Genomic DNA, 51,750 nt, shown 5'->3' with positions numbered 1-51,750 from the left:
ATATATATCATTTGAATAGCAAGACACTGTAAAGTCCATTATCCCTCTGAAAAGTATGAATTTGTCACACCCTGATTGGTTTCACCTGTCTTGTGATTGTCTCCACCCCTCCAGGTGTCGCTTATTATCCCTGGTGTCTTGTATTATTTTCAAGTCAACCAGCGGTTTTCCCGTACGCCTGCTTCTATTCTCGTTTGCTAGTCCTCCTGGTTTTTGACCCTTGCCTGTTTTCTGGTCTCCATACCTGCCTTCCTGACCTTGAACCTGCCTGCCACTCTGTACCTCCTGGACTCTGAACTGCTTTTGACCTTTTGCCTGTCCATGACCATTCTCTTGCCGACCCCTTTTGGATTGTTTAATAAATATCAAGACTCAAATGATCTGCATCTGGGTCTTGCCTTGTGCCCTTATAGAATTAGGCTGTTTGAGAAGGTTTGAACCCTAAACAATCTGCCTACACATACTTTGAAGAACAATACCAACATAGCTACTGTAGTAGGTCAAAGCTGTGTACTGGAAAACCTTGGTAGAGCATGGGTGGAATAGGCATTGTGGTGCTCATGTGAATGCCCTTTCTTTTTCAGCTTCAGACCAATGCCTATTCTCACTTAACTGTTTTTAGTTTTAAATATCCATGGTTTTTACGCCGGACGGTGATTATGCAATATTATTTTACAGCAAAAGTAAACTTGATAAATGGCAATTGAAATAATGTAGTTAGTATTTATTTAATATTAACAGCTGATTTTTTTTCCAGAGGGAAATGAAAAACCAGAAACCCATTTAAGTCAATATAGAGGAAACTGGAAATGTTTTCCCTGATCTCTCAAGACAATCGAGCAAGCTCCTGGAAAATACACACAATCGTGTACGCATCAACTATTTACATGAAAATGTACCTTATAGTCTACTGAAGAAAGGCCTAGTACTACATTACCTGTAAACAAACGTGAGTTATCACTAAATATAACATTTACAACCAAATGTGCATTCATCGGATATAGTCAACTTTGTAAATACTATTCAGGGTTGGCCACAATATCTTTTGACAAGCTACAGGTTTAAGCCGGCTTTTGTGTTCAAGCCCCAGTTCTACCACACCGGATTCTACTATTCATGGTCTCGGTGAACAGCTGAGTTGTAGAATCCGGTGTGGCAGCACTGGGATTGAACAGAGAAGCCTGCATGACGCCGTGGATCATCAAGAGTAATGGATACAAACACTGCAACAAATGACAAACTGCTGAGAAACACCCTTAAAATAGTCATCAGAAAAGTACAATATTCTTAAGAAAAACTATCGACATATTTACATATCGGAAATTGGATAGGTGCTCTAAATCAAATAGATTTTTTTCAAATGTATTTATTTATTTATTTATAAAGCCCTTCGTACATCAGCTGATATCTCAAAGTGCTGTACAGAAACGCAGCCTAAAACTCCAAACAGCAAGCAATGCAGGTGTAGAAGCACGGTGGCTAGGAAAAACTCCCTGGAAAGGCCAAAACCTAGGAAGAAACCTAGAGAGGAACCAGGCTCTGAGGGGTGGCCAGTCCTCTTCTGGCTGTGCCGGGTGGAGATTATAACAGAACATGGCCAAGATGTTCAAATGTTCATAAATGACCAGCAGGGTCAAATAATAATAATCACAGGCAGAACAGTTAAATCCTTGAATAGAAAACTTCAAGCAACTCCGGTAAAAGAGCACATGTCTTAATTTATAAATATTAACACAGGTGGGACTGGGAGTACTCACAGATATGGAACAGAACATACATCTTAAGTATTGATAGTGTGATAAGTACTGCGTGCATTTGAATTGGCATAAGTAAATGGTCAGTTCCACACGGGCTAGCTTGCATTTCTCTGTGACAGGCGTATGCCACAATCCGCCATGAAGCCCTGTGTCCCCGGGCAGTACTGTATGGATGGCGTGCACCTCACGGATGAGGGCAATGACCTCTTTCTTCCTTGTGAGTCTGAGAGATGGTCCCTCCGATGTCCTAGCAATAGGCATACAGTCGTACACGCCACCACACTCACTGCCACTTGCATTGTCACTCCACACACCCAAAGGCTCTTTTCAGAGCCACCTAATAAATGATATACTTAGTTTTAACCAAGTTAGCTGGGATGGTCCTCTTTTGACTGCGCACAGGTTCGGTTGCGCCAGCAAGCAATAATGTTGTTTTAACTGTGCGCATGTGCTACTTATGTGGATGACAAAGTCGGATTTTGGGGAAATCATTCAAAAGTAACTTGACCCTGTATTGATCAGTCAAGGCAAATTTGGATTATAATGACAAGACAATTCCCCTGAGAGAGGAGGAGCGTACTGAATTAATGCATAAAGTAAGGGCTGATGGCTCATGACGACAGCATAGCCGCTGGGAGTAGGGGTGCTGAGGGTGCCTACAGCACCTTGTTATACAGTGCCTTGCGAAAGTATTCGGCCCCCTTGAACTTTGCGACCTTTTGCCACATTTCAGGCTTCAAACATAAAGATATATTTTTTTGTGAAGAATCAACAACAAGTGGGACACAATCATGAAGTGGAACGACATTTATTGGATATTTCAAACTTTTTTAACAAAACAAAAACTGAAAAATTAGGCGTGCAAAATTATTCAGCCCCCTTAAGTTAATACTTTGTAGTGCCACCTTTTGCTGCGATTACAGCTGTAAGTCGCTTGGGGTATGTCTCTATCAGTTTTGCACATCGAGAGACTGAAATCTTTTCCCATTCCTATTTGCAAAACAGCTCGAGCTCAGTGAGGTTGGATGGAGAGCATTTGTGAACAGCAGTTTTCAGTTCTTTCCACAGATTCTCGATTAGATTCAGGTCTGGACTTTGACTTGGCCATTCTAACACCTGGATATGTTTATTTTTGAACCATTCCATTGTAGATTTTGCTTTATGTTTTGGATCATTGTCTTGTTGGAAGACAAATCTCCGTCCCAGTCTCAGGTCTTTTGCAGACTCCATCAGGTTTTCTTCCAGAATGGTCCTGTATTTGGCTCCATCCATCTTCCCATCAATTTTAACCATCTTCCCTGTCCCTGCTGAAGAAAAGCAGGCCCAAACCATGATGCTGCCACCACCATGTTTGACAGTGGGGACGGTGTGTTCAGGGTGAGGAGCTGTGTTGCTTTTACGCCAAACATAACGTTTTGCATTGTTGCCAAAAAGTTCAATTTTGGTTTCATCTGACCAGAGCACCTTCTTCCACATGTTTGGTGTGTCTCCCAGGTGGCTTGTGGCAAACTTTAAACGACACTTTTTATGGATATCTTTAAGAAATGGCTTTCTTCTTGCCACTCTTCCATAAAGGCCAGATTTGTGCAATATATGACTGATTGTTGTCCTATGGACAGAGTCTCCCACCTCAGCTGTAGATCTCTGCAGTTCATCCAGAGTGATCATGGGCCTCTTGGCTGCATCTCTGATCAGTCTTCTCCTTGTATGAGCTGAAAGTTTAGAGGGACGGCCAGGTCTTGGTAGATTTGCAGTGGTCTGATACTCCTTCCATTTCAATATTATCGCTTGCACAGTGCTCCTTGGGATGTTTAAAGCTTGGGAAATCTTTTTGTATCCAAATCCGGCTTTAAACTTCTTCACAACAGTATCTCGGACCTGCCTGGTGTGTTCCTTGTTCTTCATGATGCTCTCTGCGCTTTTAACGGACCTCTGAGACTATCACAGTGCAGGTGCATTTATACGGAGACTTGATTACACACAGGTGGATTGTATTTATCATCATTAGTCATTTAGGTCAACATTGGATCATTCAGAGATCCTCACTGAACTTCTGGAGAGAGTTTGCTGCACTGAAAGTAAAGGGGCTGAATAATTTTGCACGCCCAATTTTTCAGTTTTTGATTTGTTCAAAAAGTTTGAAATATACAATAAATGTCGTTCCACTTCATGATTGTGTCCCACTTGTTGTTGATTCTTCACAAAAAATACAGTTTTATATCTTTATGTTTGAAGCCTGAAATGTGGCAAAAGGTCGCAAAGTTCAAGGGGGCCGAATACTTTAGCAAGGCACTGTATATGCATACATGGTCTATTATATCCATTCCTTCCATATGACACTATAATATAAGGTAGGACGGAGGAGAATGATGAAACTGCTCTGAATGGAGTGTAGCTATATCATCTAATGTGGCACAAAATGACCCTCCTGTGGTGTTGAGAGGAGCTCCACGTTGACCGGGAGAAACATCCACTCTAGCAACCAGGAATATTTACAAAATATGGCAAACCGGAACATTCCCCCTGCAGCCCATGGGGGAATGGAAATAAATATTATTGTGTGTTTATGGAACTTGCTGTAGTATGTGTGTGTGTGTGTGTGTGTGTGTGTGTGTGTGTGTGTGTGTGTGTGTGTGTGTGTGTGTGTGGAACCCCTGTTACAAATGCCTGTGGCCGTCCATGACGGTGCCTAATGTGTATGTTTACAGTCCATTATTCAAATGAATCTAGGCTTTGTTGTATGCGAGAGAGAGAGAGAGAGAGAGAGAGAGAGAGAGAGAGAGAGAGGGAGTGATAGTGTACTGAATGTAATGTGTGTGTGTGTGTGTGTGTGTGTCGCGTGTCAGCAAGGAAATGTGCTGCCCATGACTTCAGAGAGGAAGTCACGCTGTGGTTATCGCCCATCAGAAAGTGTGTGTGCACATGCATTGACTAGCCTTCTCTCACACATTCAATTGAGATGCTCACGCAGTGGTGCTCCACACAACATGTGAGATTTGATCACAGTGCTGTAGATAGATCTCAGTGTGTGCATTAGGAGCGAGACTGCAAATGTTCAAGTGCATCATAGTGTGTCAAAAAAGTGTTGATGGAGGGTGGGCACTGAGCAGACGCTTTTCCCATTATAGAAGTAGAGCAGAAGGATGAAGAGGCGAGAAGGAGGAGAAGCAAGAGGAGGCAGGAGGAAGAGAGGAAGAGGAACAAATTAGATGGAAGGAGAGGTAAGAGGTCATTTGGCTTCGTGCATCCTGGTTAAAAGGTTTCAAAGTCCTGATCTTGAGTTGTGGCACAGCCTCACCGTAGTACCAGTCTTCCTGGTACATGTGAGGGTTTTCTCAGCTAAACAGATACCCCTATGGTGTTAACTTACAAATACTCCATGCTTGAAGGTTGGCACCACTGGGACCCAAGACAGGTAAGAGGATTTTAGAAATGAGTCAAGTTCATTCACTTGCCCTCTCACTTACACACACACACTTAGAGAGGCACACACACACACCCTTTTCACACTCGGCGGGTAGCAACTAAAGTCATATTTGCAGCTTCCCCTCCCCTTCTCCTTCCTTCCCCCGCTCTCTTCTTCCATCCTTCTCCTGCCTCTATCACATCGGCCAGGGTCTACTTATAGCAGTGCCCCAGCATGGAGAGAATGGGTAGAGAATGGGTATTATGACAGTGGGGAGAGAAAGAGAGGGAGAGAGAGAAAAGAAAGGCAGACAGGGTATTATGAGAGAGGGATGAGAGCAGTGAAGGCATTTGGAGTCTTTATTCCCTTTCCTAAGCCGCGGGCTCTGCTCTGCAATCCGATTGGCCGATACGGCCAGGCATGTAAATGAAATGCAAAGCAGAGTGAGGCTGACTTTTTCTTCACCAATTTGTGGCCCCCTTTTTCTCGCTCTCCTTTTTCTGTATATCGCTCTTTTTCTCTCTGTTTATCTCCGTCTTTCTCCCCATTTTTCTCACCCTCTGCATCCTTCTGTGGCTTCCTCAACCTCTGTCGTTCTCTCCCCCCTTCACTTGCTCTCTAACACTGTCTCTCTCTCTTTCTCTCTGAGGAAAGATAATCATTTGCCTTTTCAGTGGGAGCCGAACTGTGCACTTCTCTAATGTTCTGCTCTGAGGGTTTTAATCCACAGAGGCTTGTTGAGTTCCTGGGAGACTCCAGTGGTGATTAAGCATATGCACTAGATTTCTCTCTCTGTCCCTGTCTCTCACTCTCATTCTTTCGCCTCCTCTCGGGTTTACGCGTGGGTGTACGTGCATGTGTAAATATGAGCCCTTTGTTTTGATTGTACTTTTACGTCTGTGTATGTGACAGTGAAGTCTCACTCGCCAGCACTAGGAAAAACTATAGGGGCCTATAAGCCTGCTCTGCTCGACCAGTCTGTCTGCATGATTGTCGGTCTAAGCATCCCAATGTGGCCAATTGTGTTTGGGTATCCCCATCCAAAAACAGAAACGTAGATATGATGTAGCATGCTACATTACATAGATGTCCTATGGTTCTAGCTATGCCCTGAGAGGGTACAGTATGTACAGTCTGAACACCACCCAGGGGGTAGAGTGGTGTTAATGGGGTGTCTGGCTGACCATAAAGCCCTTAATATGAGCTTTGGACCCAGTTTAAAAAGAGCCTAATCAGCCCGAGCAGTGTCAGCCCGAGCACACACACACACACACACACACACACACACACACACACACACACACACACACACACACACACACACACACACACACACACACACACACACACACACACACACACACACACACACACACACACACACACACACACACACACACACACACACACACACACACACACACACACACACACACACACACAGGATAGTCAGTTGGGCTGTTTTAAGTGCAGACACACAGTCCGGGACAGTCTGTCCCAGATTAAATACTAGCACCACTGTAATCCCTGGCCTGTCCCTCAGCCAAAACATAGGCTTTCCTTTACCCCTCAATCTGAACAGAGAGAGGGGAGGGAGAGAGAGAAATAGAGGGAGAAAGAGAGGAAAAACAAAGAAAGAGACATGCAGCTTTATAGACATAAAAAGGTAGAGGGGGATTAGACAGAAAATAAATAGAGAGAGAAGTGATGCATTTTCTTACTCTGTTACTTTCCATTCAATTCCCATGTTCATTCTCAACCAACCCCTCAACACCTCCAAGACGTAATTCATAACCCACATGCATGCACCCCAAACTGTAATCCTTGTGTGGTTGTCTGGGGTCAGTGTGGTCCTCTGGTTGCAGTGGATAGTTCTCCAATCAGATACTGCCCTCTGCAGGACACTGGTATAAGGCCTACAGCAGGGATAATTAACTAGATTCAGCCGCGGGCTAATTTGTTCTTGAGCGGACGGTCGGGGGGGCTGGAACAGGCAGGGTCTGCAGTTAGCATAGCGGTTAGGAGTGTTGGAAAAATCACTGGTCTGAATCCCCAAGCCAACTAGGTGAAACATCTTGAGCAAGGCACTTGACTAATTACTCATGTAAGTCGTTCTGGATAAGAGCTTCTACTAAATAACTCAAATGTAAAATATAAACATAATTACAAATAATTTGTAGAATGCAAGAAGCCCAAACAGATATAATGTTTGACTAATTGACTAAAAATATCAAATTCAAACCCTGCTTACATTTGTATTCCATCACGTGTCTCTATTATGCATGAGAATACTTGAGAACAGATTTCTTAAATTAAAATCACGTGGTCAACTTGTTTTTACAGCCTATTATGGGGGGCTAAATAAAACCACCTGGTCACCAGTTGGGGAACTGATAACCTCAAGAGAGAAGCATCTAAACAATCCTAAAGTATGTACCTGTTTATTTATTTACTCTTCTCATGTGACCAGACAGCGTGAGTATCCCAAAGCCTTTGTTGTTTGTTTTGCGTGGCTGCGCGCATAAGTGTGTGTGTGTGTGTTTTGAATGGTGTGTCTATGCAGTGTGTGCCGAGGCAGAGAGCTCTCTCTATTGTGTGATGGAGTTTAGAGAGTCCTCTGCAGACTATCAGTTCACTGACAGGCAGGGAGGAGAGGAGAGAAGGCCTGGTCTATTCACACACTCCTGATACACACTATGGGCCAAAACAACACTGGTGCTAGCTCCCGCCTGCCCCAGCAATATACAACCAACCCTACTCCACACACTCCTCTCCTCTTCTTTATTAAACCCCTCTCCCTCTCCTCAGTCCTCATCTAGCCCCATCTCCTAGCTTTCTTTCCTTCTCCCTTTCCTCTCTTCTCGCCCCCCCACAGCCCGCCAAGCTGACAACTCCAAGCTCCGTGGCAAATGAGTCTCGCTCTCATTACAATCGCGCGGGACAGATTCCATTAGTGTTATCTGAAATTGAGTGCGAGGAGCAGCGAGCGGCAGGCAGGAGGCAAGCGCACAGGGCTGTTATCAGAGAGGGAGCGGGAGAGAGAGAGTGGTAACCGATGACGTCATTAATCTGGCGGGTGGGATGGAAGAACGCACACACCAAAATCATTTCCCGTCCTGGTTGCCACAAAAGGAGCTGTGTTAAGATGGAGACATCCAGGGAGAGAAAAAGTAGAGAACAAACGCTGGTAACACTTTATTTGGAAAGTCGGTCTGTAAAGCATCTACAGATCTACTTACCCTTAACCTAGCCCTAGCCCTAACCTTAACCCTTATCCTAACCCTAAATTTAACCCTTGCCCTAACCTTAACCCTTATCCTAACCCTAAACTTAACCCTTGCCCTAACCTTAACCCTTATCCTAACCCTAAACTTAACCCTTGCCCTAACCTTAACCCTTATCCTAACCCTAAATTTAACCCTAGCCCTAACCTTAACCCTTATCCTAACCCTAAATTTAACCCTTGCCCTAACCTTAACCCTTATCCTAACCCTAAATTTAACCCTTGCCCTAACCCTAACCCTTATCCTAACCCTAAACTTAACCCTTGCCCTAACCCTAACCCTTATCCTAACCCTAAACTTAACCCTTGCCCTAACACTAACCCTTATCCTAACCCTAAACTTAACCCTTAACCTAACTTTAGCCCTAACCTTAACTCTTAACCTAACCCTTATTCTAAACCTAACCCTAATTGTATCCTTTGCAAGCAGATTGCATGACTATCTGTAGAGCATCTACAGATGGACTATCCGGACTATCCAAATAAAGTGTGACCAAAATGCCATATAAAGGAAAGAGTGATGAAACGCACACGCGCATACACACACACACACACACACACACACACACACACACACACACTCTTTCCTATTTCCTGTAACCGTCTTATTTTCTCTCCCCATTCACCAACCTTGGCTTTTCACTCTGCCAGTTGGGACAGTGATATGGGATTGTCAGGGGATTTGTAATGTGTCAGTCAAGAGGTTAGAGTCTCTTCTCTCTCTCTCTGTCTTTCTAGTCTCTCTCATTATCTCTTTCTCTCTCTCACACACACACACACCAATTGCCCCCCCCCCCTCCCAATGTCCTCATCCGTATAGTTATTAACCCTTGACACGTAATCCAAGGGTATGCAGTATGTGATATTAGGTATGGGGAGTGGGTGGGGTGGGGGTGGGGGGGGGGGAATAATCTTTTATGTAGGGAGTTCTTTCACAAAAGATCAGTCAATTTAAATAGACCACCACTTTGATGTCCCTTCCCCCTCTGTCTCTCTTTCTAAGACACTCTCATTTCCCTCTTGTAACCCTCCAGTGCTGCCATGATAAGGTGTAATGAGAAGTGTTTTCAAATGACTCATAGGCCTAGGACGCCGACCTGTCTAATATGCTCATTGAGCCTGTAGCTGATGCCTCACCTCACTGCAGAGTGCCAATATCTGCTCTGGGGACGACACTATCTTTGACCTATTCTGAAGCAGGGCTCAACAAAGAAGGAAAGTCAAAAAGAAAGGGAGGAGAGATGAAATATTTAACACAAGTGGAGCGAATCTTGGCCCGCGGCCGAGTTAAGTTTGTGGTGGGTTGGCGGCGTACGCGCAACACGCTCGCACGCACGCACACGTGCTTAGCATATGCACACACTTACACACACACACTAATGACGAAAATGTTAATTGGGTGTCATTTACTGTGTATTATGGTGTGGTCCCTGAGGGCTGTATCAGTCATGCTAGACAACACTGTGTTGTGGAGATGGTGGGGAATAAAAGATGGCTGTTATTACGCTTGTAAGGTCCACCATCTTAATTTGTACTCTATTTTGAATATAATCTCTCATACTGGCCATTGTGAAACTATATCAGCAATGTGCGGGCACCCTGACTAAACTACTTTGGCGAGTACATAAACCGCTGTCACATGTGCTCCCTCTCCGCACACTCTCCGGTCTCTAGGTCACCAGGCTGCTCGTTAAGGCGCACCCCTTTTGCCATCGTTACGAGCATCAGCGCATTATGACACTCACCTGGACTCCATCACCTCCTTGATTAGCTGCCCTATTTATGTCACTCCCATTGGTTCCCTCCCCAGGCGTTATTGTTTCCGTTCCTGTTAATTGTCTGTGCGTTGTTCGTGTTTTCTTGTTTTGTATTATGTTTCATTTATTTATTAAAACACTCACTCCCTGAACTTGCTTCCCGACTTTGGGTGGTTGAGCGTGAGGAGTTTACCACATGAGTCAACGGCTTCATTAATAAGTGTATCGACGACTTTGTTCCCACGGTTACAGCATGTACATATCCCAACCAGAAGCCATGTATTAATAAAGGCAACATCCACTCTGAGCTAAAGGCTAGAGCTGCTGCTTTCAAAGAGTGGGACACTAATCTGGACACTTATATGAAATCCCACGACGCCCTCCGATGAACCATCAAACAGGAAAAGAGTCAATACAGGACTACGATCAAATCCTATTACACCAGCTCTGATGCTCGTCGGATGTGGTAGGGCTTGCAAACTCATCACGGATTACAATCGTAAACCCAGCCCCCAGCTGCCCAGTGATGCGAGCCTACCAGACAAGCTACATGCTTTCTATGCTTGCTTTGAGAGAAGCAACATTGAACCATACATGAGAGCACCAGCTGTTCTGGATGACTGTGATCACGCTCTCCGTAGCCGATGTAAGACCTTTAAACAGGTTAACGTTCACAAGGCCGCAGGGTCAAACAAATTACCAGGACGCATACTCAGAGCATGAGCTGACCAGCTAGCAAGTGTTTTACTGATATTTTCAACCTCTCCTTGACCCACTCTCTAATACCTACGTTTCAAGCAGACCACCATAGTCCCTGTGCCCAAGAATGCGAAGGTAACCTTTCTAAATGACTATCGCCCTGTAGCACTCACATCTGTAGTCATGAAATGCTTTGAAAGGCTGGTCATGGACCACATCAACACCATCATCCCAGACACCATGGACCCACTCCAATTCACATACCGCACACACGCATTGACTACAAGTCAGCGTTCAACACCATAGTGCCCAACACCATAGTGCCCAACACCATAGTGCCCTCCAAGCTCACCAGTAAGCTATGGACCCTGGGACTGAACACCTCCCTCTGCAACTGGATTCTGGACTTCCTGACGGACCGCCCCCCAGATGGTGAGTGTGGACAACAACACAACCGCCATGCTGACCCTCAAAACGTGGACCCCTTACGGGTCCGCCCCCTCCTGTACTTCCTCTTCACCCACGACTGTGTGGCCACGCATGACACCAAAACCATCATTACATTTTCCGACAACACGACGGTGGTAGGCCTGATCACCGACGACGATGAGACAATCTATAGGAAGGAGGTCAGAGACCTGGCAGTGTGGTGCCAGGACAACAACCTCTTCCTCAACATCAACAAGAAAAAGGAGCTGATCGTGGACTACAGGAAAAGGAGGGCGGAGCACACAGTCACCCACATAGACAGGGCTGTAATGGAACGGGTCGAGAGCTTTCTCGGAGTCCACATCACTAAGGATATATCATGGCCCACACACACGCAAATGCAGTCGTGAAGAGGGCACGACCATGCCTCTACCTCTTCAGGAGGCTGAAAAGATTTGTCATGGGCCCTCAGATTCTCAAAACATTATACAGCTACACCATTGAGAGAATCTTGACAGGCTGCATCACTACTTGGCATGGCAAGTGCTTGACATCTAACCACAAGGCGCTACAGAGGGTAGTGCGTATGGCCCAGTACATCACTGGGGTCGAGCTCCCTGCAATCCAGGACCTCTATACAAGGCGGTGTCAGAGGAAGACCGAAAAAATTGTTAGACTCCAGCCACCCAAGTCATAGGATGTTCTTTCTGCTACCACATGGCAAGAGGCACCGATGCACCAAGTCTGGAACCAACAGGACCCTGAACAGCTTCTGCTCCCCCAAGCCATAAGAGCTGCTAAATAATTAGTTAAATAGTCTGGGTAGCTAATTGTTTAACTATCTGCATTTACCCCTTTTGCGTTAACTTTTGACTCATCACATACACTGCTGCTACTGTTTTATTATGTCATTTTATTCATAGTAATATGTACATACAATATCTACCTCAATTAACTTGTGCAGGGGTACAAGGTATCATTACTCATCGTGTATTTAGTATTACTTTTATTATTAACGTAAACTCACGTACACTCGTAGATCTCCTTGGTCCGTACAATTACCCTAATTTTTGCGCCCCAAAAACATAATACTTCCAGATCAACTGTAATGTCAATACCATTGTAAAGAACAATTTCTCCCCTTTCTAACAGAATCAATTACATGACCTAAACGCTGCCTGTTTCTGCATAATTCAAGCAGGCAATGAGCCCCGTTGCGTCTTTTAAAAAAAATGGCGGGTGGGGAAGTGAAACTAATGAGTGATAGTGAGAAGGAGAGATGTCGTGTGGGGAAATTGCTTTTTTTCACTCGATCTGTCCAACTTATCGCCTCTAAAATGTAAATAAAACACTATAAAGAGTTTATATAATGTGTCATTACATACCTATTTGAAGGTTTGTGTCAAATTTGAATCGGGTTTTTAGGGTGGTGCTAAAGTGATCTTAGAAGTAAACAGCGACTTTGAGAATGATGAACGCATGCAATGATGATGCAAAAAATGACTAGGTATCCCCCCTTACCCCCGTCACTGTCCATTTCTTGTTTTTAAACGATGAGAGAAGTGCTACACCTGGTGGAGAGAGATTGTAAGACATAAATAGTTGCTTTATGCATGCTATACGTTACGACATGACACGTCTAGATGTAACAGAGGGTCCGTTTTTTAAACTTTTCTCCAATACTATAGAGCCATTTACCATGTCGATCAACGCTTGAATAGAAACCTAGTTCTGTTACGATCAACTAGGAGTGGTGGTGGGTGGAATCAGGCGCAGAGAGCAGGGTTCAGTCTTTCCTTCAAATTTATTCCCCAGTGCAACAAAAACAGTCACGCCAATACACAGGGCGTATAATAAGTTGCCGGTCCAAACAACAGGACAAAATAGTCCGGAGAATAAATGTACGAATAACTCAAACCATCAAAACACAGAGTAACACAAACAAGCCCGCACAAATACCCAGCGGGCCTAGTGCCCTTAAATACCCTACAAACAAACCCTAATACAAAACAGGTGTACCCAATAACCAAAAACAAACAGAAAGGAAATCGATGGCAGCTAATAGGCCGGCGACGACGACCGCCGAGCACCGCCCGAACAGGAAGAGGCACAGTCTTCGGCAAGGTTCGTGACAGTACCCCCCCCCTGACGCGCGGCTCCCGCAGCGCGCCGACCCCGGCCTCGAGGACGACCCGGAGGACGAGGCGCAGGGCGATCCGGGTGGAGGCGATGGAAATCCCTCAAGAGGGAAGGATCTAAAATGTCCCTCCCCGGTACCCAGCACCTCTCCTCCGGACCGTACCCCTCCCAGTCCACGAGGTACTGCAGGCCCCTCACCCGGCGTCTCGAGTCCAGAATAGCTCGTACTGTGTACGCCGGGGACCCCTCGATGTCTAGAGGGGTGGAGGGACCTCCGGTACCTCACTGTCTTGTAGGGGACCAGCTACCACCGGCCTGAGGAGAGACACATGAAACGAGGGGTTAATACGATAATAAGAGGGAAGTTGCAATCTATAACACACCTCGTTTATCCTCCTCAGGACTTTAAATGGCCCCACACACTGCGGCCCCAGCTTCCGGCAGGGCAGGCGGAGGGGCAGGTTTCGGGTCGAGAGCCAGACCCTGTCCCCTGGTGCGAACACCGGGGCCTCGCTGCGGTGGCGGTCAGCGTCTCTCTTCTGCCGTTCACTGGCCTGCCTGAGAGAATCCTGGACTGCCCGCCAGGTCTCTCTAGAGCGCTGTACCCACTCCTCCACCGCAGGAGCCTCGGTCTGACTCTGATGCCACGGAGCCAGGACCAGCTGGTAGCCCAGTACGCATTCGAATGGCGACATATTCGTGGACGAATGCCGAAGAGAGTTCTGGGCTAACTCTGCCCACGGGACGTACCTCGCCCATTCTCCGGGCTGGTCCTGGCAATACGACCTCAGAAACCTGCCCACTTCCTGGTATACTCTCTCCACCTGCCCATTACTTTCGGGGTGATAACCAGAGGTAAGGCTGACCGAGATCCCCAGACGCTCCATAAAGGCCTTCCAAACCCGAGACGTGAACTGGGGACCCCGATCGGAGACGATATCCTCTGGAACCCCATAGTGCCGGAAGACGTGGGTAAATAGAGCCTCTGCAGTCTGTAGGGCCGTAGGGAGACGAGGCAATGGGAGGAGACGGCAGGACTTAGAGAACCGATCCACAACGACCAGAACGGTAGTGTTCCCCTGAGATGGGGAAGATCAGTAAGGAAATCTACCGAGAGATGGGACCATGGCCGTTGTGGAACCGGGAGGGGCTGTAACTTCCCTCTAGGAAGGTGCCTAGGAGCCTTACTCTGGGCGCATACCGAACAGGAAGAGACATAGAGCCTCACATCCCTAGCTAAGGTGGGCCACCAGTATTTCCCCCTAAGACCCCGCACTGTCCTATCAATCCCCGGATGACCCGCAGACGGTAGTGTGTGGGCCCACCGAATCAACTTATCACGGACACCAAGCGGTACGTAACTTCTACCAGTCGGACACTGTGTAGGCGCAGGTTCAACCCTCAACGCTCGCTCGATGTCCGCGTCCACCTCCCATACCACTGGGGCCACCAGCCGAGAGGCTGGAAGGATGGGAGTGGGTTCGATGGACCGGTCCTCGGTGTCATAGAGACGGGACAGCGCGTCGGCCTTAGTGTTGAGGGAACCTGGTCTGTAAGAGATCGTAAATCTAAAACGTGTAAAAAACATGGCCCACCTAGCCTGACGCGGATTCAGTCTCCTCGCTGCTCGAATATACTCCAGATTATGGTGGTCAGTCCAGATGAGAAAAAGGTGTTTAGCCCCCTCTAGCCAGTGTCTCCACACCTTCAGGGCTTTTACCATAGCTAGTAACTCCCGGTCCCCCACATCATAGTTCCGCTCCGCCGGACCCAGCTTCTTAGAAAAGAAAGCACAGGGACGGAGCTTCAGTGGCGTACCCGAGCGCTGAGACAGCACGGCTCCAACCCCAGCCTCGGACGCATCCACCTCCACTATGAATGCTAACGAAGGGTCCGGATGCGCCAACACGGGAGCCCCAGTGAACAGTGCCTTCAACTGGTTGAAGGCTCCATCAGCCTCTGCTGACCACTGCAGAAGCACCGGCCCCCTTCAGCAGTGAGGTAATGGGCGCCGCTACTTGGCCAAAACCCGGATAAACCTCCGGTAGTAATTGGCAAACCCTAAAAATCGCTGCACCTCCTTTACCGTGGTCGGAGTCGGCCAATTACGCACGGCGTTAACGCGGTCACACTCCATCATCCCCGAGCTGGAAATGCGATAACCCAGGAAGGAAACGGCTGGTTTGGAGAACACACATTTCTCAGCCTTGACGTATAGGTCATGCTCCAGCAGTCGCCCAAGAACCCTGCGCACCAGGGAAACATGCGCGGCGCGTATGGCAGAATAAATCAAGATGTCATCAATATACACTACCACACCCTGCCCGTGCAAGTCCCTGAGAATCTCATCTACAAAGGATTGGAAGACGGCTGGAGCATTCATCAACCCATACGGCATGACGAGGTACTCATAGTGGCCTGATGTGGTACTAAACGCTGTTTTCCACTCATCTCCTCCCCCGAATACGCACCAGATTATACGCGCTCCTGAGGTCCAGTTTTGTGAAGAAACGCGCTCCGTGGAATGATTCCACCGCCGTAGCGATGAGAGGTAGCGGATAACTAAAACCCACTGTGATCGAATTGAGACCTCGATAATCAATGCACGGACGCAGACCTCCCTCCTTTTTCCTCACAAAAAGAAACTTGAGGAGACGGGTGACATGGAGGGCCGAATGTACCCCTGTCTCAGAGCTTCCGTGACATACGTTTCCATAGCCACCGTCTCCTCCTGTGACAGCGGGTACACATGACTCCGGGGAAGTGCAGCGTTCTCCTGGAGGTTTATCACGCAATCCCACCGTCGATGGGGTGGTAATTTGGTCGCCCTCTTCTTACTAAAAGCGATAGCCAAATCGGCATATTCTGGGGGAATGCGCACGGTGGAAACCTGGTCTGGACTCTCCACCGTCGTGGCACCGATGGAAACTCCTATACACCTCTCTGAACACTCGTCTGACCACCCCTTAAGAGCCCCCTGTTTCCAGGAAATAAGGGGATTGTGAATAGCCAGCCAGGGAACCCCCAACACCACCGGAAACCCAGGTGAATCAATAAGGTAGAAACTGATCCTCTCCCTATGATTCCCCTGCGTTACCATGTCCAGCGGAATCGTGGCCTCCCTGACCAACCCTGACCCTAACGGTCGGCTATCTAAGGAGTGCACGGGGACAGGTGGGTCTATCTGTACTAACGGAATACCCAATTTACGGGCGAGTCCACGATCCATAAAACTCCCAGCTGCACCTGAATCGACTAGCGCCTTATGCTGAAGAGAGGGGAAAACGCAGGAAAAAAATTAACAAAAACATGTGACCAACAGGGAGCTCTGGGTGAGTTTGGTGCTTACTCACCTGGGGTGGCCGAGGATTGTTCCGCCGACCCTCTCGACTCCCAGAGGGACTCCTCCAACACCGGTCCGAAGTGTGTCCTCTCCGTCCACAATAGGAGCAGGAGGAGCCCCCTCTGATCCCCCTAGATGCAGCTCCTCCCAACTCCATCGGAGTGGGAGTGGGAGAGCTGGAAGGTGGAATTAACAGGACCCCTTCTGAACGCCCGCGGGCAGCTAGCAGGTTGTCCAATCGAATAGACAAGTCTATTAGTTCATCCAGGGAGAGAGTTGTGTCCCTGCAAGCTAGCTCCCTGCGGACGTCCTCCCGGAGACTAACCCGGTAATGGTCCATCAGGGCCCTGTCATTCCACCCAGCACCAGCAGCTAGGGTCCTAAACTCCAACGCGAAGTCCTGTGCGCTCCTCCATAGTGGGGAGAGGGGTGGTCGCTGCTCCTGCTGATTCCATTTCAGTGGTGCGGGCTTCTGTTACGATTAACTAGGAGTGGTGGTGGGTGGAATCAGGCGCAGAGAGCAGGGTTCAGTCTTTCCTTCAAATTTATTCCCCAGTGCAACAAAAACAGTCACGCCAATACACAGGGCGTATAATAAGTTGCCGGTCCAAACAACAGGACAAAATAGTCCGGAGAATAAATGTACGAATAACTCAAACCATCAAAACACAGAGTAACACAAACAAGCCCACACAAATACCCAGCGGGCCTAGTGCCCTTAAATACCCTACAAACAAACCCTAATACAAAACAGGTGTACCCAATTACCCAATAACCAATAACAAACGGAAAGGAAATCGATGGCAGCTAATAGGCCGGCGACGACGACCGCCGAGCACCGCCCGAACAGGAAGAGGCACTGTCTTCGGCAAGGTTCGTGACAAGTTCACACCCCCGATTTTGAAGTCAACACAGTCGCTACAGTCCCATTAGTTTTCTTTGTAGCCTCGTTTGAATGTTGCGGTTGCGCACATTTGTACGGAATGGGGTGAGTTTACGTTATGTGTTTTACTTTTCTATTATCTATTTTCTTTCTTTCTGCATTGTTGGAAAGGGCATTTCACTGTTCGTCTACGCTTGTTTATGAAGCATGTGACAAATAAAATGTTGTTTGATTTGACTCGCCTCGCCTAGCCACGCTAGCCTCGCCCTCATGTGGGTGCTAAGCACGCTGGGTAGTGTTACGTATCAACTGCCATTGACAGCCAATCCAGTAGGGGTTGGAAGCTATGTTGAGCATCGATTGGTCCCTCACGTCTCGATATCGCGGAGGATTTGAACCAAGTTCAGCTTTTACCAACTTTAGTCCCGCCCTGTTCAGCTCCCTCGCCCATACTCGCATCGCTCAACGGTCCCCCCCGCCTCAATGGTCCCCCGCTTCTCTCGCTTTCCTTTCATTGAAAGTGAGTGGCTTCCGATGTTTCACTGAGCGAAGCCGCTTCCTAGTGTAAACGCAGAGTTAGTCTTCTAGGCTAATTGTTGCCAAGCTTGAGAGAACTGTGTTCAAGTGGTTGCCTATACTAATGTCAAGTGTCATTTCTGTATTGTTGAAAGTAATATGTGTACCACAGTTTAGTCCTACTATCGTCATAATATGAAAATCAACAAAAAACGGACTTGTGCCCAGTTAGATGTGACCAGTCACATATGTAGGCCTTGTCAATCAGGTAGGTCTACAGAGGACAGTACACTGATCTTTTGAGAAAAGGGAAAGCACACAGACACTGGAACAGGGTGGGTGTAAAAGAGACCACTCAGAGCGATGGGAGACTCAGGATTACCAATAAAGTGCCACAACACCACCTCCCTAACAGGATAACACAGCATAATAAACTCTTTTCAATAACCAAACTTATTATAACTGCTAACCCTATTTAATACATTATTCTCCGGCTTACACATACACACCCTGGCTGTTCTAACCACAAAAGAGGATAGTATTATAGCTAAGACTATGCATGGGACAGCTTGTGAAGCCTTAATATTGACTTTAATTGGATTTGTAAATTGTGTGGCTAAATTAGTGCATTCTGTAGCTTCCCTGACTTAGTAAAATAAGTGTACGGGAAAGAAAAAAGGAAGTAGTCTCAAAGTTAATTAATCGTGGCAGGCCCCATGCTTAATTAAAGTTTCCTAATGTTGTGAGTTAATGAGTGAATTGATTGAACAATAGAGTGGATGCCCTTCGCTCCTCTGATCATCTCACCATAGGGACACACAGAGAGGAAGAGATGATTATAGAACCAAGTGATTACCACTGAGACACACACACACACACACAAACACACACGCTGATGTACACACACACACACACACACACACACGAGTCCCCTTCAAACTTCCCTGTCACAAATACCCAGTCGTCCCATCGAGGGCTCCACGTTAATTAGCCAGGATCAAAACCTGCAAATCCCTCCTCAGAGTTTAAACTGCTTCACTAAGCCCTTCCTCCATCATCTACCCCTGCTCCCCTGACACACACACACACACACACACACACACACACACACACACACACACACACACACACACACACACACACACACACACACATACAAACACAGATACTGTGTAAACAGACGGGGACACACATGCACAGAATTACTGACAATTACTGGCATACACACAGTCTGGCAATTTCTCACCATCAACACTTTTCATGAAAAATGACGGTAATTACTGTACAATTATATATTGTTACTGTTATACAATAAAATGAGTTGAGTCTGTATTTGCACTTTGTATTACAGTATTAATAAAATGTTAGACCCTACTGCTCTCTCAGCTCAGTTCAGTTAAACAATGCTTATAGACACAGTGACAAGGGAAGATGGCCCTCTCCTGGAATGTTTTGACTTGAGTTCATATTGGGGATTTACAGTCGTTGCTTTATATACATTGTTTGATACTTACAAATACTGTACCATTTATCTGAATTTCAGGCAGTGGGTGTGACTGTGCATGAGTGTCTGTATGACCATTTTCTCTATGGCCTAATAGACTATAGTCGGTATTAGTGTGTACTCATGCTGCTTCTATCATTTCCCACTGAATGACTCACCAACAAACTCTGAAGAGCTCTTTTGGGTCTCACAGATACAGCCTCTTTCTCTCGTTTCCTCTCACTCTCTCTCGCTCTCTTTCTCTCTCTCTGGAGGAAGAGATTAAATACTCTGTGTCACTAAGATATCCATGAAATAGGCTTCATAATCTCTTTGAGAAAAAAACTCTCTCTTCTTCAGTTGTAGAGTGAAATAATTTCTGAACAAACTTTTAAATAACACTGCAGTCAGCAGGTTTTCTTTCTGAGTCTTTTGACATCTTGAGAACTTTGCAGAGAAGCAACCGTCTCAACTCTTCCCAAACCCTTTTCTTAATCTCGGGTAGTTCTATTATTACGAGAAATGTAGCGTAGCATCTTATCTTGGTTTGGGTTGCATACTTTCAAGACAGCCAGAATGACTCATTCTAATCAGTGAAATTAGTTGAAGAGGTGATGCAACATGAGAGCAACCCCTGGTATGATAGAGATGATGTGCTAGCCTTGGTCTAAATTAGCAGAGGCTGCCCCCTGGTGGGCTAGGAGGAAACCACACTCTAGGGCCACAATTTGATGTGTACAGTGAGGGGAAAAAGTATTTGATCCCCTGCTGATTTTGTACGTTTGCCCACTGGCAAAGAAATGATCAGTCTATAATTTTAATGGTAGGTTTATTTGAACAGAATAACAACCAAAAATTCCAGAAAAACGCATGTCAAAAATGTTATAAATTGATTTGCATTTTAATGAGGGAAATAAGTATTTGACCCCTTCTGCAAAACATGACTTAGTACTTGGTGGCAAAACTCTTGTTGACAATCACAGAGGTCAGACGTTTCTTGTAGTTGGCCACCAGGTTTGCACACATCTCAGGAGGGATTTTGTCCCACTCCTCTTTGCAGATCTTTTCCAAGTCATTAAGGTTTTGAGGCTGACGTTTGGCAACTCGAACCTTCAGCTCCCTCCACAGATTTTCTATGGGATTAAATCAAATCAAATCAAATTTTATTTGTCACATACACATGGTTAGCAGATGTTAATGCGAGTGTAGCGAAATGCTTGTGCTTCTAGTTCCGACAATGCAGTAATAACGAGCAAGTAATCTAACTAACAATTCCAAAAAAAAACTACTGTCATACACAGTGTAAGGGGATAAAGAATATGTACATAAGGATATATGAATGAGTGATGGTACAGAGCAGCATAGGCAAGATACAGTAGATGATATCGAGTACAGTATATACATATGAGATAAGTATGTAAACCAAGTGGCATAGTTAAAGTGGCTAGTGATACATGTATTACATAAGGATGCAGTCGATGATATAGAGTACAGTATCAACGTATGCATATGAGATGAACAATGTAGGGTAAGTAACATTATATAAGGTAGCATTGTTTAAAGTGGCTAGTGATATATTTACATCATTTCCCATCGATTCCCATGATTAAAGTGGCTGGAGTAGAGTCAGTGTCATTGACAGTGTGTTGGCAGTAGCCACTCAATGTTAGTGGTGGCTGTTTAACAGTCTGATGGCCTTGAGATAGAAGCTGTTTTTCAGTCTCTCGGTCCCAGCTTTGATGCACCTGTACTGACCTCGCCTTCTGGATGGCAGCGGGGTGAACAGGCAGTGGCTCGGGTGGTTGATGTCCTTGATGATCTTTATGGCCTTCCTGTAGCATCGGGTGGTGTAGGTGTCCTGGAGGGCAAGTAGTTTGCCCCCGGTGATGCGTTGTGCAGACCTCACTACCCTCTGGAGAGCCTTACGGTTGAGGGCGGTGCAGTTGCCATACCAGGCGGTGATACAGCCCGCCAGGATGCTCTCGATTGTGCATCTGTAGAAGTTTGTGAGTGCTTTTGGTGACAAGCCGAATTTCTTCAGCCTCCTGAGGTTGAAGAGGCGCTGCTGCGCCTTCCTCACGATGCTGTCTGTGTGAGTGGACCAATTCAGTTTGTCTGTGATGTGTATGCCGAGGAACTTAAAACTTGCTACCCTCTCCACTACTGTTCCATCGATGTGGAACAGTAGTGGTCGATGTGGAACAGTAGTGATTAAGTAGTGATTAAGGTCTGGAGACTGGCTAGGCCACTCCAGGACCTTAATGTGCTTCTTCTTGAGCCACTCCTTTGTTGCCTTGGCCGTGCGTTTTGGGTCATTGTCATGCTGGAATACCCATCCACGACCTATTTTTCAATGCCCTGGCTGAGGGAAGGAGGTTTTCACCCAAGATATGACAGTGCATGGCCTCGTCCATCGTCCCTTTGATGCGGTGAAGTTGTCCTATCCCCTTAGCAGAAAAACACCCCAAAGCATAATGTTTCCACCTCCATGTTTGACGGTGGGGATGGTGTTCATGGGGTCATAGGCAGCATTCCTCCTCCTCCAAACACGGCGAGTTGAGTTGATGTCAAAGAGCTCCATTTTGTTCTCATCTGACCACAACACTTTCACCCTTTCACTTGTCACCTTCTCACCAAGCTGCTTGGCGATGGTCTTGTAGCCCATTCCAGCCTTGTGTAGGTCTACAATCTTGTCCCTGACATCCTTGGAGAGCTCTTTGGTCTTGGCCATGGTGGAGAGTTTGGAATCTGATTGATTGCTTCTGTGGACAGATGTCTTTTATACAGGTGACAAACTGAGATTAGGAGCACTCCCTTTAAGAGTGTGCTCCTAATCTCAGCTCGTTACCTGTATAAAAGACACCTGGGAGACAGAAATCTTTCTGATTGAGAGGTGGTCAAATACATATTTCCCTCATTAAAATGCAAATCAATTTTTTGACATGTGTTTTTCTGGATTTTTTTGTTGTTATTCTGTCTCTCACTGTTCAAATAAACCTACCATTAAAATTATAGATGGATCATTTCTTTGTCAGTGGGCAAATATACAAAATCAGCAGGGGATCAACCTCACTGTAAGTATCAGGCACAAACTTGATTCAAATCATCAAATATTTTCTTAATAGTCAACTCACATTTACATAGTTTTATTCTAGACATCTCATCCCATTTCCCTAATCAATATAATCAGTTCAGACAAAGACAGAAAAATTATATTTTAAAAGAGGAAGCTAAATATTTTAAGCATATATTTATTTTATTTTCCATCTCATCCTCACCCTCTGAATGAGGATTACTGTAAGGAATTCTTTCCAAATATTTTTTGTTGTTGTTGAAAATTACCAAATGTACAAAAAGATCAGTGCGATGAGGAATAACTTTTTGAGGCTATTAAATCCTTTCAGTCTCGAAAACCCCCCAGGGCTTGATGGCATAACATTAGAGGTATATCAAGCTTCCTGAGTGGCACAGTGGTCTAAGGCACTGCATCTCATTGCTAGAGGCATCACTACAGACACCCTGGTTTGAATTCAGGCTGTATCACAACCGGCCGTGATTGGGAGTCCCATAGGGCGGCACACAATTGGCCCAGCGTCGTCCGGTTTGGCCGGTGTAGACCGTCATTGTAAATAAGAATTTGTTCTTAACTGACTTGCCTATTTAAATAAAGGTTAAATTTAAAAGCATTTTTTGATATACTCAAAGCTACATTATTATTATTATTAACTACTCCTATATAAATGGTAGTCTGTCAGGTACTCAGAAGGAAGGTCTGATTTCACTATTATTAAAACAAGACCCAAATGGCAAATATAAAGATCCAGTCCATCTAAAAAACTAGAGGCCTCTTACACTTTAATGTTGTGATGCAAAAATACTAGCGAAATGAATAGCACTTAGAATTAAAAATCTTTTACCATGTATTGTTCATCATGATCAGACAGGTTTTTTACATGGACGATACACTGCAGATATTATACACCTAGAAATAATAGAACAACATGAAACGTCTAAGAAGCCAGGCCTGGTATTTTTTGCGGATTTTGAAAAGGCCTTTGATTTTATTTATAAATGCCTGGAGTCCCTTATAAAATGGGTAAAAGTAATGTATAGCAACCCCAGGTCTAAAATAGTAGACAGCGGCTACTTCTCAGAGATTTTTTAAATGTCAAGTGGAGTTAAACAAGGGTGTCCACTGTCACCATATCTATTCGTCACGGCTATCGAAATGCTAGCTTTTAAAATCCGATCAAATAACAACATTCAAGAAATAGAAATCCAAGGCCTATAAAGAAAGGTGTACATGTATGCCGATTACACAAGTTTTATATTAAGTCTAATCACTTAGTATTGAGCGAGTCACTGGTGCTTCCTGCTTTAGTGTTTGTCTGTAAGCAGGAATTAGGAGGATAGAATTATGGTCAGATTTGCCAAATGGAGGGCGGGGGAGAGCTTTGTATGCATCTCTGTGTGTGGAGTAAAGGTGGTCTAGAGTTGTTTTCCCCTCTGGTTGCACATGTGACATGCTGGTAAAAATTTGGTAAAACAGATTTAAGTTTGCCTGCATTAAAGTCCCAGGAAACTAGGATAGTTGAAAGATATATGGTGCGTAGAAATCTGAAGAGGGTGGCCAGCAGAGATGGCTGGGATGGGCTGAGGGAAGTTGAGGGTTGGGATGTGGAATTGGAGACAAGTGGGACTGGAGTTGCTAGGCGGGGGATAGAATGACAGTCAAATATAAAAAATAAAGTAAAATTTTTAAAAATTAAAAGTTAGTTGGAATGACACTGATGGGCAACGTTGTTACATCTAATGCCTGTTTGCCTTAGGCTGACGCCGTGCAGGTGTTTTTACGTGTACACATGCATATACACACACTCACGCACATGTAAATAGTGCCATACATGCACTCAAAATGTATTTGTTGTCCTTGATGTCTTTTGTTTTTGCATTGTTTTCTGTTTTCCTTAGTTTTTCTCTGTTCTTCATTTTGTTGGTTGTTGGTGCAAGTGGGCTTGGGGGGGCACTTCGGGGTGGGGAATGGAATTATTTTATTTTTTTCTGGGGGGCGGGGTTCTTGGATGGTTGAGGGGCAGCTCTCAGGGAACTGTGTGTGTGTGTGTGGGGGGAGGGGGTGTCTTGGAGAGCTGGTGGCCTGGCGATTGGGAGCTTGGGCCGGTGGCTGATAGGTCACTGCTTCGGGGCCGTTTTGACCTTGTGGGAGATCTGTCAACATTCCCTTGGCAGGGCATTGACCCAGGTTGCTTCTTTGGGTCACTCTGAATGGGAGTCTGTTAGATGACAATGTAATGTAAATAAATGTTGAGCCACTTCACTGAAAGTAAATAGTATGTTTTAATATTAAATTTAAAAAATATTAAAATATAGACAGTCTCGCTCCACCCCATGTGAGAAGAAACTAAAACAAAGATTGATTTTCAAATGTGCTAAATAAATCAAATATAAATTAAAAGTAGGGGAAAACAGCTATTTCCAAACCTTCATCCAATCCCATCCCCTTCCAGCCAGTGAACAGACAAAGAGGCTAGTTTTAAAACAGGTTTATTGATGTGTGTACAGTGATTGTCTGTGCACCCCAGGATTACAGAAAGGTGAGAAACAATCATCGTTTAGCGTTTTCGTCGCTCCAGAGGAATGTGATTGCTGTGAGGTTATTACAAGTCAGAGGTCAGCTGTGATGTAGGGGTCAACCGGATAAAATGATGGTTTAAGTAGAAGTTCCTCCTAACCACAGATCTATAGTAGGATCAGATTATATTCACCCAATTCTAACCTTAACCATTAGACGGAATAAATCTATTTCTGACTCTGAATCAGTGGTTAGGGGCAACTTCTACCGACTCAATGGGAGAATAAATTACAGGATGAAAACGAAACAGATGAAAGGTTCAAAACAACAAAGAATATAAAAAAACTAAATGAGCCAAACAATTTGGCAAACATAATTTCATTTCACCTGCTATATCATAATACATTTTAGAATTGGCATGTTCAATAGCAGGATATCCCATGGATTGGACCAGTGGGGATTTTGGCTGTCGTAATGGGGTAGGTAACAGAAATGTTACTGAAATGTTAAAAAAAACTCTGCACTGTGAAACTCTGACTAGTTCCACCCCAACCCGAGGGACTTGGCAACTATACTACTAACTGTATATGGAGGAGTGTGTCATCAAACTGATCTCAGACCTGCTCTGAGCTAATCTGGCTGAGGTACTGAGGACTTGGGGAATACTGAATGGTACAGTCAAAAGCTAGCACATTTTGGTTCCTTGGAAGTGGTGGGAATTAAGTTTCTTGGTTTTACATTGGTTGTGGGAACGAAGCCATATATTTCCTGACTGGTAAAACTGAGAAAAAAATGTAATTTTCTGAGAACAGAAGTGAACATTTAGCCTGTTATGGGAACATTTATCTTTAGGTTGCCTGGGAGGACCCGAGAACATTTTACTCTGGTTCCTGGAAAGTTTTCCTGGGTGGTTTTATTAACGTTCCGATTATTTGGAGGTTTTTAAATAAATTCCTTAAAACCTTCACTGAACGTTTCAGTAAGACTTTTAATAACAATGCTAGCTTATTTTTGGGTAAATTTTTTGAACTTCAAGCACAGCTAGGAAACATGGAAATGGGGGTCCGTAGGCTTAATCATGCAAACTTCTTGTTGTGACACAGCATCAGTGAGATTCAAACCTATAATTTTCTGTTGTGTATCCGTGGAGTTAGTCCACTGCACCACCAGGATGGAGCTAGCATGCCATGTTTTTTTACGCATACAAAGCTTTTCATTTTAGTCTATTCAAACAGACCCCATTCAAAAGGAAACAAGCACTCATTAAGATCAGGTGTGGCCAATCAGTGGGCGCAGCCAACACCCCTGAACACACTAACAAGATAGAGGATAAGAGTTTTGTTGATGCTGAAAAGAGAATATAAATGTTTTAGGCTCAAATGCTAAATGTTTTTTAGTTTTTTATGGAAAGTTCTTAACATTCTTGGAACTATTTGAGAACATGCCTTTAAATAGAACAATTAGGAAACGTTATGCTGAAGCACCACATTTCCCACAGAAGAATGTTGTTTCTTAACGCTCTCTGAACTATTTGATGTCAAAAAAGTTGGAGAATGTTCCTAGAGCATTACTAAAATTTAAATTACATGTAACCATATTAGAACTATTAGGAAACAGATTATTTTCTTGCCATTTCATTACTTTAACGTTTTTTTGTCAAGTTCCTTAAATGTGCTGAGAATGTTCCAAAGCAAAGCAACTATCCTGCACCATTCCCAGGAGGTTGCATGCAAAATAACAATAGGACAACCACGCTCTCAGAAACATATGGTTCACAGAACGTTATGTGCTAGCTGGGTGGGGCCTATTAAGAGGTAACAATGTTACAGAATGTTTCAGATTGAAATTGACTTGAGCTGACATGACTCAATATTCTCCATGAGAGAAAATCATGTTGGTTCTAAAAAACATTCTTATCCGAATGTTCTGTAACGATGCAACTCCTTAAATGTGGCCATGAAATGAATGACCATCTAATTTTTTTTACTACAAGCTTACTGTAGCTCAGTGTCCTGTGCTACCCTCGGGGCAAACTCTGAGTATTCTAAACCTGAGCTAATAGACAATTGGTTTAGTGAAAACACTGGTACTGAGGAAGATAAGGTTGCTCTTCTAACTGAACTGGGGACTTGGAAGACATCCTGAAGTGGTTTTATATTTACCCATTGGTAACATTACCCATTATATGAAATACAGCATGGCACTGTGTAGAGGCCTAACGGCTGTAAACCTGAAGTAGTTAATGCATCTGGGGCATAGAAATGTAAAATAGAGACATTCTCAGTTCTACTCCAAACATTTCTATCTGAACGTTCTATAATGTTGCACCCTCCAGAATAAGAAATATTGCTCTCTGGCCCCTGAGTAGAAGCTTGAGTAGGCGTGTATATATCTTATATGGAAAATGTTTAAATTGTAGATTTGTGTTGGACTGCTCATTTTGCTGACATTTATTTTCATTTGAGGCATTTAGGGCAGTATAATTAACATGCCACACTGTGCACAATTAAGCACAAATGCAAGGTTTGGCAATCCACAGTGCAAGACGTGAGTGTATGTTCATGTTACACATGTGGGTGTAATGTGTTCATCTTCCTGCAACAATTGGACATTTTCAAACTACAGTATCAGTCAAAAGTTTGGACACACCTACTCATTCCAGGGGTTTTCTTTATTTTTACTATTTTCTACATAGTAGAATAAATGTGAAGGCATCAAAACTATGAAATAACACATGGAATCATGTAGTAACCAAAAAAAGTGTTAAACAAATCAACATATTTTATATTTGAGATTCTTCAAAGTAGCCACTTTGCCTTGATGACAGCTTTGCACACGCTTGGCATTCTCTCAACCAGCTTCATGAGGTAGTCACCTGGAAAAGCAACCAACAAGTGCTCAGCATGTTGGAACTCCTTCAAGACTTTTGGAAAAGCATTCCAGGTGAAGCTGGTTGAGAGAATGCCAAGAATGTGCAAAGCTATCATCAAGGCAAAGGGTGGCTACTTTGAAGAATCTCAAATATAAAATACATTTTTTTGGTTACTACATGACTCCATATGTGTTATTTCATAGTTGATGTCTTCACTATTATTCTAAAATGTAGAAAATAGTAAAATATTAAGAAAAACCCTTGAATGAGTAGATGTGTCAACTGGTACTGTATATCACAACGTTCAGATAAAAAAATAGTAGTAGCATAATATAGAGCAATTCAATACAAGCACCTGGGCAGGCGAAGCTAGTATAGCCTGAGTATTTGGCTACATTCATTGTCTGGGCAATTGTTTATGGTCGTGTAACGTGTGTGACACAGTGTTGGCAATTTTTTCTCACTCTCCTCGTTTCATCGAACACATAATACATCATACACTTACAGAAAACGCATACATTGAGAAATCACATTTAACTAAATACTCAAGATAGAAAAATAGTTGTATCTTAACACTCAACATCTAAATGAAATCCCAACCCATCCCACCCCAAACACCCCCCATTTTTATAAAAGTTATTTTCTTTGAAAAAAAATGTCTTATGAGGTTACTTTATGTCACGCTTTCTGACCTTTCTGCTATGTCTCATGACACGGACCCTGTCTGTCTGTTTGGTCACAAACCTGAGGTGTGGTCAAACTGCAGAATGTTCACCAACATCACTTATATTTGCAACTGTAGAATAAGTTACTGGTACTGTGGGGTTGAACCGCTTGGCAAAATATTACAATGTCATGTTTTCCAGATAATTCATATTTGTCAAAGGGAATATACACTGAAGTAGCATCATTACATTATTGGTTCAAAATTGGGCTGAGATGATTTTGTCAGGAAACCAGCAATCATGAACATCCAGTGACTTCAACACACCTCAGGTTTAGCCCTTGAGCTGCAGACAACATTCAGCCATGTCTGAAGAGAGACAGAATTGGAGACATGGATGACTAGCCAAAAAACGAGGTTATCTAAAAACTATGCTTCGCTATAGTGGTGTTCTTATTGCTTTTGAAGGGAGATTCTGTTATGGCCAAATCTTAACTTGAGAGAAATGTGCCTAATGCAAACTACAGCACAGATCCTAAAATGACGTTAACACATGTCTAACATCACCATGGATGTAGTGTAAATTGGAGAAATATTCATATTAGTTATACACAATTATCTCAAGTTAGGATTGGGCCTTTGGTTTTGTGACTTTGTTGGTTCCACTGTTGCGTAGTAGTTGTGGAATGCATCCGTGGGGGCCCTGGCTAGTCGATGGGGCCCTGGAAGATGAGGCGTGTCCAGCCCTGTGGGGTGCTGCTGAGAGGGGCAGAGCAGAAGGGACAGGTGGGCCGGAAGGCGTGGGTCCCATGGGGCAGCGGGGTATCCGCCCAGTACTTGGCTGTCCTCTCTGAACACACGTGGCCGCAGGGTACAAACGCGTACGTAGGTGCTCCAGCATCCACGTACACGGCGGGCTCACACCCCAGCCACAGGGGTACGTAGGGCCCCACGCTCCTGCATAGAGGGCACTCCCGGCGGACTGTGGAGATCCCTCCTTCCCCCTCTCCTCCTCTCGCCTCCCGGCGCTCGGGGCGCTGGCCCCAGTCGTGGCGGCCGTGTACGTGTCCGCAGGTGAGGTAAACCCAGGGCTGGCGCTCCTCCAGACTGGGGAGAAAAGGAAAACTACTAGGTTTTAAGTTTTTCCTCAAACTCAAAGCACCATTTATTTTGTTGGTAGTAGTTGTATTGTAAAATAGCTTTTAAATAGACTTCAAGGGATAAAAACATAGTTGTAATCGAGGCATGTTGAATTTGCCCCGACCACTGTCCAAGTAGATAGGGGAAACCTCCTTGTGGTGTAGCTCCTTGTCGGTCAATGTGTAGTAGCTACCCACCTGTGGCTGCGTGGCAGGCTAGGGAATGCCAGAGTACTGAGGCCTACAGGACACTGTGGCCGGGCAGCGTTGAGCTCCTGTCGCAGTGCCTCCAGGTGGCGGAGGGTGGGAGCGTGGAGCAGGCCCTCCCCAGTACGCCACAGCAGAGTGGCTCCACACAGGTCCACCAGAGAACCATCCCGCAAGGCACTGCTTTCTCCCTCCGCCTACAGGCCAGGAGACACACACAGGGAGGACATCAGACTAATACACTCGAGTACATATGCACACAAAGAACAAAATCTGAGAAAATGAAACGTCACAAATACATACAGGTGTCTATTCCCTATATAGTGCACTACTTTTGACAAGGGCCCATAGGGAATAGGGTGCCCTGGTTGTGCCTCTTGTAGCCTACGGTACTGACCAGTTTGCCTCGGCTGGGTCCAGAGCGTGTCTCTCTGAGGGCGTAGACGTCCCCACAAACAGAAATCTCCCTCCACAGGCCCTGTCTGTTGTCCTCAGGGAAACCCTCAGGGTGCATCACCAGCACCCCGTTGGTGGTCAAGCCATCCATGTGGCCGTCCGGGTTCTTCCACTTAGTGGCTTTCTCCTGGAAGAGGAGGAGGAGATGAAGAAGATGAAATAGAATAAGAAAACCAAGAAAGAACCGAAGCTTGGTTACTCACGTCTAGGATTGGTTGTGTTTAGTAGCCACCCAATGGGAGAAAATGTAGGTGGGTACTAGAGGTCGGCCGATTATAATTTTTCAACTCCGATACCGATTTATTGGAGGACCAAAATAAGCCGATACTGATTAATCGGGCGTTTTATTTAAAAAGAAATTGTAATGCCAATTACAACAATACTGAATGAACACTTATTTTAACTTAATATAAAACATCAATAAAATCAATTTAGCCTCAAATAAATAATGAAAACATGTTCAATTTTGTTTAAATAATGCAAAAACAAAGTGCTGGAAAATAAAATAAAAGTGCAATATGTGCCATGTAAAAAAGCGAACGTTTAAGTTCCTTGCTCAGAACATGAGAACATATGAAAGCTGGTGGTTCTTTTTAACATGAGTCTTCAATATTCCCAGGTAAGAAGTTTTAGGTTGTAATTATTATAGGAATTATAGGACTATTTCTCTCTATACGATTTGTATTTTATATACCTTTGACTATTGGATGTTCTTATAGGCACTTTAGTATTGCCAGTGTAACAGTATAGCTTCCGTCCCTTTCCTCGCTCCTCTCCACCCTCAAAGCAGCGTTAACCATGCAGAGCAAGGGGAACAGCTACTCCAAGTCTCAGAGCGAGTGACATTTGAAATGCTATTATCGCGCACCCCGCTAGCTAGCCATTTCACATCAGTTGCACCAGCCTAATCTCGGGAGTTGATAAACAGCACAATGCTTGAAGAATTGCGAAGAGCTGCTGGCAAAATGCACGAAAGTGCTGTTTGAATGAATGCCTACGAGCATGCTGGTGCCTACCATCGCTCAGTCAGACTGCTCTATCAAATCATAGACTTAATTATAACATAATAACACACAGAAATACGAGCCTTAGGTCATTAATATGGTCAAATCTGGAAACTATCATTTCGAAAAACAAAACGTTTATTCTTTCAGTGAAATACGGAACTGTTCCGTATTTTATCTAACGGATGGCAACCCTAACTCTAAATATTGCTGTTACATTGCACAACCTTCAATGTTTTGACATAATTACGTAAAATTCTGTCAAATTAGTTTGCAATAAGCCAGGCAGCCCAAACTGTTGCATATACCCTGACTCTGCATGCAATGAACGCAAGAGAAGTGACATAATTTCACCCTTTTAATATTGCCTACTAACCTTTCTTTTGTTTATGGTTAGGTACACGTTGGAGCAACGACAGTCCTTTTTCGCGAATGCGCACCGCATCGATTATATGCAACGCAGGACATGCTAGATAAACTAGTAATATCATCAACCATGTGTAGTTAACTAGTGATTATGATTGATTGATTGATTGATTGTTTTTTTGTAAGATAAGTTAATGCTAGCTAGCAACTTACCTTGGCTTCTTACAGGCAGGCTCCTCGTGAGGCAGGTGGTTAGAGTGTTGGACTAGTTAACAGTAAGTTTGCAAGATTGAATCCCTGAGCTGACAAGATAAAAATCTGTCGTTCAGCCCCTGAACAAGGCAGTTAACCCACCGTTCCTAGGCCGTCATTGAAAATAAGAAAGTGTTCTTAACGGACTTGCCTCGTTAAATAAAGTTGAAAATATATATATATATATATAATTTTTAAATCGGCATCCAAAAATACCGATTTCCTATTGTTATGAAAACTTGAAATCGACCCTAATTAAATCGGTCGACCTCTAGTGGGTACTACCTGAACATGTCCTATAAGGACACACTGTTTGTCTTCCGTTTGTGCCTAATGAAGTGCGACTCTTCAACAGACATCCATTTAGAGCTCTCCATTTGGTCTCTCTACAGAGCCCATGCTACACACTCACCCCTAGAAAGATGTTTTTGGAGGAGTCAAAGCCAGCGGCGTAGATGCGTGCAGTGTAGGGGGGGTTGCGTTCACACACCACCCTGCAGGCGAAGCGGGAGATGGTGCTGGGGGCCACTGAGGGGTCCTCGCACTCCTTCCCCTCTCCTGATGTGTCTGTCACAACAAAGTCTATTGGACACTCTGTGGAGCGCCCAATCTGCAGGGGAAACGAGTGAGAGAGACAAACATTACATGGGATCGGTCTTGTGTTCAGAACAGGGTTCGATGGGAAAATAATTTTTAAGGTCCTTTGCTCCCTTTAAAGTCATATTTATGTCAGGCCATGATTTGGTTTTATTGATGGATGTGATGGTGATGATTTGAGCTTTTCTTTAGCTTGTTAATTAGGCCAGGACTTGAGGGATCCTGCTGTGCTTATTACTTGCCACGATTGTATCATCGTTCACACACAAATAGCAGTAACATCTGGCTACATTTCATTTCAGGCTGTATGCAGTTACTCACGTAAATAAACCAACCACCTGTGATAACCCACTTAAGATACATTTCATAGTTCTACAATGCTCTCCATGCTTTGAATATATCCGGGGTCCTGTTCTAAGCTGGCCACCAGACATCTATTTCAGAACTGATTGAATATTCATCCCGTTCCCCAGCTGTTGTGAAAGGTTGCTGGTGTGGTTCTTACTCATACAATACAGTAGGGGTTTGGTGTGGGATTGGCTGATTGAATTGTTATTTCAGTGTGTCACACACACACACACCAAGCCCATATGTGGTGGAGAGTATTCTCAGCATGTGAGCCAAAATAAAGCATCCGTTAAACAAACTCTGGAGGAGGGTGTACACACACAGCAAAAGCATCCAGAAAGGGAAAAAGTGGTAGCAACACCTGGGTGTTCAGTCGCTATCCTCTTTCTGTTCTTCCTGTTTTTGGAAGACAAAGAACTCAGTATTACCTAGATAAGCAGGCAGGCATTATTTTTGTGTTAAGCCGAGAAAAAAAAAAAAAAAGCATTGCTGTGGTGTTTACCTGAAACATGTCAGTGTCGTTGTCGTGGCAGTACTCCACCACCACTGTCTGGTTGCGGGACAGAGTGAAGGAGATGCTGTGCTGCCCCCTGCTGTGGACTGCCTGCAATCACAACACCACCACCACAGTAGAGGAGAGTTTAGGGTAGACCTTTACATCCTCATATTGCTGCGATATCCTCTCACACACACTCCGTTACTGTAGGCCTACCATGAGGACAGCATTTCCCACTATAGGAAGACTACGGCAACATCACATTCTCACGCACACACCTTGCTGTCCTGTGGTGTGTTGAGGATGTGAACAGTGCTGGGTTTGACTCCGTTGGCCTTGGTCCTCCGGTACAGAGCGAAGCGGCTCTTCCTCCTCCCCCGGTCTCCACTGGGCAGAGAGCCATTGTACCTAGAGAACGCAAACACATAACACAGAGATTCTACATTAAATAAATTACATGCTAAATGTTTTGTAACTAAATTATGTAATATGATCATTACTTTGGATCTATGCATTAAAAAAAAATAAAAAATAAAAAAATTGAGTGGCAGCCCACAAGTACAACAGGAATATACACTCAGTGGCCAGTTTATTTGCTACACCCATCTAGTACTTGGTCAAACCCCACCCCTTTGCCTCCAGAACAGCCTGAATTCTTCAGGGCATGGAAAGCTTGCTCAATTGGTATCAAGGGACCTAACACGCACGTGCCAGGAAAACATTCCCACACCATTACAACACTGCCACCAGCCTGTACTGTTGACACCAGGCAGGTTGGGGCCATGGACTCATGCTGCTCATGCCAAATCCTGACTCAGCCATCAGCATGACGCAACAGGAACCGGGAGTCGTCGGGCCGGGCAATGTTTTTCCACTCCTCAATTGTCCAGAGTTGGTGATCGTGTGCCCACTGGAGCCACTTCTTTTTGTTTTTAGCTGATAGGAGTGATCCTCTGCCGCAATAGCCCATCTGTGACAAGAACTGATCAGTTGTACATTCCGAGATGACATTCTGCACACCACTACTGTGCCGTTATTTGCCTGTTTTTGGCTTGCCATTCTCCTTCGACCTCTAATAAACAAAGAGTTTTTGTCCACAGGACTGCCACTGACTCAATGTTTTGTTTATCGCACCATTCTCAGTAAATCCTAGACACTGTCGTGCGTGAAAAGCCCAGGAGATCGTTTCTGACATACTGGAACCACCGACGATCATACCATGCTCAAAGTCACTAAATTTGACAACTCGTTCAATCGAACAGTAACGGAGTTCCTTGATGCCGGTCTGCCTGCTTTAAATAACAACATCTGAAAATAAATAAATAAGAAAGAGAATACGCCATGTAGTAGAGGTCGACCGATTAGGATTTTTCAACGCCAAAACCAATTATTAGAGGACCAAAAAAGCCGATACCGGACGATTTTGTAAAATTTGTAATAATGACAATTACAACAATACTGAATAAACACTTATTTTAACTTAATATAAAACATCAATAAAATCAATTTAGCCTCAAATAAATAATGAACCATGTTCAATTTGGTTTAAATAATGCAAAAACAAAGTGTTGGAAAAAAAAAAGTAAAAGTGCAATATGTGTCATGTAAAAAAAGCTAACGTTTAAGTTCCTTGCTCAGAACATGAGAACATATGAAAGTTGCTGGTTCCTTTTAACATGAGACTTCAATATTCCAAGGTAAGAGGTTTTAGGTTGTAGTTAATATAGTATTTATAGGACTATTTCTCTCTATACCATTTGTATTTCATATACCTTTGACTATTGGATGTTCTTATAGGCACTATAGTATTGCCAGTGTAACAGTATAGCTTCCGTCCCCCTCCTCGCCCCTACCTGGGCTCGAACCAGGAACACATCGACAACAGTCACACTCGAAGCATCGTTACCCATCGCTCCACAAAAGCCGCGGCCCTTGCAGCGCAAGGGGAATAACTACTCCAAATCTAAAAGCGAGTGACGTTTGAAACAGTATTAGCGCACACCCAGCTAACTAGCTAGCCATTTCACATTGGTTACACCAGCCATTAGGCTGATAGGCTTGAAGTCATAAACAGCGCTGTGCTTGCGAAGAGCTGCTGGCAAAACACACATAAGTGCTGTTTGAATGAATGATTACGGGCCTGCTGCTGCTCAGTCCGACTGCTCTATCAAATCAGACTTAATTATAACATAATAACACACAGAAATACGAGCCTTTGGTCATTAATATGATCGAATCCGGAAACTATCATTTCGAAAACAAAACGTTTATTATTTCAGTGAAATACGGAACCGTTCGGTATTTTATCTAACGGGTGGCATCCCTAAATCTAAATATTCTTGTTACATTGCACAACCTTCAATGTATGTCATAATTACGTAAAATTCTGGCAAATTAGTTCACAATGAGACAGGCTGTTCCATATACCCTGACTCTGCCTGCTAAACTGGATTAGTAGTTATAACTAGTGATTATGATTGATTGTTTTTTATAAGATAAGTTTAATGCTAGCTAGCAATTTACCTTGGCTTCTACTGCATTCGCGTAACAGGCAGGCTACTCGCGGAGTGCAATGGTTAGAGCGTTGGACTAGTTAACTGTGCGGTTGCAAGCTTGGAACCCCTGAGTTAACAAGGTGAAAATCTGTCGTTCTGCCCCTGAACAAGGCAGTTAACCCACAGTTCCTAGGCAGTCATTGAAAATATCAAATCAAATTTATTTATATAGCCCTTCGTACATCAACTGATATCTCAAAGTGCTGTACAGAAGCCCAGCTTAAAACCCCAAACAGCAAGCAATGCAGGTGTAGAAGCACGGTGTCTAGGAAAAACTCCCTAGAAAGGTCAAAACCTAGGAAGAAACCTAGAGAGGAACCAGGCTATGTGGGGTGGCCAGTCCTCTTCTGGCTGTGCCGGGTGGAGATTGTAACAGGACATTGCCAAGATGTTCAAATGTTCATAAATGACCAGCATGGTCAAATAATAATAATCACAGGCAGAACAGTTGAAACTGGAGCAGCAGCACGGCCAGGTGTTCTAATAATAATAATTTTTAATAATCGGAAATCGGCGCCCCAAAATACCGATTTCTGATTGTTATGAAAACTTGAAATCGGCTCTAATTAATCGGCCTTTCCGATTAATCGGTCGACCTCTACCATGTAGCCTATTCACCTCATTTGATCTTTGGAGATATCGCAAATCCCTGCTGATCATCGTCTCCCGTCTGTGTTGGTTTCTGTGGGCCTACTTTGCTACAGAATGAAACATCTCTTTTATAAATGCTGGCCTATCACCTCCACCACTCATTCCTCACAGACAACTAATGTACAACTACCCGCTCATAGATACGGATAAGTACCACTTGAGTCCGATTCACTGACAGGCCACTTGAAACCTCAGAATAGCGCGCTTACTGGGCGAACCCTCTTTAAACTGAAACACCAATTAACTGTATTCAGCAAATGCCTGAATAACAATTGTTGAATTAATATGGTGCTCTGAATACTTGTAGGTTCAACTCCTTCTTAACCTCTCCTCTGGGCACTTTTCTCTCTGTGTGTGTGTGTGTGTGATATATATATATATATATCTTTGTTAGTGTGTGTCAGCACCGAAAGAGACAGCGAGAGACACGGAAGAGAAAAAGAGAAAGAATGAGTAAGCGTTAGCCTAAGTGGAACTGTGCGGTCATCTCAGCTGATTGTTCAAACCTAAACTCTTTCTTGTCTCGTCTCTAGCTTGCTGGGCAACTGAGAAGAACTGCACGGTCACGCTAAGAGTTCATGGTGAGGCCTGCTTTCAGCTAATCAGCTGGGCATGGTACCTATTAAACACTATTCAGATGATGCCCAGTGGACACAGAGCCCTTTGAGGGGACATCAACCCTGCTTTCAAATCAAATTATTCCTCTCCTCTCTCTCTCTAGCCCTTCCTCCTTTCTCCCAGCCCTCGCTCTCCTCTTTTAACAAAGCTATGCCTCTCTATGCCAAGCTGCAGCTGCTCTTCCTGGACGATCAGCATCATTCCACAGTTCTAAACGAGACCTAAGCCAAGATCTTTCCCTTTCACAATGTTAGTCCAGACCAGACAAGATATTTCCCTTTCCACAGTGGTGGAACAGAGTGCAGTAGTGAGGCCCGGTCATGAGATCTAAGGAGAGGAGATCTCAAATCAAATCAATCTGAAGGGAACCCACTGCTACCTGTACAATGACCCTGTGTCACATCAGGACAGAGCTGAACAGGCAGGAGGGAGGGGGGGTAAGGAGAAAGAGGGCATAGAGGAGAGGTAGACCAGAAAGAAAGAGACAGGGCAGGGAGAGAGGGCAGATAAATACAGGGAGATAGGGCAGAGAGAAAGGGGGTAAACGTGAGGGAGAGAGCAGGAGTAGAGCAGGGCAGAGGTCAGGAAGAGAGGGATACAGAAAGCGATTAAAGGGCCGAGATGCCAGTTCTGGTCCATCTGCTTCCCGCCAGGAAAAAACACAGTAGGGTTTGGCGATATTACAATAGTATTGTCAACAATGACTGACAGCTATGGTCGATGGTGACGACATCGTAATGTGACAGGCGATGGTTTACCTATTTGAACTTGACTGTCGCTGCGCAGAAAAGAATGGAGTTGGCCAGTGGACGGCAGGGCAGCACACGTGTGACATTCAGAGTAATCTGCCTATTCCTTTCCATTTGCTATAGCCTGTGTTATATAGACCTACAGAACGCATTCCTTAAATATACTGATCAAAAATATAAATGCAACAATTTCAAAGATTTTACTGAGTTACAGTACATAGAAGGAAATCAGTCAATTGAAATAAATTCATTAGGCCCTAATCTGTGGATTACACATGACTGGGCAGGGGGCCTGGGAGGGCAAACGCTCAGTCACCGGGGAGAGCCAGGCCCAGCCACTGGGACGAGCCAGGCCCAGCCACTCAGAATGAATTTTTCCCAACAAAAGGGCAGTCCTGCAGTCAACATTACTTATTGTCCCCAGCACAAGGTGCACCTGTGTTTATTAATCAGGTTTAATCAGCTTGTTGATATGCCACACCTGTCAGGATTATCTTGGTGAAGGAGAAATTCTCACTAACAGGGATGTAAACAAATTTGTGCACAAATTAAGAGAAATAAGCATTTTTTGTGTGAGTATATGACATTTCTGGTATCTTTTATTTCAGCTCATGAAACATGGGACCAACAGTTGATATGTTGTGTTTATATTTTTGTTGAGTATTTGTTTGTCTAGCGGTTTCAAAAAACGTAGGCCATATTCCCTCGTCTCTCCATTCGATATGGAATATGACTTTGGGCTTTCATCGTTTTACACATGCATGGTTTCTCTCCTAATCAAACAATATATTAATCTAACAGAGTTCCAACTCAAAAAGTTGTTTGAATAGCCTACAAATTTAAGGTTGCCAGGGAACTAATAATGAGAGAGAACAAACATTATCAATAGCCTATAGAAAAATTGAATGACAAGTTCAAGCTTATTATGAAAGAAGTGACCCACGCGGGGTAGAAAAATCCCTCCATGCGAGGTCAAAAACCAAACGGTCAATAACCTGTCCTCCTACTAGGCCTATCACAAAAGCTTTAAGGCAAGTCAAAGTTACAAACAGTAGCTTATTTCCCAAATATTCAAATAGCCTAAGAAGGTGTTGTCCTAAAGTCTCCTCTTGCAAAAAGAACAACTACAAATGTTGGAGTCTATAAGCCTAGTGATAGGCTATTCTCAATCACAGCTTTATGAGAGATAGAACGATTATTATCCAGTTCTGAAGACTGTAGACTTGCTTATCCAGCCCATGAGTTATAACCTAATTCACTACGGTATGACCGCTCGTTCCTTATTAGTTGACAGTCACTTTGCTGCATCATGTGCGCGAGACACACCTGTTCCATGCTGAATCTCCACCAGAAAGGTATATTATAAAATGTTTGCTTGCACTTAGCCTCTGCCCAGGCTTTCAGCAACATTATCTTTCATCATGATTCATCCAGTTGTAGCCGCGATTTGGCGCTATTAAAATAGGGGCCAATACCATCAAATCACAATGTTTTATGAGGACATAATCACAATAGGAAAAGGGTTGACATCGCCCAAAAGCTGTACGCAGTATGAAATATTAACTTCCTCTGCCCCCTGACACCAGCCTTATTTTTGTGGAGGGCAGAAGTGCCATTAAGGACTGCTTCTCTTAGAGAGTCAGCAAACAGCACTGGGGAAGGAGTAAGACAGAGAAAGATAGAAAGTAGAGAAGGAGAAGTGGGCGCGAGAGAGAAGGGCAGGGGTGAGCTGCAGAGCCGGGCCCTGGCTAGCACACAGAACCAGAGAGTCCACTCAGCCTAGTCTAACTAAGATAATGAATGACAGATAGCAGACAGGGACTCACTGCAGAACAATCACATCACATGCCCTGCACTGAGATACCGACTGACCGAGCCTGCCGAACCTTTTATGGTTAAGGTGGATCTGGCAAATCATGCCATCGCAGCATAAAAGGGAAAGGGGGATACCTAGTCAGTTGTACAACTGAATGCATTCAACTGAAATGGGTCTTCCGCATTTAACCCAACCCTTCTAAATCAGAGAGGTACATGGGGCTGCCTTAATCGACATCCACGTCATCGGCGCCCGGGGAACAGTGGGTTAACTGCCTTGCTCAGGGGCAGAACGAAAAGATTTTTACCTTGTCAGCTCTGGGATTCGATCCAGCAACCTTTCAGTTACCAGCCCAACACTAACATAGGTTAGTTATAGTCAAAATATACACGTCTGATAGCGACGAGGAGAGGGTTTTCTCAAGATTTCCTCAATGTTATACTGCAGCTAGAGAACTGGGAAGAACATTCAGCATTTCCTAGAACATCATTGGGTCTGTGTGTGAACAAGATTTCATGTAATGACTAAATCATTACAGTATAATTACAAAGGAAAGAGGGAGATACTAAAAGCATTTCTGCAGAGGACTGCGTGCTTTGTAGTGTCACGCATGGCTGTTTTGTCTCTGCCACTGTATGTCCTTTACAGGGGGGAGAATGCGGCTAATCAGTATTCAAGTGCAGCTTGACTCTATGCCCATGATGGTCAGCAGCATACGGACAGCATAGCCACGAGGGCTAGGTGGAGATTTGACCATACTGCTAACTAGAGGTCGACCGATTAATCAGGGCCGATTTCAAGTTTTCATAACAATTCTGTATTTTTGGACACAGATTTGGCCAATTAAAAAAATTATTTAACACCTTTATTTAACTAGGCAAGTCAGTTAAGAACACATTCTTATTTTCAATGACGGCCTAGGAACGGTGGGATAACTGCCTTGTTCAGGGGCAGAACGACAGATTTTTACCTTGTCAGCTCGGGGATTCAATCTTGCAACCTTACGGTTAACTAGTCCAATGCTCTAACCACCTGCCTTACATTGCACTCCACGAGGAGCCTGCCTGTTACGCGAATGCAGTAAGAAGCAAAGGTAAGTTGCTAGCTAGCATGTAAACTTATCTTATAAAAAAACAATCAATCATAATCACTAGTTAACGACACATGGTTGATGATATTACTAGTTTAGCGTGTCCTAAGGTACAAATCTGTCATTCTGCCCCTGAACAGGCAGTTAACCCACTGTTCCTAGGCTGTCATTGAAAATAAGAATTTGTTCTTAACTGACTTGCCTAGTTAAATAAAGGTAAAATAAATAAAAATAAATATAATTGATGCAGTGCGCATTCGCGAAAAAGGACTGTCGTTGTGCCAACGTGTACCTAACCATAAACATCAATTCCTTTCTTAAAATCAATACACAAGTATATATTTTTAAACCTGCATATTTAGTTAATATTGCCTGCTAACATTAATTTATTTTAACTAGGGTAATTGTGTCACTTCTCTTGCAACAGAGTCAGGGTATATGCAGCAGTTTGGGCCGCCTGGCTTCTTGCGAACTATGTGAAGACTATTTCTTCCTAACAAAGACAGCCAACTTCGCCAAATGGGGGATGATTTAATAAAAGCGCATTTGCGAAAAAAGCACAATCGTTGCACGACTGAAATTGTGTCACTTCTCCTGCGTTCATTGCACGCAGAGTCAGGGTATATGCAACAGTTTGGGCCGCCTGGCTCATTGCGAACTAATTTGCCAGAATTTTACGTAATTATGACATAACATTGAAGGTTGTGCAATGTAACAGGAATATTTAGACTTAGGGTTGCCACCCGTTAGATAAAATACGGAACGGTTCCATATTTCACTGAAAGAATAAACGTTTTGTTTTCGAAATGATAGTTTCCGGATTCTACCATATTAATGACCAAAGGCTCGTATTTCTGTGTGTTATGTTATAATTAAGTCTATGATTTGATATTTGATAGAGCAGTCTGACTGTGCGATAGTAGGCAGCAGTAGGCTCGTACGCATTCATTCAAACAGCACTTTTGTGCGTTTTTGCCAGCAGCTCTTCGCAATGCTTCAAGCATTGAGCTGTTTATGACTTCAAGCCTATCAACTCCTGAGATTAGGCTGGTGTAACTGATGTGAAATGGCTAGCTAGTTAGCGGGGTGCGCGATAATAGCGTTTTAATCGGTGACGTCACTCACTCAGCGACTTGGAGTAGTTGTTCCCCTTGCTCTGCAAGGGCCGCGGCTTTTGTGGAGCGATGGGTAACGATGCTTCGAGGGTGTCTGTTGTCGATGTGTTCCTGGTTCGAGCCCAGGTAGGGGCGAGGAGAGGGACGGAAGCTATACTGTTACACTGGCAATACTAAAGTGCCTAGAAGAACATCCAATAGTCAAAGGTATATGAAATACAAATCGTATAGAGAGAAATAGTCCTATAATTCCTATAATAACTACAACCTAAAACTTCTTACCTGGGAATATTGAAGACTCATGTTAAAAAGAACCACCAGCTTTCATATGTTCTCATGTTCTGGAGCAAGGAACTTAAACATGAGCTTTTATACATGGCACATATTGCACTTTTACTTTCTTCTCCAACACTTTGTTTTTGCTTTATTTAAACCAAATTGAACATGTTTCATTATTTATTTGAGGCTAAATTGATTTTATTGATGCATTATATTAAGTTAAAATAAGTGTTCATTCAGTATTGTTGTAATTGGCATTATTACAATGTCTTTTTTATATTATATAAAAAAAGACAAATTAATTGGTATCGGCTTTTTCTGGTCCTCCAAAAATTGATATCGGTATTAAAAAAATCATAATCGGTCGATCTCTACTGCGAACACATTATTATACTTGAGGTGTCAGTCAGAATTCCACTCTTCTTGCATATTTTTTTGCATGTTATTGAGACACAAGACTGTGGATAAACCATTAGCCCCTACCCTTATGCATTTTTACTTGTTTATTGGAGGTACATGCAACCCGCCAAAACATTCCATTGTAGCTAGCCTACAAGAGGTAGGCTAGCTATAATAACTATATTGCTCATATCTATCCAATATTTTCATATCTGTGCCCAGATCAAGGCTAGGGGTTGATTTGGGATTGCGCCGTAGTCTAGTTCAGGAGGGGTGGAGAGAGGAAGAGTGGTGTCATGGAGTCACTGCATCAGAGGCCTGTATGCAGGATGCTCTTGAAGCACAACGGAAGTTTGAGAATGAGAGAGTACATGGGAACGTAGTTAAGCCAAAGATCCTCAGGACTATAGACTGGGCAGAGGTGGAAATGCTGAATGTCTGTCTCTCTTATGCACATCCTGTCTGGTATGTGTGGGGAAAATATGTTAGCCAACATGCAGGCACCATTTGTGAATGCTCCAATAGGCCTGCGTGTGGTTGTTGATTAATTCCCTAAGTGAACCACAAACGTAGGCTATATATACACACACATCAATTGTGGTGGGATATGCTACGCTGTGTTTTACCGGTTGGTTTGGTTTCATCCAGTGTCCCACTTTCTGCGATCATCACAGCTCCAGAATAGTATGACATCATAGGTATTTTCAGCCTGAGCAATCGAGTGCTGATTTTACACCGACTCAGATCTTTATTGAAGAAAAAAGCCTACATCCTCCTTACTCATTTCAGTGTGGGCTTATGATGATGTGGCAGACTACTTATTATAACAATTATATTCGGGCGCTGTTACAAAGTAACAATAGATCAAATCAGTCCCCAGTGTTACAAAGTTACTGCAACGTTACTATACTTAGCGCTCGTTCTATAGCAACTTCACAATAATTTCCCCACAATTGTGTGGGGCAAATTTGTTGCGAAATATAAATAAGCTTACATTTTCTGTATAGCAATAAAGGATAACGTTTGTCTGTGTAGAACAAAACCAACCGAACTCAAATCGACTCACACCGTCATCCTTTCAATTGTTTTCGTAGTACACGAATATAACAGTAGTAACCAAATCGCGCTACCACGACTATTTGCTCAGTTTCGATCAACTACTATTTATCCGTCTAGCCTACTGTTACTCACCCCAGTAGGACCAGCTCGCCGTATTTCACCGGGTCTTTAACGGGCACATCATCTTCGTCCTGGTTCGGCGAATTCATCAGACTGGCGCGAGCTTGGTCTTGTAAACGTTCGAGAGCGATAGTAGTGAAATAAAATCACAAATACACCCTTCAAACTACGTGGAAGTTTCTTGATTTGAATTCTATCCGAGTTTGATTAGAGGCAAGAGTTTCTTGAGAATTCTTGTTCTTCGTTTGATTGTTTTGATTCCGTGAGCGAGCATCTTTTGAAAAGAATGTAGAAAAAGCTACTAATTTAAGGCCCGCGCGACACAAAACTGTTCTGTAGCAGAGTGTACAAAAACAGCTCCCGGGCAGAGGGAGTCGACTGACCCATATTTTGTAGGGGATGACAATAAAATAAAAAAATTAAAAACGAATAATACATTCCCTATAAGATAACAATCTATGTTTTTCGTACGTATTGTTTTGAATCAGACATACTGTGTGGGAATAATACTGAAATATAATTTTGTTCTTTCTTAAAATTAAGTTCAGTGACCAACAATCTCCCTTTGAAAACCATGCAGATTGTCGAGGTCTTGATGAGCAGCTTGCTAGTAGTGACTATTATGTAAAATAAAATAAAGCGGTTTCAAATTCTGGGAAAGGAAATGCAATCCCTTTGTAGTCCAGGCTCAGCATATTATATTTCACATTTTTGATTTACATTTTTTGTCATTTTATAAAGAGCTTGAAGAATTGTGCAATGTCTCTCTGGTGGCAGTCATTATAACGTTATAACGTACTTCTCTTGTTGACTGTTTAGATTTCATTTGGAAGTGGGTCAGACAGCCATTCTTTTATTTATTTTTTAAACCAATCCCAGCATATCGGTACACCCAGTCTCATTCCCATTGACATAGGTTGGGAGACAGGGATATTGGACATGTAATGGATTTCGGATCCAATAAAAAAAATTAAGTTACCCATTTTGTGGGTCAGTTCACCTGTGTGAAAACCTGTTCGCATTCAAAATAAAAGGCCCCCTTTGAAACTGTAGGTGATGTGGACGCCAAGGAACTTGAAGCTCTCAACCTGCTCCACTACAGCCCTGTCGATGAGAATGGGAGCGTGCTCAGTCCTCCTTTACCTGTAGTCCACAATCATCTCCCTTGTCTTGATCACTTTACAGACTTACCCCATTTCATGTTTGCACACTTTATAAGTATCATTTTACTCAGCGACACCCACAGATTATAATTCCAAAGAGTTTACACAAATATTAGCATATTAGCTCTTATTGCAGGACTCCAAACCCACTGTGAAATTAACAACGTTAACAACATTGTGTAAACTAGACATAGTTGTATTCTGTGGGTGTCAATGAGTAGGCAGATACACCATTTCATAGGTGCACACTCAGTAGGTAGAGCTGTACAGTGCACATACACATTCTAAAAAAGGCTACGTGTGCACCACCAAGTCAGAACAGTAGTCTAAGTTATGAGGGGAAAAGGACAAAATTATTAGGGTGAGGCACATGGCCGACTAACAGCTTTCTACACAACATACACTTAGTATTACTTTCTTAGCTACAGTATACATATCTCCCTGGCATAGTACATCATTTATGCAGCAGCATACAATACATTTTTGGACTCACCTTGTCCTGTGCTCACTTGACCAGGAAGGTGACACAGCGGTCCTTCATGTGGGCAAATTGTGTGATCAAACTTGTCATCAAAGTCTGGTATTCTCTGGATTTACAGTGCTTTCAAGACAACTGGGAACTCTGTAAAAAAAACAAGGTTGAATCATGACTCAGTGATCTTCAGGTCAGAGCTCTAGAAAGAGGCCTGAGATGCCGACTTGGATGACATTTCAAAACTGTCACAGTTCCTGTTATTTGATTGTTGTTTCCTTAGGTTACCACTGGAGGGCACCCTTGCCTGTTTTTCTTGTTACTCTGATTATTACTTATTGCATTAATCTATTTTACCTTTATTTAACTAGGCAAGTCAGTTAAGAACAAATTCTTATTTTCAATGACAGCCTAGGAACAGTGGGTTAACTGCCTGTTCAGGGGCAGAACAACAGAGATGTTCCTTGTCAGCTCTGGGATTTGAACTTGCAACCTTTCGGTTACTAGTCCAATGCGCTAACCGCTAGGCTACCATGCCTATGTTTAATTACCTTCTCTGTTCACCTGGTTGCCTTGTTATTTTGGTTCCTCAGTTGGCCTGTATCTTTGCTTAGGTCTCAAGTTTTATTAGTGTGCTCTTGTCCGGTTTCCTTGTTTCTGTTAAGACTGGATTTACCCTTATCTCTGCTTGCTGTGTTTCTCTGCAGCTGGGTTCGAGTTAATACTAGCGTTATTGTTACAAAAACGTATTTTCCCAGCCGGGGGAGCAAATTTTTTTCAGAGTTCGCAGTTGTCTTGATCTCACTGAATGCTGAGATTTCCCAGTTCCAAGTTTCCAGTTGTTTTGAATGCAGCAGTAGTTATGCTCATTGACAGCATGGCCAATGTATTCAACATTTTCTGGCCCATGGTGTTGCATGTGAATGTTTATAATTTTAAGCTTGGAAAAGAGAACCTTAATCCAGACTTGGACCGCACAGCCTTTCCACTGAATAGCAGGCTAGTGATTGCTTTGCAACGCTTGTGGTTAGCCACTGATTCCTTCCAGAACACTCATCATTGAATTTGCGATTTCAAACTTGTTGTGTAATGTTTATGTCCAATGGCCGATGAACACCGATACGTTTTATCCATCATTTCTCTTCATATGACAAGTATTGAAAAGGATATACTTGTAGATTGCCGACTTGATTCATGATGATGACTGCTTGTCTAGATTGTTAGCTAAGATTTTGAAAGTATGATGACATGATAAGTACAATCAAAGCTATGGTAGATATAACGTGATTTGATGTCATTTTATCTGTAGCCAATGACATTGAGCCTTCTTGGATGGGCACTTCTAAAGTAAATCTATGGCAGCACCTAATGGGCTTGAACTTTCTAGCTCTCCCTGTAGATTTTGCAGGGACGCAGTGTCCCCATGAGTGACAAAACACTGAGCCAATCACGGTGCAACTAGAGAACATTACCAACCCCTACGCTCTGTATTTTATGCTGGCTGCCCCACCAATACAGAAAGCACTGAGCAAGGCTGAAACAGCTGCAATTTGGAGCTGCCATAAGAAAGCAAAAAAGTATGCGGCTTTATTAACTCTATTATATATTTTGTCATGTTTACAAACTGATATGTGACATGAATTAATGCCAAAATAAATAGCTAAACAAGTGGAGCTCAAAACAGGTGGGGCCCTGCCCCACTTTCCCTGAATGCTCTACAATTATACAAAATCAGCAATGGGATTTGAACTGTTATTTTACTGTTTGTCAAATTAATTAATTGTATTTATTTTGAAGTTATATAACAACATTCTACCCTTTTATTTGCACTAGTCTAACTACGGCACTACTCCACAATTTGTATCAGTTTGGATTAGTTTCAATGGGGAACTTATGTTGAAGGCGAACCGCAAATTGTGGTTACTCCATATTGTGGCTAGCTTCACACAGGGGATTAGTTCCACATCTACATTCTACAGCATTGTATACTTGTCTGTACTTTAAAAAATATATCATTTTGTGAAATATCTGTAAATGTTCACTAATTACTGTAACTTCAAAATCCAACAGTTACAGTGCCTTGCGAAAGTATTCGGCCACCTTGAACTTTGCGACCTTTTGCCACATTTCAGGCTTCAAACATAAAGATATAAAACTGTATTTTTTTGTGAAGAATCAACAACAAGTGGGACACAATCATGAAGTGGAACGACATTTATTGGATATTTCAAACTCAAAAACTGATCAAAAACTGAAAGATTGGGCATGCAAAATTATTCAGCCCCTTTACTTTCAGTGCAGTGAACTCTCTCCAGAAGTTCAGTGAGGATCTCTGAATGATCCAATGTTGACCTAAATGACTAATGATGATAAATACAATCCACCTGTGTGTAATCAAGTCTCCGTATAAATGCACCTGCACTGTGATAGTCTCAGAGGTCCGTTAAAAGTGCAGAGAGCATCATGAAGAACAAGGAACACACCAGGCAGGTCCGAGATACTGTTGTGAAGAAGTTTAAAGCCGGATTTGGATACAAAAAGATTTCCCAAGCTTTAAACATCCCAAGGAGCACTGTGCAAGCGATAATATTGAAATGGAAGGAGTATCAGACCACTGCAAATCTACCAAGACCTGGCCGTCCCTCTAAACTTTCAGCTCATACAAGGAGAAGACTGATCAGAGATGCAGCCAAGAGGCCCATGATCACTCTGGATGAACTGCAGAGATCTACAGCTGAGGTGGGAGACTCTGTCCATAGGACAACAATCAGTCGTATATTGCACAAATCTGGCCTTTATGGAAGAGTGGCAAGAAGAAAGCCATTTCTTAAAGATATCCATAAAAAGTGTCGTTTAAAGTTTGCCACAAGCCACCTGGGAGACACACCAAACATGTGGAAGAAGGTGCTCTGGTCAGATGAAACCAAAATTTAACTTTTTGGCAACAATGCAAAACGTTATGTTTGGCGTAAAAGCAACACAGCTCATCACCCTGAACACATCATCCCCACTGTCAAACATGGTGGTGGCAGCATCATGGTTTGGGCCTGCTTTTCTTCAGCAGGGACAGGGAAGATGGTTAAAATTGATGGGAAGATGGATGGAGCCAAATACAGGACCATTCTGGAAGAAAACCTGATGGAGTCTGCAAAAGACCTGAGACTGGGACGTAGATTTGTCTTCCAACAAGACAATGATCCAAAACATAAAGCAAAATCTACAATGGAATGGTTCAAAAATAAACATATCCAGGTGTTAGAATGGCCAAGTCAAAGTCCAGACCTGAATCTAATCGAGAATCTGTGGAAAGAACTGAAAACTGCTGTTCACAAATGCTCTCCATCCAACCTCACTGAGCTCGAGCTGTATTGCAAGGAAGAATGGGAAAAAATTTCAGTCTCTCGATGTGCAAAACTGATAGAGACATACCCCAAGTGACTTACAGCTGTAATTGTAGCAAAAGGTGGCGCTACAAAGTATTAACTTAAGGGGGCTGAATAATTTTGCACGCCCAATTTTTCAGTTTTTGATTTGTTAAAAAAGTTTGAAATATCCAATAAATGTCGTTCCACTTCATGATTGTGTCCCACTTGTTGTTGATTCTTCACAAAACAATACAGTTTTATATCTTTATGTTTGAAGCCTGAAATGTGGCAAAAGGTCGTAAAGTTCAAGGGGGCCGAATACTTTCGCAAGGCACTGTACATTGGGTCAATGTATTTTCTTTGACAAATGGTAGCAGACTACTGCAAACTACCTCACACTTCCCCTCTCTCGCCGTGTGTGTGTGTGTGTGTGTGTGTGTGTGTGTGTGTGTGTGTGTGTGTGTGAGAGAGAGAGAGAGTGAGAACAATATTAGAGACATATTTCCCTCAGATTACACAGATCCACAAAGAATTTGAAAACAAAGCCAATTTTGATAAATTCCCATATCTACTGGGTGAAATACCATAGTGTGCCATCGAGAGAGCGAGAGAGAACTGAAATTCACTGGTCGCTTAAACTCAGGGACTGTTCGCTTCGGTAGAACAATGTCTGCTTCTGGCCACAGGACGGCGGTGCTTGTCACAAAGTTCCAAAAGTTTTCAAAATATCAGTGAGGAAATAAAGATGGTATCTATTTATCACCATAAATAGCTGTGTTGAATTGACAATCCCTAGCCACCTCACTGTCCCAAAGAACTAGAGGTTCTGGAGGAGCAAATAAAGCAGATACCGATTAATCTGTCGATTTTTATGTATACACTGCTCAAAAAATAAAGGGAACACTAAAATAACACATCCTAGATCTGAATGAATGAAATATTCTTATTAAATACTTTTTTTTACATAGTTGAATGTGCTGACAACAAAATCACACAAATTATCAATGGATATCAAATTTATCAACCCATGGAGGTCTGGATTTGGAGTCACTCAAAATTAAAGTGGAAAACCACACTACAGGCTGATCCAACTTTGATGTAATGTCCTTAAAACAAGTCAAAATGAGGCTCAGTAGTGTGTGTGGCCTCCACGTGCCTGTATGACCTCCCTACAACGCCTGGGCATGCTCCTGATGAGGTGGCAGATGGTCTCATGAGGGATCTCCTCCCAGACCTGGACTAAAGCATCCGCCAACTTCTGGACAGTCTGTGGTGCAACGTGGCATTGGTGGATGGAGCGAGACATGATGTCCCAGATGTGCTCAATTGGATTCAGGTCTGGGGAACGGGCGGGCCAGTCCATAGCATCAATGCCTTCCTCTTGCAGGAACTGCTGACACACTCAAGCCACATGAGGTCTAGCATTGTCTTGCATTAGGAGGAACCCAGGGCCAACCACACCAGCATATGGTCTCACAAGGGGTCTGAGGATCTCATCTCGGTACCTAATGGCAGTCAGGCTACCTCTGGCGAGCACATGGAAATGCCACCCCACATCATGACTGACCCACCGCCAAACCGGTCATGCTGGAGGATGTTGCAGGCAGCAGAACGTTCTCCACAGCGTCTCCAGACTGTCACATGTGCTCAGTGTGAACCTGCTTTCATCTGTGAAGAGCACAGGGCGCCAGTGGCGAATTTGCCAATCTTGGTGTTCTCTGGCAAATGCCAAACGTCCTGCACGGTGTTGGGCTGTAAGCACAACCCCCACCTGTGGACGTCGAGCCCTCATACCACCCTCATGGAGTCTGTTTCTAACCGTTTGAGCAGATACATGCACATTTGTGGCCTGCTGGAGGTCATTTTGCAGGGCTCTGGCAGTGCTCCTCCTGCTCCTCCTTGCACAAAGGCGGAGGTAGCGGTCCTGCTGCTGGGTTGTTGCCCTCCTATGGCCTCCTCCTCTAGTGCTACCACTAGAGTGAAAGCACCGCCAGCGTTCGAAAGTGACCAAAACATCAGCCAGGAAGCATAGGAACTGAGAAGTGGTCTGTAGTCACCACCTGCAGAACCACTCCTTTATTGGGGGTGTCTTGCTAATTGCCTATAATTTCCACCTGTTGTCTATTCCATTTGCACAACAGCATGTGAAATTTATTGTCAATCAGTGTTGCTTCCTAAGTGAACAGTTTGATTTTACAGAAGTGTGATTGACTTGGAGTTACATTGTGTTGTTCCCTTTATTTTTTTGAGCAGTGTATATTTGTAATAATGACAATTACAACAATACTGAATGAACACTTTTATTTTAACTTAATATAATATATAAATAAAAATCAATTTAGTCTCAAATAAATAGTGAAACATGTTCAATTTGGTTTAAATAATGCAAAAACACAATAAAGTAAAAGTGCAATATGTGCCATGTAAAAAAGCTAAGAACATGAGAACATTTGAAAGCTGGTGGTTCCTTTTAACATGTATCTTCAATATTCCCAGTTAAGAGGTTTTAGGCTGTAGTTATTATAGGTATTATAGGAATATTTCTCTCTATGCCATTTGTATTTCATATACCTTTTGACTATTGGATGTTCTTATAGGCACTATAGTATTGCC

General features: G+C 43.6%; 1 protein-coding gene across 2 annotated transcripts; it reads right to left on the bottom strand.

The window, feature by feature from the left end:
• Positions 1–28,349: 28,349 nt before the first annotated feature.
• Positions 28,350–44,476, bottom strand: LOC112250551 (E3 ubiquitin-protein ligase pellino homolog 2). 2 transcript variants are annotated; one of them, XM_024420800.2, is made up of 7 exons: positions 44,150–44,476; positions 33,965–34,094; positions 33,693–33,794; positions 32,658–32,855; positions 30,565–30,750; positions 30,159–30,364; positions 28,350–29,946 (listed from the first exon to the last, which is right to left on the bottom strand). In XM_024420800.2, exons 1-7 carry the CDS (start codon positions 44,224–44,226, stop codon positions 29,529–29,531), a joined length of 1,317 nt encoding a protein of 438 aa, XP_024276568.1. In that variant the 5' UTR covers positions 44,227–44,476; the 3' UTR covers positions 28,350–29,528. The 2 variants fall into 2 exon arrangements, with proteins under 2 accessions (XP_024276568.1, XP_024276569.1); XM_024420801.2 differs by having other exon boundaries at positions 28,350–29,928.
• Positions 44,477–51,750: the final 7,274 nt, after the last annotated feature.

Source organism: Oncorhynchus tshawytscha, linkage group LG05 (genome assembly GCF_018296145.1).
Source record: "Oncorhynchus tshawytscha isolate Ot180627B linkage group LG05, Otsh_v2.0, whole genome shotgun sequence".
Taxonomy (NCBI): domain Eukaryota; kingdom Metazoa; phylum Chordata; class Actinopteri; order Salmoniformes; family Salmonidae; genus Oncorhynchus; species Oncorhynchus tshawytscha.
Note: the sequence above shows the minus strand (reverse complement) of the source record. Positions and strands in the feature narration are given on the sequence as shown.

Coding starts and splice junctions, on each gene's coding strand:
- LOC112250551 (XM_024420800.2), bottom strand. CDS start 44,226: ATGAATTCGCCGAACCAGGACGAAGATGATGTGCCCGTTAAAGACCCG. Junction 34,095..44,149: donor GGCGAGCTGGTCCTACTGGG/GTGAGTAACAGT, acceptor TGCGTTCTCTAG/GTACAATGGCTCTCTGCCCA. Junction 32,856..33,692: donor ACGACACTGACATGTTTCAG/GTAAACACCACA, acceptor TTTCCCCTGCAG/ATTGGGCGCTCCACAGAGTG.